The sequence below is a fragment of the Micrasema longulum genome, unplaced genomic scaffold, assembly GCF_059751315.1.
Source record: "Micrasema longulum isolate JH-2025_06_02 unplaced genomic scaffold, ASM5975131v1 h1tg000754l, whole genome shotgun sequence".
In the NCBI taxonomy this organism is placed as follows: Eukaryota; Metazoa; Arthropoda; class Insecta; order Trichoptera; family Brachycentridae; genus Micrasema; species Micrasema longulum.
The window spans coordinates 19,176-91,264 of NW_028277948.1; the positions used below are offsets into that span (position 1 = coordinate 19,176).

General features: G+C 31.7%; 1 long non-coding RNA gene across 1 annotated transcript; it reads right to left on the reverse strand.

Moving 5' to 3' along the window:
- Nucleotides 1-1,059: 1,059 nt before the first annotated feature.
- Nucleotides 1,060-52,852, reverse strand: LOC148279147 (uncharacterized). The gene is made up of 2 exons (XR_015822970.1): nucleotides 52,626-52,852; nucleotides 1,060-3,986 (listed from the first exon to the last, which is right to left on the reverse strand). It is a non-coding gene; the product is annotated as an uncharacterized LOC148279147 (long non-coding RNA).
- Between the last annotated feature and the right edge of the window lie 19,237 nt (nucleotides 52,853-72,089).

A 72,089-nucleotide genomic window follows, 5' to 3' on the forward strand; every position in this document is an offset into this window, starting at 1 on the left:
TTCAAAAGGTTTGTTCCACAGGAACAATACCCTACACTAAATACATCAGATACGTGGGAATAACTATTGCCGAGTTCATGAAGTCTATTTAATACGGCGTTACAAGTATACACTGTCCGTAAATTGTTGCTAAAAAACGGTGGCACCTGTCTAGTCATTCTTCCAGGCACCTTGAAGTTGATTAGAGATAAAATAGTTCATTATTAGATTTGATTTGAGTAACCCCACTGCTGATCCGAAAATGTCAAACGTCTAACATTAAGTAATGTATATTTTATAACATGGATTAGTTTTCATTTTTTTAAAGGATGGATTGAAAGTAGTTATGCAGAAAGCGGCCGGCCATAAAAAAGTGAAACTGAGATAATAGCACTTTTGTAAAATGAGCGAATAATCGAATCTACCCAACATCAATATTTTGAATGTTTTTGACTTTAACAAATGATAAACAATGAATGCATTAGTTTTTTTTTATATTACAAACAAGAATCAAATTATTTATTTGACCAGTTTTAATGATTTTTAAAGTACAATAAGATTTTTCTAGTACAGTGGGAGTTTTCTACAAATTGAAAAATGTGGTTTTATGTGATCGACATCATTTTTAGAAGGTTATTAATACAGTTTTTTTTGTATGAAAGCGGTCTGGCATAGAATTTAGAATAGTCCAGAAGGAGCGTAGAATCATATTTAAATACATCGGACTGTGTTCGGAAAACCCCCCATTATGTTCAGTTTTCACCGCGCGCATGCGTGAAGTCACCGCGTAATGTTGCCAGATCGCGAAACATATAATCATAAAACAAATGTAAGATAATTATATATTTTTTAAAAAGATCTCTAAAATTTTATTGTATACGCGGAAACATTCATTGATACAACAGAGTAGATAAATAAAATGTTTAATAATTTATGATGAGCAAATTGGCGTACAAAAATTGACTACCCTGGTAACATTAACAAAATGACCATTTTGTTTTCATTGACAATCTAAGAGGAGGAATAATATTTTTTTTTTAAAGTGATGCATTTGCTACTTACACATGAAATGTAATCCAATTTTGTTTCTTTTTTATCCCAGCAGTATTTCTACACGTAAAAACGACACGACACTGCATAGTTGAATTCAAATCGGGAGTTGCGCACTGAGCGACGTCTCCTAAAAAACTAATTTTCCAAACTTAAAAATTCTCCTTTAAGAGTAGTTTAGCCGCCTTCTGTTTGATGCGCGTATGCGGTTTCTGGACTATTCTTAATTATATGCGGTCTGACTATTTTTAGCAGAATTGATCTCACTGCACCCGATAACATCAATATCTCCATTTTTTTTAAATTGTGGACTATCTGCTTTCTGCATAACTACGTTTTATTGAAAATGATCTAAATAGCCACGGTCTACTCTATACCATCGTAATATCTATTACTTGTTTACAAATATTTGAACGTTCTCAAAAACTGACAAGGTAATTGAATTGATGATTTGAATAAATAATTGCTTCGGTTGATCGCTCTTCCGATCTCCCAAAGCAATTTCACCATACATATTAATTTTAGTTAAACATCTGTGGGAACAACAAATCTCGTTAACTAGATTCTCTGGTTGTTGCATTGACAATGGCTCGCTGAATGGGAGAATTGAGGCACGGAATAACAGTACTTCGTACCGGATGTATAGATACCAATTTTCTGTGAACTGTCTCAGGAATTTAAGGTGACACATTTTATACCTTACCACGACCTTGACACCGTAAGAAAAAAGAAAGTTTTTTAAAATTAATTATTTCAATAAAATGGCGTTTATTGAATTAAAACTGCTCTATGCCAAGACTGGCTACTGATCATCTTATCTTCATATAACAAAAATGACTAAGATACACTGCGATTGGTGTACCAATGCAGTGCTCTATCCACCATTAGGTGCGGAAAAGGAATGATGATGAATTCATTTATCTAAAAATATGGTGTACGCTTTCTTCACAACAGTTGTACAGCCTACAAAGCATCCAGAAGGCATATTATGATGAATATCAATATCTTATGAAAATATGCATAGGATAATCTTTCCGAGTTCGTTAAAATAAACGAAATAAAGAAAACACAATATCATTTTATTTAAAAGTTATTCTTTAGATATAAACCGCGTTTAGCATGTACAGAGTTGAATAATAGCCATCGGAACCCATAGATACATAAATATAATAATGATGAAGTATTTTTGATATACGATATCGGAAAAGATTTAATGTAGATAGGCAAATAAAAACGAAACGTTGGCCATCTCCGAACTCATTTTATATATGACGTTTGCACAAAAATGCTTGTAAATTATTGTGAATCTTAATAAGCACGGGTTTTTAATCAATTAATGTAAAAATAACAGATTCTAATTATCAAGTTCCGTAAAAAAAAGCGTAAACAATCGTAAAGTACGTCCAATACAAAATACGAGAGGCGCTCTTTGCTAACTTTTCCCTAAAAAAACTGGCTTCAGATTCCCATATTAAACTCAACATATACAGAGAAACATTTTATGTGTTTGCTGTTTGCATCACATGCAAATTGCGCCGTGAAAAAAAACCCCTAAGAACCTAACATGAGTGAGCGAGATATATATATGGAAATACCGCCACTAGATGACTTAAGTGCAGCGGTGGTGTTAGAGTTAGCTTCGCGACTTCCACTTGGTCCTGGACCGCACCATTTTTATTTTGATATATTTGTTTGAGTCCAAAGCTTCTTACTCTTCTCTTTGAAAACAATCATGCATGCATTGGAATGCGTGATGCTCGTATGGAGAAATGTCCAGTGGAAGGAGTCCAAACAACAAAAAAAATGCTCTTGTGAATCCATGCCATTCCGCGTTGCAAATAATATGTTCATAGTCAAATGGCACGATAATAGCATTGTATCCGTGTCTTCAAATATCATAAAGTTGTATTTTTTTGTAATCTTCAAGTAGACATTTTTATACCAGATTTGAAAAGTAAAATTTTTATAACTTTGCTGGATTTTATTACAAAAAATATATTTTTACTACGCAAATATGAATGTCCGCCAATACAGCAAAAAATCTGTATAAGAGAGAGTACGAATATAGAACTCATAACACGAAAGACAGAGACGCTGTTCTGTGACCAGTGTTTGTGTGAAACAGATTCAGACAGGGCTAAATTAATATGTAAATTTTTTTTAAATTATGGAAAAAGAATTATTAAACAGTATGTCTCCATATAATGATTTCATCAATGGTTGGAGAATGGTCAAAACTCAAAACACCAAACTTCTGAGTTTTGAGAGTAAGTGCTTGAGAAGAATATTAGGTATAACGTGGTTCGATTTTAAAACTAACATTAAAGACCGAGAACGGACGCAGCAGCCTCCTATAACGATCGTCTTGAGGACCTGGCTTGCACACGTGCTGCGCATGCCTCAGGAGAACCTGAACCAAGTTGCCTCTTCTTTAAACCTGCGGACTCACGCCGTCCTGGAAGGCCGTCGATGACGATCTTTCGACTTTATTGACGTGGGAAGAGGCAAAAATGCTGGCTGGCGATAGGGTCTCCTGGAGGCAAATAGTGATGTCCACATGCTCCACTTTGAAGCGGATGCGGAAAAGAACAAGGAGATGTCTCCATATTTACTTATTTTTTCAAATGTTTAAACTTTAGAATATTCCGTCTTTTGCTGGTGGTAACACGATGTCACATCAAAGCGCGCTAAGAAAGTATATACCACAGTCTTTTAAGAGTTAAACAATAAAAATAAAAAATAAAAATAAAAATTTAAATAAAAAAAAACTTACCACTAATCAAAACCAGGAGAACAGCTGTCGTGCCTGCAAACATGACGCCAAGCTTCATTTTGTATAATTTTATTAAAAATACCTTGTTAACACTTCCACTTAAAATCACAGCACAGCAAAAATTTCACTTTTCACCTCAAACTTATGATAAAATTTTTGGGATATCCTTACAGTTGTTCACAATCTGAAAAAAAATAATTTATATAAGTTAAGAAAAAGGCTTAAATTTATTTATTTATTTGTTTCCTTATAAGCAGTTTATTACTCATTTTTGAGACATAAGTTTGCAATTGTCAAAGTAAAAACATTTATTTCACACGTATATTTATTTTTGCATCAGATCTGTGTGTGAAATAGAACCAGAATCTAGAATGAGTGTTATTGACTAGATAATAGCACATTGACTCATGCTTTTGGAGGTTAATTTACATAACACTGTTCAATAATAATAATCATAGTCTTATTAACAAAAATAACAATTACTTAATCTACTACATACACACTTAGGTAATAGATTTCTCTGGATCATGTCTAGTCTGCCTAACTAGGTACAACCTGTTTTAAGTTAACCTGTTAAAAGTGACAAGGGCAAAATAATAGACTGGCTATTCGATCAGGAGTTTTTATATATATATATATATAAAATTGAATATTTGTAAAAATAGATATATGTAAAATAGAATTTATAACTATGTAATATTCTCATGGATGTTTATTTATTTATTTACACGTCCTACGGGCTTTTACATATATTAGAAATTACATTCAAGTGCAGCAGTGAAACATAAGTATGTAAATTTAGCTAAAATTAAAGATAACATAAGAAAAACTAAAAGATACAATAATAAGTAAAAATCAGGAAATGTACCAACATAGGTATATATGGGGACATAGAAAAATATTTAATAAATTCACATATGAAAACATACACACATACATATACATACATATAAGTTTATACATTATTATAGAGATACATGAGAAAAAAAAAGTAAATAAAGAACAATATTAAGAATTTTTATACAAATTAATGTATAACCTTTTGAATACTTAACCTATATTTATATAGGCAGACGAAATATATCAACTTCACCATACTTATTACCTAGCCGGTGTAGTCTAGGTATTGGTGAATCGTAATAATAATTGTGTGTGTATATGTATGTTCATATGTATGTATGGATATGTATGTGTGCATGTACGGGTATATATATGAATGGATATAGATATAGATATGGATATAGATATAGATATAGATAAAGATATAGATATAGATATAGATATAGATATAGATATAGATATAGATATAGATATAGATATAGATATAGATATAGATATAGATATAGATATAGATATAGATATAGATATAGATATAGATATAGATATAGATATAGATATAGATATAGATATAGATATAGATATAGATATAGATATAGATATAGATATAGATATAGATATAGATATAGATATAGATATAGATATAGATATAGATATAGATATAGATAGATATAGATATAGATATAGAATAGATATAGATATAGATATAGATATAGATATAGATATAGATATAGATATAGATATAGATATAGATATAGATATAGATATAGATATAGATATAGATATAGATATAGATATAGATATAGATATAGATATAGATATAGATATAGATATAGATATAGATATAGATATAGATATAGATATAGATATATATAAAGATATAGATATGTTAATAAACGATGTTTTTAATAAAATGCTTTTTGCCTATTAAATATGTACACACTTCTGTTTTAAATTTTGGTATTCCGGTTCTGTATTTTTTTTTTAAATCTTATAATTATAACGCAATTGCGTTATCATTCACTTATTTCTTGCTTTTTTTAAATTTTTCTAAATATTTTTTTTGAAAGCATAAGTGATATGTACTTCTTTTCGCTCCTTATATTTAAGTTAGTAGTAATTATTATCATACAACTATGTAGGACCATCATATGATTTAATGTAAAGGATCTTTACCGACAAGCCATATTGATTGGCTTGGTGAGTCCTTAAAAAAAAAAAATCTAATATTGTATGTAAATAATAAATAAATTTTTAAAAAAGCCAGACATTCTTATGCAAAAATAAATAATAACATTACTACCTACTAGTTAATTTACTATACAGTTATACAATATTTATTTATTATTTAAGAATGTATTTGAGTAAATTTTCCGATTTTTCTCGACCTAAACCCAGTTACCATTTTTTTTCCAATTTATTAAATTGAATCCGAGTCATGGTTTTGCAATCTTTGGGAAACATATTGAATATTTTGGGCCACAGAAACCTGATGCATGAAATGCATTTCATAATTAATTTAAGAAATTAATTATTTGTTTTATTTAAATTTAGTTTTTGGTTGAAATTATCGATTAAAAAAAACAGTAGCTCAATCACAAACAACTATCGGCGTGCTTAAAAACATGCTAAGCATTTGAGCGATCACAATGAACAATAATGAACATGCTCGTGTTGGTTTATTTTTTGTTTTCCTCGTAAATAAATACAGTTCACTGGCGAAAAAATGGCGTTCACTGTAAGAAATAATACAATATATTGCATTTGCAAAATAGTAGGAAGTATCGAATACAAAAAAGTGAAAATTAAATTACAATTACTATGGCGACTGCTTTTCTTGACATTCGGCTTACCAACCGCCGGCCAAATGCAATAAATTGCGAGATAAATAATTAGTAAATAAATAAAATAGTAGTTTTGGAATATTTTCCAAATTTACACCGGCAAAATTTAAATATGTGATTGCGCAGCAGGATTATATGTCGCGAAACGTAAATATTGTGTGTTCACGGATGTTGCATTGTGATTGCGAATACGATAAACAACCATGGTGAGAAATTGTTATCACGTCGCTTATTAGCCCGTCGATAGTTGTTTGTGATTGAGCAACAGATTTAAATTATTTTTTTTTTAATGAATAGAATTTACATTTATTTTAATTTACTTATTTGTAGCGACACCAAAAATGTGTTCTGAATATAATTACTAATTTTTTAAACTTTTTTATATCTATCGTATTCTTCCAACCTTTATTTAAATTTAAAATAAAATACATATCCACACACAGGCTATGCCTTCGTGGGATTTTCTGTGTGTTAATTTAATAGTTCGTTATTGTATTTAACTTATATCTACTTATTGTATGATGCAAAGAAAAAAATATAATAGATAAAAATTAATAAATAAAATATACTAGTCTGATTGGTCACCAAAAAACTCGGTCAGCGACGAAAACTAAATTAGTATTTTCATTATAATATTTAAAATGCAGTTCCACGAAAAAACATTCATGTATTACATATAGATATAATAGTTTGTTTATAGATTACCGATAAAGAAAGCGTTTGTAATGGCGTCCCAGGGCTGTGATCATGGACGCTATCTTCGTCGGTACATATCGAGACGGTATAAAAAAAATCGACATTTATGTACGAAAATGTGTATTTTTGTATGAACATTTAAGATATCTTCATCGGTAACCTGTAATTGAACACATTTAGAAATAAACTTTGGGTACATATTCTACTTTTCATACACGGAACTTAATTTTACTTCGTCGATAAAATTTAAGATAAATGTTAACTTCCCTGGGACTTGGGCCCGCGATTATAAAAGCTATGTTCACCGTTACATACCGAGACGGTGTACTTAACTTCTGTACTATCTCTGTTTACCTCGGTATGTTCTACCGACTTGCCATCTGGGCGTCATATGATCAAATCCAACCAATTAATGACCTCGAAAATTTAGTCCGCGTTCCGTACTTAATAAAAAAAATTTAATAGTTCGTATTTATATTTTAAATAGGCTTCCGTGATAAAATCGGCCACTTTCAAGCGATTATTAATTCCCAAACAATCCCAAATCTAGCGAAAAATGTTCCCTTGAAAATGATTTTTATATGGCTTTTGACAATTACCAAGACGGCATGCTTAACTTTTATCTGTATTTAACTACCGAGCATTTGCGAAGCCGGCGCTTTTAACACCTCGATATATACGATCAAGAAGATAGTCAAACGGATTTAAAAAAATACAATAACTAAATTAGTTTTTTAAAGTGGCAGGATTTTTACGGCTCTGTGCTCTTATTTATTTATTTATTTTTATTTTAATTATTAAAAAAAAAAAAAAATACAAATATTGTATACAGAAAATAATCATATATTTAAACAAAAATTGTGAAAACTTGTTAAGCTATTGATTAAGTACATTATCGGTATCAAAATAAAAGCAATTTAACAATTAAGAAATGTTAGGCACTTAGAATTTGCAAATAAAGTAAAAATACATATATTTATATGCAGTAATAAAAATAAAGTAAATAGAAACAAGATAAATTTAAATTAAAAGAATTAGAAAAGAAAAAAAGTCATATAAAAATAATGTAAAAGGTACAAAATATAATAATGAACATACGAGTACATATATAATAACTGGCATCGTTTAATTAAGCGGGTGTACTGTCCATAAGGAATCTTCTATATTTCATATAGGTGAGATGAAAAATGTCTGCGAAAAATTGCTGCTGAAAAAATATTTATTGATGAAGCAGAATAAAGCCACATTATCTGTGCATCTTGCCATTTTTTTTCCAAAACCATCAGTTATATTAGAATTTAATTCGAATTTAAAATTGACATATTTCTCTCTCATATTTTCTCTGGCCACCTCAGAACGATTTAATAAATTGTAATAAAGGCAAAAGCTGCTCGACGGAAAAAAAATGACACTTGTAATAAGTAGATATGTGTACCGTGAGGTACTAGACCCGTCAGTACAAATCGATGTACTTACCTCAAAACCTGAAGTGGGGTTTGGTAGTGTATCTTCGTAATCGCTCGGGAGAATTCATCTTCGACTATACCGTCATGGAGAAGGTATGACGTGCTTAGTTTTCCATTATAATCGCGGCCCATGTCAAATTAACCTGGCCACAAAGGTATATCTCTAAGGTTCTCATGGCCTTCTATGGTGTACTCCTAACTATTTATTGAATAGATAGGTACTCTGTACCTTAACTGGGTTAGGCCGAGGTCAGTCGAGGTCATTTTCACTTTAATGTCAAATCTGACTTTTCACAAACGGTGAAAGTTGCATAGACTTGCAGATACAATGTATAGGCGAAGAAAGTGCACTGGAAGATTAAGATTTAAACCCAGTACCTGGTCATAATAGCGAGGTAAAAAAACATTAATTTTTATGTGAAAGCATTGTATATAAATAATTTTACAGAAATAATAATACGACTTATATTTTCACGGGTCCACGCCATTAGTGCAAAGTGAGTGTGCGTGTGTTTTTTTTTAAAGAAATATTTGCGTTCTGATGATTTACCTAAATATTTCATTTTGAGGGCCATTTTCAACAACTATAAGGAAGTGGGAATCAAGTTGGGGTAGAGTGGGATTCGAACTACGAATCTTTGATCAGTGAGTCCAAGATACTAGCTACAGGACCACAACCCGATTCGAATAAATTGGAGACAGTGCTTTTTGTTTTTAAAACATTTCAGTCTTTGACAGTAAAATTTAAATGCTGTAAGGGACAACATTTCGGGATCAAACTGTCAGGTTGCAGAGAGTCTAATTTTGCCGGAGAGTGTGATTCTATAAAATGCTACATTCAACCGGCAAAACTACTGACTCATCCAACTCTTATCCATGGCTTTATCCTACTGAGTTCCTCCAGGGTATGCATGGTTACAGCAGTTTAAAGACTAGAAGGAATGTGTATTTAACTACGCACTTCTTTCGATTGTTGCGCAGTATTATTGACAACCCTGAAATTATGCGGAGCATTAGTTTTTATTTTCCGGATAATTATCTTAGACAACGTCAGCATAGACTGTTTCACATTATAATATACAGGACCAGCCTGCCAATAGTTATACCTGCTGGAAGAGCTATCTCTATGTTGAACAACATTATTTTGGACATTGACATTTTTCACGTCTCTGAGGGAGTTTTTCGTTACAAAATTCTCTTACTTTTCAAACATATTATTCTCTGGATATTATGTAAACTTATGTGCTATTTTTATATTTATCTAATTTTACTTTATTATTTTAATTATTTCTTTATGTATGAATTAAGATATTCCATTTTGTAAAGTACATATAAATGAATAAATAAAATTGAATCTTGAATCTTGAAACTCGGCGGCGTCCACGTCGCGAACTCCAGGCAATGGGATCACACCCATAACGGTATGATCACATCATATAACGAGAGGATTAAAAGTGGTAATGAGACTGGTGAGGGTCTGAGTTTTCTCAGTGTTCATATACGATGTGGAGTGTTGGACACAGAGAATCTGAACAGAAAAAAATCGAAGCGAAATGTGGTGTTTGCGGCAAATGCTGTGGATTCCGTGTACAACCATTCGTACAAACATATTTATATTTCCAAAGCTAGACTTAAGAGAAAGACTAACATCCATGTGCGAGAAAAGAATCCTACAGTTCTTTGGATATATTTCCAGAGGGAACTCTAAAAAGTATCCTCCTGGAAAATGTCGAAAAGACAAGGTCGCGTGGACATTGACTGCTTGGTCACTGAACTATCACAGAAAAATGCCTACAGAACAGCACAAGACCATTTCAAATGGAGGAAGGCTATCGCAGATGAGCCATGCATAGAGTCGGGCGTGATCATCGTCTTCAGACATGAGGCGAAGATTAAAAAGAGTATTGAAATAGATAAAAAACGCATTAAATTCGATAAAAAAAATTTTTAGACTTCATGGAACTTCACGCTCATGTCGAGCAAATTGCGATCACAAGGTTCTGGTCGTGCGTTCACACGAGGACGATGCGGCCGAAATCATTGTTACGCGAAGCCCGCCCGTCTATTTCGGTGGCGATGTTTCAAACATTTAAAAATATTTTTTTAGTTTTGTTTGACAAAATACAGTACTACCAATCGAAAGTATCACGACAAAAACACCCGTTATCTTAAAAATAATTTTACTTTGGAAATTTGTTTCTCGATCAATAGAGACACAATAGCGGGTAGTCTGTTAACAAATAAATATGCATACATAATACTATAAAGTTGGAAGTCGTGACTATAATATAATGAAGGCGATCATGAAGGTAGTTACTATCGCAAGCGGTTGACAACATACTCTTAAATTTATATTAACCTTCATCTTTAAGCTTGAATTTACAGCATGCCTGTTACGAACACTAATAAATAACTATAAGACTTGTAAATTTACGAGAGAGCGAAATTAGATTATTGCAATTGAAACGGATTCATCGTCTGCATTGCAGAACTTACATCTGGAAGTTTCAGAGAGTTTCGTTCTAGCAAGGTGTTCAATCAATCTGCAATGGCCTGTAAGGGTCATCCTCAGTAAGTTTCGGCTAAGTTTCACTAGGTGGAAAGCAAATCTTTGCGAGAACCCTTTAAATAGTTCTTTCACATGGCGCTGACCAGTGCCCTTATGCCGAAAAGATGTGACATTTTGTCACCCACTTGACAAAAGTCAAATTCACACAGTTCTTTCGCCCAAAACGACATCACACAGATAATAAAGCACTGCAAAGTACGACTATTCGTAGATGATACCCTTATATATATAGCGGGAGAAAACTATGAAGACTCAATTAATAAATTGAATGAAGATCTACAGAACATATCGTCATGGCTAAAGATAAATAAATTGAAATTAAATGTTAGTAAAACAAAATATATGGAAATAGGTAATAAAGCACATGGCATAACAATGAATGTAAATATTGATGGTAAAATTATTGAAAGGGTTGATGAAATGAAATACTTAGGAATTATTCTTGACTCCAGATTAAATTTAACATCACACTTTGAATATATACATAAGAAAATTTCAAAAAAGATTTCCTTCCTAGGAAGAATTCGAAAAAAAATAAATAAAAAGAGTGCAGGACTTATATACAAAACAATAATTGCCCCTCATTGGGACTATTGCTCTACTATATTATATTTAGCTAACGGGGGAGACATAAACAAGTTTGAAATACTACAAAATAGAGCAATGAGAATTATACTGAAAAAAAGCAAATATAATAGTGTTGAAAAAATGAGAAAACAATTGAACTGGATAGGAATAAAGAAAAGACTATTGTATAATGTATTTGTATTTATATATAAAGTGTTTAATAATCTCATGCCAAAGTATTTTATAAGTGAAATTATATTAAATAGAAATGTACATAAATATAGGACAAGAAATAGAAATAGGATAAGACTACCACTTAAGAAAAAAACAAAATCACAAAATAGCTTAATGTATAAAGGGTTAAAACTGGATGATGAGATGCCTGAAAGTATGAAGAATGAAAGAAAACTTACGGATTTTAAATAAAAATGTTATGTTTATTGTAATAATGTAGTTATGTAAGAAATATTTAATAAGTATTTGTTATAATTGTAAATATATTAGTTAATATACAATGTAATATTAACTAACTTAAGTAAATAAATAAAATAAAATAAAACATAATAATAATTTAAAATCTGCATCGTCTGTTACTTCTATGCCATACTTCAAGTTTTTCTAGCTGCTAGAAAAATAATTAAGTACCACATCTAAAACACATACACAAAAAATCATCTGGTTATGAAACATTTTGTATTTAAAACCTAAAATTCCTGGGCTATAAGGCGTTGCATTATTAATTAAACGGCACTTGTCGTAGAAAAATCTTTCATTTCACAAGATACAGTATTTATTACCATTCGAAAGGTCAATTTGAAACGTCTTAACTGCACAAATGAAATGATTTCAAAACATACAGTTAATGTTTATAACGCTTATTTATCAGAAATGTGAGTCAAGTTTGAGACAAAGCAATATAACGGTAAAATAGAGAATGCTCATATTGTATGTCACTGTAGGCGACATGTCACAAAAGTGACGCGAACTCGTTTATCCCCCTCAATAAATTGTACCGAATAAGTACTGGTTTCAATTACATCGAGATAATGAACAAATATACTTTATGGGCATAGAATTATAACATACCAAAGGCGCGTAGAATAAAGTTTGCTTACCCCCTGCACGACATTCCCACCTGTGCGCAAGTGTAAAGTGGCCGCGTAATTTTGCCAAACAGCGAACAAAATAGTTGTACCTCGGAGGCAGACGGATGCAAATCCAAACGTAAAATGTTCAACAAAAGCCCAAAGAATCTACTTCCTCTAAGTGATTTCTAATAATTTATAAAATTCAAAAATCAATAATTAAAATAATTTTTATAAATCCCTTCAGGTACCCTAGCGTCAAGTTATTTGAGGAATTTGAGATCTTAGATATAAGGAAATTATATATTTTTAGAATAATAATATTTGTGAGCTTTTGGTTTTAACTCATTTAAATTATGAAACCTAACATGCTCAATGCTTTGTAGGTAATTTTATTTATATGCGATTCAAAAAGTAGTCTAAAACAATCTCAAGACTTTTAATTTCGTGCTTTCTCATTAGTATATTATTGTTTAGTTTGTAATCAAAATTAAGATTTTTTATTTTTCTTATGAATGTAACACAATTTTATTTATTAAAATTCAAAAACAGTATATTTAAAACAATAGTCAGTTAGACGATTTAGATATTCTTGAATCATACGGCAATCTTCATTAGATTCAACTTTAGCGTATATTTTTATATCGTTGACATAAAGAAGAAACTTTGAATAATGAAAGCTAACATCAATGTCATTTAATATATATTAAAAATAAAGGGGGACCAAGTAGACTTCCCTGGGGAACACCAGAAGAGATTTTTGCCCGGTCAGATTTATACCCACCAATTACTACCGATTGACATCAATTACTAATATATGATATCAACCAGCGCAGAAGATCACCTATAGCCAAAAGTTTGCGTGCGCAAAGACTGAATGATCAACTTTGTCAAAGGCTTTACTGTAGTCAGTTTAAAAACCACTTTCCATTGTATTTAAACTATTATTTGTACGGCAGGCATAGTCATAAGGCCTGTAAATGCTTTGACTCCTATAATCCCTTTTATAAAATATTCTTCATCTCTGTTGTAATATACTATGACAGGCTTATTGTAATTCACACATAAAGCAGAGGTCTTTAAAGATTTGAATGTACCGGACCATACACGACGAAAGAATAACCAGATAGGCTCTTCACTTTTATTAGTGCTGTGACTAATTACGGATCATAGACTCGTGAGAAATAGACGCGAAACAAGTTAATATACATGAATGTAATTGGCGTTAAACATTTCTGGGTCATTATGCCGCTGCCGTCGGCTTTAGGTCGCCACGGGCCTTCGCAGCGTGTACCTAGATGTCGCTAGCCTCGCCGTTATCAACCGACATGTTAATAAGACCAATATCCTCTCTGCGGAGACCAAGGAATTATCTGTTTATTGCATTAGAATTTTAATTATATGATTTGGCTAAAACCCATCCGTATAAGAGTTTTGTGTTTTGCAGCAATGTGTTTCTTTCATGTCGCAACGGAGGATCGATAGACGTGATTTTTTGCATAGGGATGGCCGAAGAGCTGACAAGTGTCACATGTTACTTTTCATCCCGAGAAAACATCTCGCTGCCTCGGGAAAATTCCAAGTGGAAAATGAATTAACATTAAAACCGAATAACGATGCAACGTCGCCATAGACTAACGGATCGTTGTATTCTTTCAAAGCAATAATTAGAAAACTGGCAATCGACACAAGCTACTTTTTAAGCAAATTAATAAATCTATAAAGAGTGAATAAGTGTTTTAATTTTGAAAAAAAACTTTCGTGCCGTGTGTCAGTTTTTGCCTCGTAGTTTTGTGAGCTATCTTCACCGCTTAAGCTCTGAAATCAATAGCTGTCCATGTGATCATAAAACACATTAAGATGTCTCTCATTCATGATTCATTGTCCTTTTATTTTATAATAATAATATTTGGCTGATTTATATAGCGCCAATTTTGTAAAAAATCACCTCAAGAGCGCTTTACAATTGTATATCTAAACTTAAGTGATACATTATATTTCTAGATTTAAAATTGAGGGTATGATAGTTTAAAGAAGTGGGATTTTAGTTGGGATCTGAACTGACTGGGACTATCGATGATTCGTAAGTTTGAAGGCAATTGGTTCCAGGCAGAGGGGCCAGCGGCGGCAAAAGCACGATCTCCAAATCTGAAGTTTGGGGGGTGCCGGATTTCAACAAGTTTTCCTCTTCCTGAATCAAATGCTGACCTGAGAGTAGATTTTCTTTGACATGTATTTTCCCTAATACAAAGGTCGGATAGGTATTTTGGAGCCATTTTATGAAGGGATTTGAATACTGTCCAGCACAGCTTGTATTTTATTCTCTCTGGGCTTTTTAACCAGTGCAAATCTCGAAGATGTTGTGAGATGTGAGAATATTTTTTTACTACCGTAATAAACCTTGCTGCTGCATTGAAAACAGATTGAAGTTTATTAGTTTGATATTTTGGGAGATTTGCGTATATTCCATTACAGTAATCTAGACGCGAAACGACATAAGTATTTGCTTTATCATTAATTTATTTAAACACTATATGTACATACACCGTTTACATATACATATATGCACAAGGGCGGGCATATTGCTTTTAAGCAATTTCTTCCTACCAACAAAAACCGTTCAATTTGAGAAAATCAGTGGTATATGAACATATTGTACGTATATAATAATATTTTCATTATAAAACAAAATATTCACGTATAAATATATTTTAAAAATAGAAATCGACTAAATATCTACACTGTACTATGAAGAGAGGAAGGGGTAAAGAGCGAAGAAAAGAGGGAGGAAAAAGAAGATAGGAGGGAAGCAGAATGCTTGTACGAGGTTTTCCTGTAATTTGAATGATTTAATTCCAAAAACACGTAGGACGTTTGCTCAGAGGAATTTCTCTTTTGTGGCCCCAAGAGCGTTCAATGTTCAAATTCAACCATATTTATGTACTATAAACTTTTTTAAAATTAAAAAAGGAATGGCCCACGCTCAGACGCTGAAGTCTTTGTGGGCATTTTTTCAAATTTATGTTATAGCTTAATTTTAAGATGTATCTTTCTAAAGTGTATGTGTTTATTTAAATAATATACGTATGGAAAAATAAACAAAAAAATATAAAAAAATGTTCTTGATGAACATATTAAGTTCTCCAAAGCGAAAGTCATTTTCATAAAGAGTTTACAAGTCTGGATTTTATCATTATTAAGGGAAGAGATAATTGCAAGTGACTGTTGCGAGATATTTATTTATTTATTTATTTATTTAATTTTACAATACGCCCAAGGGGCATTTACAAAAAATATACAGTTAAGTACAAACATAGTGCGTAAAAATTTAAAAGATAAACAATACATTTAGAAACAATAAGAAGCATACTGCCATGCAAAATAAAAAGTGAAACTTTACATAGTAAAAAGAAAAAATAATTTTATATGGATATAATAAAAGTAATTGAATTAAAAAGCAAATTGTAAGTAACTTGTAAAGAATTCAAACAAAAAAATAAATACATTTTCATATATTTATAAGTGTAAAAATAAATATACAGGTAACTACAAACAAAGAAAGTAATAATTGTATAAATACACAACACATTAAAAGAAATAAAAAAAGATTTTATATACATGTAGAAACAATAAAAAGCAAACTGCAATGCAAAATAAAAAGCGAAACTTTGCATAAAAAAAAAAGATTAAAAATATGAATATAAGAACAATGTTAAAATTAAAAAACAAATTGTAAATAACTTGTTAAGAATTCTAAATATATATATACACACATATATACACATACAAATATACGTATAAAAAAAATGTTATTAACAAATTAATTTAAAAAACAAGTAATGAAAATTAGTTAACAGTAAGTATATGTGTGAAAATAATATAATATACGGTACACAAAAATATTTGATAAATTAATATCAGAAAGAGATAAGATAATAATAATACACATCAAAAACAGAGAAAGAATTGTATGAAAAAGAAAGTTTTATTACGACATTAATAATTTGCTTCAAACAGTGCATTTAAGAACGTTTTAAAATTAATAATTGTCGTATTAAAAATGTCTATTTCACAAGTAAATTTGTTGGCTAAGGAAAGTAAACGCGGAATCGGAGAGTGTCGTGCATAGTTAGTACCCACGTATGTACTCGTAGTTGCAAACAACTCCGTACTTCTATTGCATAGGTTTATACGAGTATACTATTAAGAGTGTTGTCCAGATGCCCTTTGAAATATATGTATATTTATATAATAATGTTTTATTTTTATTTTTGCTATTATTTAATTATGTACATGTTTCCACTTTCCATGATGTTGTATCCCAACTCAACACAAAGTCCTTGGTCTCATAGAGTTTGGGATACGTTATTATTGTTTTTTTTTGTGATGTGTATGTCTTTGTATGGATAAATAAATAAAGTAAAAACTCAAATAGTTAGAAAATGTTACCAATTAATGCAGTGAAAGGCACGATGTGGAAGCCTGAATTAGGAACTTGGAGATATGTTAACAGTAATAGGTTACAAGAACTTATAACATTACTGAGGTAATATCATGCATGGTAAAAGATAGTTGATGAAATAAATAAAAGTATTACACACAATGCCGAACACGGTCGAAGTGAGTTTTCTGTGGTTTTCTCTCCATTAAACAAATGCGGAGAAGTTCCTTAACGAGGCCACAGCCAACTATCCCGCCAAATCCTAACACTATAGTTAGAGCAGTTAGAAATAGCATACCTGTTGCAGTAAATATAAGTCTTTCGTAAACAATAATTCGTTTTCCCCGTGTCCAAAATCCCCTGACTGATTGATCTGAATTACTGAATGATCAAAGAGCTCTTTTAAATTGCCTACGTTTAATTATAGTGCGCAATAAAAAACCTGCACATTTCGGTAGCCGCTAACAAGATGAACATTTAGATCGACAAATCATAGTCAAAACAAAATATAGACGCACAGCAGCTAAAAAAATATATCAGCATACGGCATAGTGACCCAAAAAAACTATGGAGCTATCATCAAGCGCCTGCAAAAAACGGGGAACTTTAATAGCGAACCTTAATTAGTGTACCGGTTTCTACATTATATTAATTTACCAGTAATTGCCGTGAGTCAAATACCCTGTTGATGAGTTAACTTGATTCTTAAGTATAACGGGTTTAGGAAATAGAAATTAGATGTAACTTCTTCTTTCTCTTGATTTTGGTCATATGACCTGTTTGTGATGGTGAACTGTTCTGGGATGATGACATCCAGCTGTCCTTTCATCTTTTTGGTAGCCTTCCTGGTAGTCTTCTTCTGCAAGGGTTTTTAGACTTAGTGATTTTCGCAAGCCTCGTATCCTCCTGCGGCCCACATTTTTATCATTTTTTATCATTTATTTATTCATATATATGAACATTACAAAATAAAATATCTTAATTCATACATATAGAAATAATTAGGCAAAATAAGGTATATATAAAAAAAAACACATTAGTATACATAATATCCAAAGAATAATATGTTAAAAAAGTAAGAGAATCTTGTAACGGAAAACTCCCTCAGAGACGTGAAAAATGTCAATGTCCAAAGTGATATTGTTCAACATAGAGATAGCCCTTCCAACAGGCATAACGATTGGCAGGTTGGTCCTGTATATTGGAATGTGAAACAGTCTATGTTGACGCTGTCTAAGGTAATTATCAGGAACATAAAAGCTAATGCTCCGCATAATTTCAGGGTTGTCAATAATACCGCGCAACAATCGAAAGAAGTGCGTTGTTAAATACACATTCCTTCTAGTCTTCAAACTGCTGTAACCAAGCATACCCTGGAGAAACTCAGTGGGATAAAGCCATGGATAATATCCGTACATGTTCGTACCCACATGTTCGTACCCACCTCACTATGTCTTCAACAATACAAATATATCTTATTGTTTCATTTTTTTACCTGATTCTAAGAATTTTTCCTCCTATGGATCGTAAGGTTCTTATTTTTGCTACTCTGAGAAGGCTTTTTTTTATTGTAAACAAAATTTGATTGACATAAATATTTGACAGCAGATAAACAGAACATTTTCTGAAATAAAATGAAGTCCACGCATTTACATAATTACAACCTGACATAGTGTCTATTCGAAATTGACAAAAAGAGACTAAAGAGTTCTAAATGTGGTCCTATAAAAGAATTTTGGGAATTTCCTGAAAAAAACACATCGCAAATGACGAGGTTCTAAGAAAAATCGAAGTAGCAATCAAACACGCGCTTAAGACCATTTCAGAAAGACGGCTAGATTGATTGGTCACATATTGCGTCGCTAAGGTCTCCTACATGAGGTAATAAAGGGGATGTCTGATAGGACAAACTACAGAGGGCGCTATCGCCAAGCATTTATGCAAAGATTTCGGCTGCAGGTCATACGTAGGCCTAAAGAGGGCCACACGGGAAACACCTGAGTAGCAGAGAAGATGTCTCTGGAAATATAAAAATATAATCTACTCACAAATTAAAAAAATACGACCGCCCTGTCACCCCCGCACACACCGCAATAAGACAGGTCGTAACCTGTCACGCGAGAAACGCACACATCTTTTGCCGAACATTCAGCGGCAAATTTTCGGTACTCGGCCAAATCACTGTTCGTGGCACCTCTGTAGCTCTATCACAAATAACTATCGACGTGGTTAAAAACATGCTAAGCATTTGAGCGATCACAATGAACAATAATGAACATGCTTAAGTTATCGCAGTCATAAGTCAACGCTTGTGAAATCTCTAAGTCAACGCTCGTGTCAGTTTGTTTTTTGGTTTCTTCGTAAATAAATACAGTTCATTGGCGAAAATTCAGCGTTTACTATAAAAATTAATACAATATATTGCATTTGCAAAATAGTAAGGAGTATCTAATACAAAAAAGAGAACAATTCCTATAACGACTGCTTTTTTGGACATTTGGCTTGCCAACCGCCGGCTAAATGCAATAAATAGTATTATAAATAAAAAGTCAATAAATGAAAATAGCAGTTTTAGAATATTTTCCTTATTTACACCGGTGAAATTCAAATATGTGATTGCGCAGCAGGATTATACGTCGCGAAACGTAAATATTTTGAAATTTTATATTACGTGTTCACGGATGTTCCATTGCGATCGTGAATACGATAAACAACAATGGTGAGAAATTGTTATCCCGTCGCTTATTAGCACGTCGATAGTTATTTGTGATTCAGCTACTGGTGTAATTGTCCCGACGAAACCGGAACACATAAAAAAGTCGGTAGTGGTTGTATACATTTTGTACTTACGTTTATTTGATATATTTTGCACCCGTATAGAAAGAAGTATACTGTGGTATGTCTAAATTGGCCGTTTTGCAGGAGAGCAAAAATTAACTTTTGAAAATTTATTGATAATCGTAATTAAATGTATATTGACATTATAATTAGCGACCGACCGAAATAAGAGAATCCGAAACCTAAATCTAAACAGAATTTCGGTATTTGTTTTAGTTTCAGCTGAAACCGAAACTTATTTAATTGAGTTCAAATCAAAAATAATTGAATCAGAGCGGGAAAACATTTTTAGAAGAGAATATAAAATTAAATTTCTAGACATTTAATGTGGATGTTTAAACATGGGCAGAACGATCAATGTTACAGTGTGTAAAATGGCCACTGCAACCAGCCTAGACTTCTCCCTATTCCCTTCTTAAAAATGTTTTCCCTCTCTGTTGCAAAAAACATAGATTTAAATAACTCCCCAGGGAGGAAATTTAAATTAACATATTAAAACAGAGATGAAGAACATTTAAGAAAAGGTAATACAGAAGTCTAGGCATCTACAGGGCTTATGACCTGTCAATGGCTGGTTTAAGTGGCCACTTTACACACTGTCTAACATTCACCATTCTGCCTTTATTTGAACATCTCTATTCCTTCAATTATTTCATCTGTTGATGTTTTTGCAGTTAAAGAGCCGAAACCTTTATTTATGCGGGTGAGATTCATCTAATTGAATTATTTCACCTACACACTAGGCAACGCCTGAAAATGTTATTTTTTCAATTTCTATACTTCTTCATGGACTAGGTTGATTTTTCAACAATATTTTGAGTTTGTCCAAATTTTTGTAGACAACGACTGTATTCGACTCCCTGGGGAGCTGTTTATATTAACCTGTTACAACAGAGATGAAGAACATTTAAGAGAAGGTAATATAGAAGTCTAGGCATCTACAGGGCTTATGACCTGTCAATTGCTGGTTTAAGTGGCCACTTTACACACTGTGTAACATTCACTATTCTGTCTATATTTGAACTCTATTTTTTCTCTATCTCTATTTCTTTCAATTATTTCATATGTTGATGTTTGTGAAGTTAAAGAGCTGAAACCTTTATTTATGCGGGTGAGATTCTCAGTTGTAATATGTTAATATAAACAGCTCCCCAGAGAGTCAAATCCAGTCCTTGTCTACAAAAATTTGGACAAACTCAAAATATTTAGAAAAATTTTAATAGTATAAATCTGTATACTTTTAGCGCATTTTGGTGCGTTGTTATTTTATACATATAACTTATACGTAACAGTTCTTCAATGTACGCTATAGACGCATTAACTATACAGAAATCACAAAAATATAAATATGAAATATCTTAGAACTACTAACTACAAAAAATCAGGCATGTTTTTATTTTTTAAAGTTAGACAATGGCAATACGATAACTAATCATTGGGATCCTGTCAGTGTCTTGTTATTTTATTTTTAAATTTTTGTTTGTACATTTAGAAAATTCAATCAGTTAATATCTTTAATGAGTATATTTTTTTAGTTTTATATTTTTCCATTTTCATTTATTTTTTCATTTACATATACTATGACAGTTTTGATTTTTTAGATCCATATTTTTTTGTAAGATTATCGAATTTTTATATATTATTCAATTTTGTATTAATAATCTTAAGACGTCTCTAAAAAAATGCTGTATTTTTTACATTTAAAAAAAATGCTTTCCACCTCAGAACAGGTATTTACTATACCTAGTGAGAATAGACAGTGCCAATATGTTTGTTTGTACTTAGATTTACTTTAACTTTACTCAATTTTTACTTGGTTTCACTTTAATATTGTATATTTTTTTACCTTAACTGTTTTGCAAACAGATCATAGTAATGCCATGCTTTACAATAAACGCCGATTTATGAACTGAAAAAACAGCAACCCAAAATCTCTTATTTGGATTTTTTTTATAAATGAATAGTAATGTATAAAAACAGTTTTTTCAACAACCTAAGTCTTAAAAATCTTAAAATACCTAGAGTTATCCAACGATTAATTTTTTCGATAATTTATAAGATCTGTCTACATATCGTTATTATCATCGTCCATTTTTCCCCATCCACAGGTCGCGCGGCCAAGTCACGAGCCATAAGATGCACACAAATACAGTCGAACGTAATCCGATACATCCCGACCCGTCGCGACGGCAGGTTTCGGCCGATTTTTGCCCGAACCCGAAACCGCGACCGAAGCTCGTTTCACTAGCCGAAACTGTCGCTAATTATTATGTCAAATATTTTCTTAGCATATGCTCATTTGACTGTAAAATTTTTGAAAAACAGTGTACCAGTGTTTTTCTAAATTATTTTCAAAGAAAGCGGTATATATCTCTCAAAAAATCATAGAGATACAGTGTTCTCTAACAAAAGAGAAAAAAAATGTGATTGAATTACATTCATAACTCAAAAAAGCCAAATTTAGATTTCGACCGTGTAGGTAGGTACTTCTGGAGGTACGATTTTTAAAATAATTCAACCGCTTGAATAAAAAGGCGGTCTGACTTTTCTTCATACAAACGTATTTCAGTACTTTTCCCTGGATTATAGCACTAAAGCAATGTTTTTTTTTATACACTGTTAAAATTTACCATTGTCGTGTCCCAAACATTTTGTTTTTTAATAAATTGTTTCTTACGGGAGCTAAGATGATGATTTATTATTTATTTACTTATGACAAAATACAAGGTTTATAAACTTTACGTATTACATTACATATTTCATTTGTACGAAATATTCCCTATCAGCAAAAGTGCTATGAGGGGATATTATATATAATAACACAATAGTTTAAATAAAAAGTCGATGAAATAACATCACATATCACTCGTCACACGGGCTGTAAGAACTGTTTTCTTTAGGTATTTTTTTAAGTACGTATATGTTTTGTTTATTTTTCATAAAAAGTGAATTGTAAAAATTTATTGCTGTAAACAAAAAACTATTCCTTTTTCTGTGGGTCCTAGGTTGTTCGCAAGTTAAATTATTTGATGCTCTTGTATTTATTTTATGTATGTTGGAGTTAAAATTTAATTTAATATTTGTCTTTATTTTATTATTTTTCATCTTAAATATATATATTTTTTTCTATATAGATTAATTCCTCTAGATTGAGCATTTTTTTATTCTATATAAATCTGTGGTTCTAGTATATTTATTAAAATTAAATGTTACTTTAAGCGCTTTATTCGTTGTTCTTTGTATTGACTTGCATATGTTTACTACATTGCGACCATTTTATTAATCCATTTACAAAGTGTGGAAGTATAAAAGCATTGTAAATCATTAATTTTTTACTTTTATAAAAGACTTCTGTTCTTTTCATTATTCCAATAATTGGACCCAGTTTTTTATAACTGCTCTGAAATGTTAAGATAATCCAAAAACCCCATAAGCTTTCAGTTTTATCTGGCATCTTTGGACGTACGTTACGTAAATATTTTTATAGGGAAACATCACGTTTTTAAAATATATTTATAGAGTAAAGTAATAAGGGTCTATGAAATCGGCGGCCTCGTGGTGCAATGATCAGCGCGTTTGCTTACCATGCAAGACGTCTCGAGTTTGATTCCCGGCATGGCCGACATGAAATATTTATTTAAAAAGGTGTTTTTACACTAGAATATTTCGATGGCTTAGAACTAAAATATTGTACCACCATGAATCATAATACTGAGAAAATCGCATTTGAAGTTTTGAACATCTTGTAAAATTATATTTTACTTGATAGAAATAAAATTTTGTATGTGATGTAAATACAATATTTTGGCATGGACGTTTGTTTGGCATAAAAAAAAATCTAATGTTATGGAGATACTATATCTTATTTGTCTACTTTATAATAAAATATTGATTTAAATACGTATATATCTTTGGATTGGTAGGTCTAAGTGATACAATATTTTAACACAGCAAAATATAGGTTAAACTTAATACTTTTCAGTACTTAACTCATTTTCGGCAAAAATCGGATTTAGAATATTTTAGTTCTAAGCTTTCATAGTCCCTGGACTGGTAACCGAGGCGTCAGACTGATCATCTTACCTTCATGTAACAAAAATGATCAAGATACACTACGATTGGTGTACCAGTGCAAAGCCCTATGCACCATTAGGTGTGGAAAGAAAATGATAATGATGAAATAATGCCGATCAAAAAAAAAATTCTGCTTATTAGTGGCATGAAGAATATTTTCAAATTTGTAATTTTGAATTTCCTCGAAAACCGGGAGGTATCAGCGAGAGTGACTTTGATCCTATGCATCTTAATCACTTTATGATTAAAATCGCAACACATTCTGGACTTTTTACCGGATCGAAAGTTATTATTTTCATTAAAGGGTTTTGAGAATTGAAACAGGGTGTACCACAAGGTTCTTCACTGGGCCCAATCCACCCACGTAGTGTAGACAGTCAGATGCCAACCGGTTTCTGCCGCTGGTTCTACCTGCAGACTAAATGAGTTTATGCCACACTATACCACGGTTGGTCCCGATTTCCGGCTGAATCACATTATTTGCCAAGTTCAGTTCTTGGCAAATAATGTCTTCATTCCACTGTCGGCATTCCAGACTCCGGAGGCTACCTTTGCAAGTAGATTTGCATTATAAATAAAGCGTTTATGTAGCATTATATTTATTCATCGTTTTTTTATGCTCACTGAGATGTCCCGTATCGAGGGAAATAGTTTCCATTATATGAACGTGCCCTAAATACAGATTGAAAAAAAAATTACCCATAACATTTATCCTACAAAAACTAAACTCAATAATAACACTTTTTTATTTGATAAAAACAATTTCATTAATTTTTTTCAAAGACTTCATGCATCTTATGACGGAAGTGGACTTTGTTTTTTTTTTCACGTATAAAATAGCTTATTGTGCTAATTTCTGCATTTCAAACTTCAAAACGGTAAAAAAGGACTCCTGTGATTTATCTTCTAAGGCTCTAAGGAACAGAAATTATAACCAAATTTTATAATCGAATTCAAACGGGCCTAAAACGAACAGTAAAATTCCGAATTGGCGTATTTATCGAAGGAAAAATATTCTTAAAAGGGTCAGGCAAAGGTCCTAAAGTTTGGAAAAAATATCGAATTTCTCGTTCGAAATACATAGTTTACTTTATTTACTTTTTTTGCACCACAACAGGCCAGGAGGCCTAATTACAGTGGTGAATTGCAGCACAGAACACCCAGGCTTGAGAAAAAACACATTTGATTTTTGTGCTCTTACCGGGAATCCAACCCGGAACCTTCCGTTCGAGGGTCAAGTGTCTTAGCCATTACACAACAAAGGTCGCCAAATAATAAAACAAATTTTTTGTAACCACTTTTTCTACAGACTGGTTTCAAAGCTACATAAGCTTCTTTATCAAGCTATAATTTACAAATCACTTTAACAAATTTTCGTATTCCACATAGACCGACAAGATTTTATTTTTTTTGTTTTACAGTCATCATCATGGTACTAATTATTCATTAAATTCACCAATTATTCGCATGCAGCAATTTTCAAATTAAAACACTGAAGATTTAGATTGATTTTATACCACGCCGCTGATGATCAAGTCCTGTGTTTTGAAAAAGAATTAACAATTAAAAATTCAAATAATGATTGCTTCTTCACTTTTGTTTGAACTCTTTACTCTTGTGTGTATAAGTATTTTATTATTGTTTAGTATGAACATTTATATAAACCATGAAGTAAACTTTTGAACTTTCATTTTAAAGAACTTTCTTTCTTTTTCTTCTCTTCCTCTTTTTTAAAACTCCCATTTTCTTTAATTTACCTTTATTTTTTAAAGGTAAATATTTATATTTGTTACATATATAATGTCTTTTTTTAACATGTAAATACTGTTTACCATTGTATACTTTTCTCGATGTTTTTGTTTTTTTTCAATAATATGCTTTTTTTGTTGTATTTTATTCCACTGGTTTTAATGCAAATTTCAATTTATTTACTACGGAAAAATCTGCAGTCTTTTCAACAAAATCAAGGTACAAGAACACAATTTATAAAAGTAAGACCAATTACAGATTTCACATTAATTTATTATGAATACAGAAAAAGAGGGGTAAAAAAAAAAACAACACTTAAAAAAATAAATATAAAAATTAAATAAAAACTTCATAAAAGTGAGAATAAAAAAAACATGGAACCTTAAATAAATAAATTTTATTTTATTTTAACGGTGTCTACTAAATTCCCATTTATTTCTTTCTACTGGATTTTTGGTAATACTAAAATTAATAATAATTCAATACATTTTTGATAGTCGTATTCATGAAAACGAGTAAAGTGCACCCATATTGGTAAGAAGAGCCGAGTTTGACATTTTCAAAAATAATTATTTATTTGACAATTAATTATTTTATGTTAAGGAACTCAACCATATACAAATACCCAGGTACCTACTTATCAATGAAAAGGCTTTTTCCAAGCTAATAGCAAGCCAGCCAACGTCTGGGCAGGACAACAATAATTAATTAAAATTTAAAAAAATGTATTTTGCAAATAAATCATGTTTTCGTTATATGTTAATTTAGTTTTTCTTTTCTTTTTTTTCATGTTCATGTCATACCATATATATATATATACTATAAACTTTTAAATAATTAAAAAAAGGAATGGCCCACGATCAGACGCTAAAGTCTTTGTGGGCATTTTTTCTAATTCATGTTATAGCTAAATTTAAAGATGTATTTTTCTAAGGTGTATTTTTGTAATTATGTCTCTTTGTAAATAATGTGTATGGAAAAATAAACAAATAAAAAAAAACGTCCGATGGGTCACTCTAGTATAAAATAAATAAAAAAACGTCCCTTTCCAAAAGAATCGTCACCCCTTTTATGATGGCCACAAATCAAATAAACTGGTTCGTAAAAAGATAAAAATCTTTGATCTTAGAAATTATCCGAAATTTTAGAAATTTTGGCTTTTGATGTCAAGTAGATGCGGTTCTAATCCACTTCTGCAAACAATTTCTGCACTTTTCTCACTTTCTTCCTCTTTTCTCTCTCAATCAATGAATTAGTATGCGATCATGGGCACAGTTATACAAATCAATGACATTTGCATGCAGAGGTCGTGTACCAGCACTGCATCAAAGACAATGGATGGAAATATCGACAAGTGGTGATTCTTAATGATTCCAGCGTGTTGGAAAGTGATTGATGTAAGAAACATGAAAATCCTAAGGATTCGTAATGCAAAGGACACGAATTGAATCCCAATTTAAAGATTCATTAAGAAAACAATTACGTCCTGCAGAAACAGAAACTAAAAGTGTTTAAACATTTAAGTTTGTTACAAGGGAAATTATTTTGCAGCTTGCCCACCACATATTGCACACCGCATATAAATAGGATTTAATGAATATGTATTTAAATACATTTTTTATCTCACTATCTCGCCGATGCCTCCCTGTAGCTCAACCACAAATAACTATCGACGTGCTTAAAAACATGCTAAGCATTTGAGCGATCACAATGAACATTAATAAACATAATATTGATCTGTCAATGGCTGGTTTAAGTGGCCACTTACACACTGTGTAACATTCACCATTCTGCCCATATTTGAACATCTATATTCCTTCCATTCTTTCATCTGTTGATGTTTGTGAAGTTAAAGAGCTGAAACCTTTATTTGTGTGGGTGAGATTTATCTAATTTTTTAGGCGTTTTTAGGCGTTTCTAGTAGATAAAATACTTTAGCCAAATGCATATCATTAATATCAATAAAGGATTCTGCTCTTTTCCTCTACAAAAGTTAACAGATGAAAAAGTTTAGAAAATGAAGATGTTTAAACGTAGGCGTAATAGTGAATGTTACGTAGCGTGTTATGTGGCCACTTAAACCAGCCTATTAAGGGATATACATAATTCTTTTCATAATTCCCTTCTCAAAGAAAATTCAGAAGCTAAAAACTCACTAGGGAGGAAATCCAGCCTGTCCACAAAGATTTGGGCATACTCAAAACATTGGTTATTATTTTTAAGAATTCAGTTTTACTTTTCTTTATAAAATAAGCGAAGCATCGCTTCCTTAGTGTGTTTCGGATATCGATTACGGTAATCTGAGCTTAGGAGTTGAAACATGCTCCTACAAATACCTCAGTAATTGCTAAAAATAACAACCGCAGTATTTGTATTAAATATGAAGCAAAACAATAACAATTACATGAAGAAACAAACAAATTCTATTACAAGTTGATTATACATTGATATTTTAGTATTGGATCATTAAGATTAAAGATATATACGAATTTAAAGACCATGAGAGGTATTCTCGATGATATGCAGCGAACCGCGATGGATATTGTATCTCAAGACGATGATCAAATTATGTATGGGCCCATTTTGTTTCCCTGCGTATACCCTGTGGTAACGTTGCGGTCAAGCAAGATTGTGGGCTTTATAACGATCTTGTGGTTAGCCGAATGAAAGTTTCGCTTCTGCAGATTCGAAGCAAATAGCAGTTGTCAGGCAATCATTGCGCTAATAAATTAATTGGGACAAAGTTAATAAACTGTCTACATTACGAGGTTATGAGAACACGAGGTAATAAATAAATGTTATTCAATTTGACATTGTTGGGTGTTATTAACCTTTGATGATACAAACAGTAATTGTTATTATTAATTATTTTTAACCTAGACATTCCAGCAGAAAACATTTTCATGAGTTATCTTTAAGACTAAATATTTTGCAAGAGAGGGAAAAAAAATTAAGAAGGGAATACGGAAGTCTAGGCACTGTGTGACATTTACTATTCTGCCTATGTTTTAACATCCACATATCCTCAACTCTTCCACCTGTCGATTTTCGTAAAGTAAAAGAGCAGAAACCTTTACCATGTGGGTGACATTCATTCGGCTTAACCAATTCACCCACTTGGCAACGCCTGAAAACAATTTTCCAAATTGTACACTCCTTCTTTTACCAAATGTTTGCAGACTGACTTATTAAAGGCTAATCTTGTCTACTATGAGGTATTGAGTTCGGTTCCAAACAAGGTTGACACGAAAAAACTTTTTTTAAATATTTTTTATAGTACAATATTAATTTCATAAATCCTTACATACCTACATTAAATTAAATATTTTTTATCAATTTTTAAAAAATTATTCAAATAATCGGCACATAGTGCCTTTTTTTACATATTTGTTTAAAAATACGTTAATTGTTAATATACGTACATGCCAGTGGCGAGCCGTGCTTTATTTTATAGGTAATCTATTAAAAATATTCATTAATTTGTTCTACATATAAGTACTTACATAACATGTAAGTAATGTAATTATAAATGACTATTTTTTTGTGGTTCTGTGAAAATCAACTCAAACAACAATTATTATTAACCACGCGATAAACGTGGCTTTATTCTATACTATTTTAATACAATACTTGTACAAAAGTTTATTAACAAATACCACAATGAAATTCCGCAGATATTTCTATTATGATCTGTCATTGACAGTACTGTCAAGACTTGAGCACTAGCCGATTTCTTTTTAAATGAATAATGCCTAAAACGGCCACTGCGAACGCCACCTGTCCTATGTGATACATAATATGTCGACGGTAGCCCATCAAAGAAAAATAGTACTTCGGAAATAATGTTCGAAATACCATTTTCCAAATAGAGAATCTTCTAAAAATATTTGTAATCTGCAAGTTTGTTTTAGTACTAAAAAAGCCGACTTGGGTTAAAGACGAAAAATACAGTGTACTTTTTTGTATGGAAGAATGAGTTGAGGTAATCGGCCAGTTTCATCGTTCAGTAAGAAAGGGCTGGGCGCACTTCATAGAATTTTTTTTGTAGAAATAAATAAACGGTGATTTATAATAAATAACAATTACTTTATTTATTTTCCCATAAACATGGTTACTATAAATTATTATTATTAAAAGTCAAATATAATGGTAAGCTGTGCATAATCGCTTACTTTGACGATTCGCCCCTGGTACGTGCAGGTAAGTAGAGTTAATTTATGTTATTAGTTAAAAACAGTATTTAATTTGAAAATTTTAACAGTAATTTACTAATATTTAAAAACGGAGTTTCAAATTTATAAACATATTTATTTTGTTTATTTCTTAAGTTAGCTTATATTACAATTAGAAGGTATATAGATAAAAAAAAATATCTATTTACATCATCTTAAAGTAACATTTCTTAACATTTCATTTTAAATTAATTCAAACTCCTTTCATTCTTCATACATTATAAATTATAAAGTGTTTGGGCATTCAATTGAACAATTGAATATAAAAACTCTCTTCTCAGTCTCAAATTGAGTTCTTTTCGCATTTTTTCTGTTTTATTATATGTACCTTTCTTTGGCACTATTCTCGTGGCTCTATTCAATCTATTTATAGATAAAGAAAGATTGTCAGGTGAGGCCCAATAGGTCGAAATTTTTAGCCCGGCCGCTAGTACTTCAAACTGTTTTCTGCAGCCTGACAACTTTGGCTGACAGATTTAAAGATATTTAGATATTCAATTATTTAAAGCAATGAAAAAAGTAGACTAGAGTAATATTTGATTTAATCCGTTAAAACAAAATGAATGGAGTCGTAAAAAAAGTCAGCCATATCGCTATGTGAAGCCGAATATAGTTTAATTCCCAAGTTAGTTGTATTGGGTACTTGTACATTAGGTGGGCATCATATTTACTAATGATTTATATAAAGCTTAAAAAAAAGATATCAATAAAACTTATTTCAAATTGACCAACAAACGCTTTCGCCTAAAAAGTCATCTTCAGGACTGGTAAATTGTTTACAACATGTTGAACTTTCATAATATTTATTACGAGGTTTGGGTATAAGAAGATCACATAAGTATTTTATTAATAGACAGACAACATAAATATTATTTCAACTTAAATTAACATATTACAACAGAGATGAAGAACATTTAAGAGAAGGTAATATAGAATTCTAGGCATCTACAGGGCTTATGATCTGTCAATGGCTGTTTCAAGTGGCCACTTTACACACTGTGTAACATTCACCATTCTGCCTATATTTGAACATCTATATTCCTTCAATTCTTTCATCTGTTGATGTTTATGAAGTTAGAAAAGAGGTGAAGTCAAAAATTCAATTTTAAAAAACATATTATGAAATGGAAAAAAATATATCTATTCACCTATATCAGTAAACATGAATTATTATTAGTATTTGAGGAAACTTAACTTTGTGTAAATATTTAAGTTATTTTGATAATGTCCTAACAAGACGAAACGCGTTATATATATTATTTTTTTAAAAGTAGAATTAAATTCAATAGAAAAGTTTTATTTTGGACACCTTGGCAACTTTTAATATGGAATTCTACCAATTATCCGCCTACACAATAAAAGAAAAGAGTTAAACTGTGTCTTAACAATACAAAAATTTCATAGGTAACCTCTTGATATACATATTTAAAAAAAAAAATATTTGCGTTCTTACGAATTACCCAAATTCTTAAATTTTGGGGCATTTTCAACAAGTTGTAAAGAACTTACTCTTAAAAATGGAAATAATGTTGGGGTAGAGTGGGGTTCGAACCTTGGACCTCTGATCCATGCGTTGGCAACACTAGCCATGGGACCACAACCACAAGGGTCCTAGAAGTCCGAAATATATTTCTGATCAAAATATCTGTCGATTATTGGTTGCAATATTTTGTGCAGTCAGTGTGCGAATATTTATAGAGTATAATAATGTATATTTTGCTGTATACATTTCGTCTGTTAGTCTCCTCAGAGACGCTTTCCAAGAGCGTAAAGAATTATTAACTGTTCTGTAGGAAATCATTTACAAATCTGACAGTCATCCAGTTACAAAGAATTTCAACACGTTGAGTCCCGGACCAGACTTAATTTAACTGAAATAAAATGACTGGTATAATTTTTAAATGTACGTTTTTTCGGCTTTGTGGTGAGGTACACATGGTGTACAGGTGACATCTTAATCAAAGTAAAGTAATAATATTAAGTAAAAACAAACAAAATTAAAAAGAAGCGGATATATTCCTTGGTACCTACACTCTACACTACGCCCACAGATGCGTTTTTACTATCATCTCCCAGGGAACAGCCAAATGTGAACCAAGTGTTTTTACAGTTATTAACTAGGAAAAGGACAATGGATCCTGTTTACTGCACACCAAACCTGTTGTTAACCTTAATAATAAGTTAAGGAATGCTATCTTCGTTTAGTTATTTATATTTTACTTTTTGTGCTGTTACACGTTCACTTAATTGCCATACTTACTAGTTCTTTGCTCAATGTAATATTATTGCGTTTTTAAAAATTATTTTTTATTATTAACTTTTTAAAATCATTCTTATGTTGTTGAAATTCCATTTGTCGATGCGTTTTGAATCTGCAAGACTTTTTGTGATGTTATTTATCATATCGTTTTTATCATATTATGTAAATGTTATCAACTATCAAATATCTTAATTTAATAAATGGGGTCTAGAATTTCAACCGTCCATGCGCTCAGTAGCTGCAAGACTTGTTGTTATCTAACTTCCAACTATATAAATTTGATTTTTTTTCCGTTTTTAAAATATCACTTAAACTCTAAACTTCATTGTCAAATAAAAAATAAAAAATGTAATGTGCTAGATTTCTTATTGTCCATGCGCTCTGTAGCTGCAAGACGTTCTGTTATCTAGCTCATATATATCATAATTTTTATATATCATAATTGGAGACGAGGAACTAGAATCCCAACCATTCATGCGCTCTGTAGCTGCAAGACGTGTTGGGATATTTATTTATTGTACAGCGCCCTTGAGGTGATTTTCACAAAAATGGCGCTTTATAAATTATCCATACATTATTATTATTATCATTATTAAGGTAGCTTAATTTATAAATATAAAAATAATGAAAATAAAAACGTTAAATTAGGTATATTTAAAAACAACAGATAAGTTTACATAATATCCAGAAAATAATATGTTAAAAAAGTTAGAGAATCTTGTAACGAAAAACTTCCTCAGAGACGTGAAAAATTTCAATGTCCAAAGTAATTAATACTATTTAAATGTTATTTGTGTTTTTTTCTTTTTATATACTTTTTTTGGCTTGTATACATAATTTCAATTTTTTCAACGTTTTTGATAAAAAAAATTAACCTGTATTGGGTGTGCGCATATTTTGTTAATTAAAAAAAATGATTTTATTTTGTACTAGTTCAGTATGTATATATACATACATGTAATTTTTAAACTTTTTCAATTTTCTTTCCCAGATTGCATAATGTAAACATTATTTTGAATTTATTTCCATGCCTAGTATTCTGTTTATTCTGTTATTTTCAAGTATTTTTCATACCCTTTTTAATTTGTAGTATATCATAATTTTAATTTTTCTGCTTTTGTTAAATAATATTATAGTTTAAAATTTAAAAATGTCTCTAAAAAAATTATTATCTGTATGTCCCTAAATGAGTTTTTTTTTTAAAAACTCCTTGGGAATATTGTATATAATTATGTATAATATGTTTTCAATATAATAAAAAAAAAATAAAAAAAAATATTGTTCAGCATAGAGATAGCTCTTCCAACATGCATAAATATTTGCAGGTTAGTCCTGTATATTGGAATGTGAAACAGCCAATGCTGACGCTGTCTAAGGTTATTATCCGGAACCCAAAGCTAATGCTCCGCATAATTTTTAAGAAGAATAATGTTAGACTAGTTATTTTTATTCAAATTAATAAATAATAAAGTTGATTCTCCTAACTTCCATTCCGTGTGCCATCTAGACCGACAAGACAAAATCTTCTGTTTTACACTGAAAACGCGTCAACAAACTATTTTAAACAATATACAATACCTAGAATATGTGACCAATATAACAATATATTTACCGAGGCTGATATTTTTTGTGACAATGTATGTAAATTTAAGTAAAAAATTATATAAATTTTGAGAAAAGCAGATATTTTACTTTTTTATTATGTACATATTTTTTCATTTCGTTTCTTTTACATTTATTATAATATTGAACATAATTTAAATTAGTGTATTAAGTGTAAACAATTTTTTTGGTGTGTGCATGAGTGTCTTACCCTAATATACAAAGAAATTGGCAATATTTGTGTACATATTGTTTGTTTACCTAATAAAATAAATAAATAAAGGAATCGAACCCGGAACCTCAAGTATGGTAGGCAAACGCACTAACCACAACACTGTAAGACGAACTTTCTTAATCATAACGGTTTTTTTAATTTTTAAAAAAAAATATTTTTTATTTATTTTTGCCGTGTGTCAGCGTGTTGACAACTGTCAAAAGTGTCTACAAGTGGTACTAATGTGTACCAGATCATACAACATCTCTGGGAATCTGTTATTGTGCCGCCGGGCCATCAGCTTATGGTCACCGCCTTAATCTGGTTCGCGTGACATTATTAGTGAGGAAAGTGGGCCGAAATGGTGTGTTCAACGTTCATAATAATCTTTTTTCGCGGTATTGTGACCATTTTTCAATAACCGCTACGGCACAATATCTGAGATCAGGTGTTTAACAGTAAGTTTAGATACGAATCATTCTTTGGTAGATAAATAACCTGAGGCCAGAAGGAAAACAGGGCTATATTAAGATTTATTCTTTTAGGAAATTATACGATTTTTCTGTTTTAAAGCGCTGGTTTTTCAAAATCACGCCATTAAAAAAACATAGTAATCTAACATTAGATGAAAATCATAATTTGTTCACATTGCCTAGTGTATTTCTGAAAAAAATATACTTTAAAAAAAAATATCACGTTCTTATATTTTTGAGAACAGAATATGGAATTCTAGGCATTTACAGGGCTTATGACCGGCTGCGATCTAAATAACTCCCTGTTGAGGAAATCCAACTTGCCTACAAACATTTGGACATACTCAAACATTGTTTTATTATAATTTACTTAAATATTTCAATTTTGGTAGCCATTTTTAACGAGTTGTAACTATTTAGCTATCTGACTATTGGAAAACAAAAATCAAGTTGGGGTAGAGTGGGGTTTGAACCTTTGACCTCTGATTCGTGAGTCCGCAAAACTAGCCACGGGACCACAACCCGATTAAAAAAATTATATTAAATAAAATAAAATAACTTTTTGACCGATAGATAATGCCTTTCAAAATTTAGCCTAAATTGAAGTATATAATATAAAAAAAATATATTTTAATTATTTTAGGAAAATTGAAATTAGCATTGATATTTTAGTAAAAACTAATTACAGACATTTACAACAAAAATATTATTCTAAAAATAATAAGATAAGTTATTTTTTGTTATGTACACCATTTTGTGAAAAGCAACTAAATTATATTGTTATGATATTTGTTACAATCAATACAGTGTAAAGTTTTCCCAAACCAAGTTTCGTAAAATTTCCATTAAAAATAAACGTAAAAATGGCATTTTCATGATATAATTATTAATAATTAATTATATCATATTTTCGTTAAAAATTACCTTAATTAAGGCCTCCGAAGGCGCATTGTACGATGTTACTTCTTCTCAGTACTTTTTTACACTTCACAAAGCACTTCAAAAAAGATCGAAGCCTTTGAAATGTGGTGCTACAGGAGGATATTAAAAATCTCATGGGTGGACAGAGTCAGAAACGTTATCCGACAGAAGGAAAAAGATAAAGAGGTACTGAAGACCATAAAAAGAAGAAAACTTAAGTACTTTGGGCATGTGATGAGAGGCGAAAAATATAACATTTTACAAGTCCTTCTACAGGGAAGGATTGAAGAGTCTCTTGACTAAAAAACTTGCTCGACTGGTTCTATTGCAGCACTTAGTCCTTGTTCAGGGCAGCTGCCAAATTGCAACGATGATTTCCAACCTCCATCGGGGAGACAAACGATAAGAAGAAGAAGACTGCTTTTCTCTGCTGCATTGGCATGTTTTTATACTTTTAAACTACTTTTAATTACTTATATTATATATGTAAATAAAATCAATATATTGCTGCTCTTACTATAATGTGTCATTAATTTTGAAATGTTTTTTAAATTGACCTAAATTTATTGTCTTATATTTCACTTAAAGATTATTCTCATCGTTTCTTTGAATCCCTTAAAATAAATATGTGTATATTTATGTTTTTCCTTTTTTTTAAAAAATGTTATTACTATTTTATTTTATTTTTACATCTGAGCATGTTTTTCATTCTTTATTTCAATTCTTAATTTTTAATTACTCTTACAAATTTTCTTCGTTTTTAATATTTTAATATTTCCATTTGTAAATACTCACTACAAACTACAAACTTTAAAATATCTTTTTTTCACTTAAATTTTAATTTTTAAACAACTTTCATTTATGTTTTTCTTTTTCCTTCTCTTTTTTATACTTTCATAATTAACCTTACATATAATTGCTTTATAATATGGAAACTTCACTGGTCCATTAGAATTAAGTCTAATTGTGTAAAATATTAAACTTTGTAACTGTACTGTATGTTTCCTGAATAAAAGAAAAGAAATTTAAAAAAAAGATTGAAGACATAATTATTACTAAAGGCAGGGTAACATTGTTATGTCGTGTTGTAGACCAGTGTATTGGGGAGCTTCGTGGTGCATACCGCTTCAATGTAGTTTATGTTTATTATATAAATAAAAGACGAGTGATACTTTAATCCACAAATTTGGAATATTCAGTGACCGGTTTCATCGCTTTCGCGACATCTTCGATACTGGTATCTTTTTTAAGGGGTTCAATGTATTTATACAAAACAGAGGTAAGGACAGAGACTTCAAAATTATATGAAATAAATTAAATAAAGTTATTGTATCTTAAGGATCATTATCAATTATTATTCGGTGTTACTAATGAGTTGGTATAATGCTATTTTGTTTTATTATTTTTATTTTATTCATACTGCACATAAAGGTTATAAACTTGGCAAACTAGAAATTCTCGAAATTAATAGATTAAAAAATAAACCCGACGTAGAATTACTCAATGAACAGATAACACACGCGCATTCTCCATTACTTTACCCATTGTAATATATTTTTGCTAATGACTTTTTACCCTTTGTTTTTCATAAATCATAATTGACAAAAATCACACTCGCGTAGGATGGGACACTAAAAATAAAATATTTAAACTCATTAAAATAGCATTATATCAACTCATTAGTTAACCGAATTTTTTTTTGATAACGATCCATAGGATAAAAATAACTTTATTTAATTTACTTTCATAATTTTTTTAATTATATGTCCTTACCTCTGTTTTATTTAAATACATTGAACTCCTTAATAAAGATACCAGTCTCAACGATGTCGCGAAACCGACGAAACTTGTCACTGGATATTCCAAAATTGTGGATTAAAGTATCACTCGTCTTTTCTTTATAAGTTACAATAAACTTCCATCAAAAATTTTCACTCACAAACTTAAAAAAAATTGATGTGGCTAGAATCAAACTATTCTTGCGTGGTGTGTCGTGACGCCACGATACAACACTTGTATCGTGTTTCTTTCACGTCGCACCGAAGCAACCGATAAAGTGATTTTTACACAGAGATAGCCAGAAGGGTGAGAAGTGTCATAGGTAACAGTTCAATAGTAAAAACTATCACTCCCTCTGGAAAATTCTTAGTAAAATAACATTCAAAATCAAAACAGAATAACAAATCTTCTTCGTCGTAGAATAAAGGATCGTCGTTTCTTTGGCAAAACATAAGTTGGAGGGTCGGAAATCGATACAGGCTACATTTTATCCCGAAATAATATATCAACCAAACTAATTAATTAACTTTTTTCTCCCCAATACCACGCGAGCCAAGCCGCAAGTAAAAACTAGTACATATATAAAAGAAACAAATTGGTTCTAGTTATTTTTTTAAGCAGGTGATATTTAACCCTTCCGGGCCCAGGGGGGTATCAAAGATCTCGCTGGTAGCATGTGTTTTCAATAACTTTTTGTTAATCATCATCACTAAACAATGTAGGATAAAGATCGGGTTGTGGTCCTGTGGCTAGTGTCTCGGACCCACGGACTAAAGGTCTAAGGTTCGAATCCTAATCCACCTCAAGTAGATTCCATTTTCTAATAGTGAGTTATTTACAACTCGTTGAAAATGGCCCTCAAAATTAAATATTTGGGTAAATCATAAGAACGCAAATATTTCTTTTTTATTTAAAAAAAAAAAAAGATGGATTTCCATGGTTTAGATCTAAGTATTTTATGTTTATCGTGCTTATGAATACATTGTACACCATTATTGTATTGTTCTCGTTTGTCTTTGCTACATAGTTTTATGTTATTTTGGTTCAGTTTCTTGTACATATGTAACTGTTGTAATTGGTTTAGGCCGTATACATGACAAATAAATTTAATACCGATTAAATTATTTGCATAATGCTTTCCCATTATGTTAAGAATATATACGAATTTTTTTTGAAAATATTCAAAAAAAAATCGTAAAGTTCATGTGTTTCCGGTTGAAACTTGAGTTTAAATCTGACCAGTATATTCATATATGTAAAAAACATCACCTACTGCCTCTGCGAAAACGTCGTGAAATAGCGGATATAATTTATTTACTTAAAATTGCCTCTGGTTCAATTGACTGTCCTGAACTACTTTGCAAACTTTCTATCAATGTTCCTTCCAAAGTTTTAAGAAATAACCCTCTTCTTCACAAACCTCTTGTTTCATCTAATTATAGGCAAATTTCATATTTATGGCGAACTTTTAATAATTTTAATGTAATTAATTAATTATTTAACATAGATTTATTTGAAAATAATCTTAATAACGTGCGGCGTTTGCTTTCGAAATAACTCGTAGTATTTTTTTCTTTTCTTTTAAATTTACATTTAATTACAATTCATTTTATGTTCGAGAATCTTTTTTAACTTACTGTGATGCTACTTGTGAAAACCTGTAATTGGCTTATTTGTTATTTGTTTTTTTATATAAATATAATATAATTATAGCTGTTGGTTATCTAAATAAATAAAAATAAAATAAATAAAAAATATAAAAATTATTCAAAAAATACATTTATCAAAGCCATACAGTTAAATAATCTTCAATTTGTTGTTGAGTTTCAAAGTGTATTTTTTACTATTTAGTATTTTTTTCCAGCCATAACCACAAAAATCCGGAATTTCTTATTTTATTTTTATCATTATTTTTCTTTGCATTTTACAATAAGTATTCTTATTCTTATACTTAGTGTTGAGGGTCAGTGCTATGCAGACTCATGACGTCACTGCGACATATAAAGATCTATCGTGACGGGATCCCGCGAACAGTTCTCGCCCGCCAAGCCCAGGTCTATAAAGAGTCCAGCTACTGTGTGGAAGGCGAGAGTTTACATTTTCCATGTTTACAATTTCCCAGAAAGCAAGAAAAAATATGAAACAGCTTAATAAACACTACCAAAACAATCGTATAATTATGACGACCTCGCGGGGTTGTGATGAGCGCATTTACCTACCATGCAAGAGGTCTAGGGTCCGATTTCCGCCGTGTTTGATACGACATATTTAAAAGGATGTTTTCATATCAGAATATTTCAAAGTCCCTAGACTGGTACCTGAAGCGTAAAACTGATCATCTTACCTTCATGTTACAAAAATGTTCAAGATTCGCTGCGATTGGTGTACCAATGCAGAAAAGGGAATGATGATGATGACCAAAACAATCTATGTTGTATTTTGTTTTTTGCAAGTTGTTTTTATAGCATTTTAGCTGGGGCATTCTTGGCACCCCCCCCAGGAGCATGCGGATTTTTTCACGTTCAGGCTCGGAAAGGTTAATCCGCGCTATGGAGCCGGTTACGGTATTCACAAGCGAGTTAAGAACCGGGTACAGTTAATTAAATACATATGTTTGTATTATCAACAGACATGTTAAATGCCATATATTAATAAAGATCTGCCAGTGACACACTAACAGTGACATCGATAAAAAACGGTAACTTTCGTAAACGTTATTTTTAAACATAAAAATGAAAGTATTCTTAAAATTACTATTCAAGCTGTTGTAGTCGGATACACGGTAAGAAAATCACGATTTTACCATTTTACAGCGCCGTTCTTTCAAAACGAAGTCTTTAGAAAAATAAAATATATTAACATTACATAAAAATATCAATTTTCTAAATTTTTTATATTAAACTAGCCAAGCCCGGCCACGCTTCGCCATGCCTTTGTCTGATATTTTTTATTTTTTTTAAATATATATTTGTACCCCTGTATTTAGCAGCCTTACGTGTCATGTACAAGGATAAGGTACTCGGAAAAAAACGTTTTTGTTTGTCTTGGAAATGGGATGTTCGATCACTGATTTTGGTTTATTTCCTTTATGAGTCCAATCACTATTGTTGCAAAGTTCAAGAACAATAGCGCGTGATAACTACTTTTTACTACAGTGTGGATATCTGTTAAAGATATTCCATCTTTCCTGCATTCTGCCTCAAGATTATGCGTTGCAAACTGAAAAATGGGCACTGAAATAACAGATGTTCGATACTCTGTGAAGAAATATCATCGCATGGACAATAGTCATCATTCCTTAATTTAAACCTATATAGATTACAATATTTGAGTTTGTCCAAATGTTCGCAGACAAAAGACTGGATTTCACCCCCTCTGGAGTCATTAAGATTAACAAATTATAATGAATGTTCCACAGTGTGTAAAGTGGCCACTGACAAACCAGCCAATGACAGGTCATAAGCCCTGTAAATGCCTAGACTTCCATATTCCCTTATTTCTATCTATATAGATTACTTCTCGTAGCTCCGTGTCCGGTAAAAATTTGGGTCGTTTCGAAAGTACTTTGGTGATGACGACGGAAGTTTGCTGCATCAGCCAGTGCTGGTAAAAACATTTTAGTGATTCTACCTGTAGGAGAAGCGCGGCAATGATCCTCCCAACGCTGCTGCGTATTTTGTTTGATGCAGCGTTTATCAAAGTTGCGGCTCTTGCTCGTTCATCCGCTCTCTCATTTCCTACGATACCAGCATGTCCTCTTATCCAGCATATTTGAATGATTATCCCTCTTATTTTTAGATGCTTAATTTAACTCCGAAGTTTTTTTTGAAGTCACAAAACTTTGCATTAAATATCTAAATGGGGACAAAGTAAATTAAATTTGGAGCAGCTACGATAAATAAACGAGTTTTAAACATAATTTTTTTGGGCAATGAATTATAAAAAAAATGAACTTGTCGTGTTGACTTTACGGGACAATTGATTGAAATACGCTTCAAGAGATATGAACTATCGATAAAATTGTTTAAAATCCTGAAGAGGAAAGGTAGATCAGAAATGCTTCTACGTTTAGTAAGGAAAGTTAAACTATGAAAGGAAGAAGAGTCTTTATACCGGTCAAAATATATAAGAGATTTACGATCCAGAAGTTTAAGGAATCTATTTTGTATTCTATCTAATTGTGATATATAGATTGTATATCGAGGATTCATAACAACAGATGCAAATTCAAGATGGCTGCGAACGAGGGATGCGGTTGTTTTGAATGGTTGAGTGGTGCGTATAATAAAGCCCAGATTTCTGTAAGCCTTATTTATAGACGCCTGAATATGGGAATCAAATAAGAGTTTTTCATCCATAATCACACCTAAATCTCTCAGCTCGTTTGGCAATTCTACAGTATCAGATACCCTCTTAAAAAACTAAAACCTATGTTTTTACTCTCCCGTAAACCTCGCAAAATGCAGTTGCTGTAGTAAACGTAGGGACCGTTACTATGTTTACTCAATGAACTGCTATGAACTTCCTTCAAGAATTTTCGCCAACAAACTTCAATGTTCAACGCATTAAGTTGGAGTTTATTGAGTCACAATGTATTTCACAGTGAGCCGCCAAGTGCATTTATGGTTGCACTTGTTAGTTTCAAAACAAAGTAACAATACGAAGGTACAATAATTTACGACCAGCCGAGCGCTCGCGAACTTACATGCAGTTTAAATTACAGACCTTGTGACGAAAATCTCAAATGTCGCAAACCAACCATTTTTCAGGAGAGTGTTTAAACTATAGTCCTTAAAAATTAGCTTGATTAAAATGACAGCTGTCAAACTCATGTCAATAGTGATGAGAAATTACTGATAACTGATTATTTTATTTTTTATTTGTTTTTATTTCATTGGAAAGCCAACAGACATTTATAAATGTATATGAATCAATTATACCATAAATACATATCATAAAGTCCAATTAGAGGCTTCCACATAATATTGTTATTGTAAATGTTGTCACATAAAAATTATTCATACCATAAAATAAACTAATCATACAAAACTTATAATATTACTAAAAATGTAAATGTAATACTTATTATTAAAAATATATCTACTTTTGAATATTGGTCACACAGTTGCACATTACAATATATAATACAGTTGACCATACAGTGTACATTTATTATGTGCCTACACACAGAACTGCACATAACCTGCATAATATAGGCTGCGGATTGAAGGTGCAACATCATAACTTGAATTATTTTTGTAAATTTCACTATTAAAGGAAGTTAAAGATATGTTATTAATATCAATACAATTTAATTTCTGATTACACATATTGCAGGTTCTATTTACAAATGAATTTTGAAAAGATTTAGTGGAACATTTAGAAATTTTAAAAAGAGATTGGTTTCTGGTCTGCGTTACTGGGACTGTAAAATTAATAAGTGATAGAATCTTAGGGCAATCTATCATGTTATTCAAAGTGTTATACATAAACATCAGCGTCAGCCATGTTTCTGCGAGTTTGGAGAGTTTGGAGTTTAGGTAAGTTTGTAGATTCATCTAGACCTGTATTCAACCGTCTAGAATTGCAATACGTAAATAAATTTTTGATCGTATAGGTTCAATTCGGTTAATGTATTTTTGTATTGAGGGCTCTTATGTACCGATCAAATCGATTTTATCAGTTTTTTTCATTGACAGCTCCCCAGGGAGTTGAATCCTGTCCTGTTGATAAATTGTCATAAAAAATATCAGCCTCGGTAAAGCTACTGTTATTTATATTGCTAGCATATTCTAGATTGTTTCAAATAAATTGGTGATGCGTTGTCTGTGTAAAACAGAAGATTTTGTCTTGTCAGTCTAGATGGCACACGGAATGGAAATCTTTCAAGTAGATTAAGGGAATAAATTTTATTATTTATTCCGTGTATAAAATCAACTGACCAAACCGTACTCTTCGATTTAAGGAGAATTTATTCCATGGCACTGCATACTTTCAGCATAGTTACAGAAGTTAAGATTTAATTTGTAGTCGACCTGTTACAATATATTTTGTTGGACCCTTTCTAGTCTATTAATACTAACATTATCAATAGTTAGGTGACCAAATAGGAGTACAGTATTCTAGCGGGGACAAACAAATGTTTTATATTCTTTTCCGTATGTCTCTACATCTTTAAATGGTTTTGATAACCGCATGATAAGTCCAACCATTTTATATGTTTTTTTCAGGACTGACTCAATATGAATATTATGCGATAGTTTAGTATCGGTAATAACACCTGAGTCGCGAAGTTGACTATCCGTTATAGAAATAGGGGTGTTATTGAAAGAACGGAGAAACCTGATCGTCGTTTGTTTTCGCGTAATACAAAATGGGTGACATTTACTTATATTTAATTCCAGTAAATTTTGCTTGCAATACTGAAAAAGTCTGTCGAGATTTTCTTGAATTTTCACGCCATTTCTCTCAGAGAGAATGGACCGCCACATACGTCTATCCTGGCATACATTTCTAGCTTCTTCCACATTCATACATCTTGTCATACACGCCCTTCGGGTCTGTCTGCTTTTGACAGGACCAGACTTTAGATTTTGGTTTATCTGATCATGCCACGTCTTCCTTGGTCGTCCTCGTCTCACGTTGCCGTTCATTTTCGCCATATATCCTTGTTTTACTATTCTTTCGTCGTCCATTCGTGACCAAACCATCTCAGAGATCCTTTCTTAATCTTATCAATTTTACTTGACTCAGATTTACACTCTCGCCTGATTTCATCATTCGTAACCCTGATATACATTGATTTCCCACACATTTGTCTAAGATTTCAACCATTTCAACTGCGTTCACTCGGCTTTCATCCTTCCTCTGCCAGTTCCATGTTTCACTTTCATACATAAGTTTTGGGACTAAAACTCCGTTGTGCACTGCCAGTATGGCTTCGATTGACATATTTTTATTAGCAATTACTGTGCTTAGTGCTCCGTTCATTTTGTTGCGCGCATTCTCTCTTATATACTTAATAATAAAATATTAATGCTATTAGTGATGTCTCATCTCGGTTGCACTAAATTTCTTTTCATGTTCCCATCCATGTCACTGGAAGTTAAAATCTCCTATTTATTCAATCTTCTAAGAGCAACTTTTGTTTTTATGCCCCAATGTCCAGAATGCGTAGATTAGTCAATTCATCACACGACTTGGAATTCTTTGGAATAGATCTTCCGGCTTTTCGTAGATCTCTTCGCGACTAAACAGTGTGGGATAAGGTTTATGTCTTTCGTTTTTATGAATACATTGTATACCATTATTGTTTTGCCCTTGTTTGTCTTTGCTACATAATTTTATGTTCTTTTTGTTCAGTTTCTTGTATTTATGTTTCTTCATGGAACTGTTGTAATTGGCTTAGGCCGTATATATAATAAATTAAAAATTAAATATGACAGAAAAGTTTCTAGCCAAACATCAGAAACTTTTCTGTGCATTTGTCGATCTGCAAAAGGCATTTGATAGAGTTGACAGAGAGAACTTGTGAAAGGTTTTATCGGAATATGGAGTAAATGGTAACCTGACAAGGGCTATTGCGTCACTGTGTAAGGACAGCACAGCATGTGTGAAGGTGAATGGGTCATTCACATCGTGGTTTAATATTCCGAAAGGAGTCAAACAGGGATGTGTAATGTCACCATGATTGTTCAACATATACATCGATAACTGTATGAAAGAACTGAAAGATTTAAGAATGGGAGCAAAAATGAGTGGTATGACTGTTAACTGTCTTCTGTATGCGGATGATGCCGTGCTTCTTGCTAGCAACAAAGAAAACCTTCAATTCTTTGTAACAAAAGTCTACGATGTATGCAAGAAAAGCGATTTGCTTATGAATGATGATAAATCAAAAGTGATGGTTTTTGAAAGGGAAGAAAATATAACTAAATGTGAGATCAGCGTGAACGGAGATATTCTGAATCAGGTAGAAGAATTTGTGTACCTGGGAAGTATGTTTACTAGGGACGGAAAGGCCGAGAAAGATATTGAAAGGAGGGTGAATGCCGGGAACAGGGTGAACGGTGCAAATGTTTATCGCAGGAGGCTAAACTAGCAGTTCACAACGGAATTCTAGTTCCAACTCTAATGTATGGGAGCGAAGTATGGAATTGGAAAAATAATGATGAAAGTAGGTTGAATGCTGTCGAAATGCGATCCCTTGAGGCGAATGTGTGGTAAAACGATATATGATAGGTGCATAAATGTCGAGATCCGTGAAGTGTGTAAGGCTGAGACACGCATTATTGACAGAATCAAGAAAGGGGTGCTGCGTTGGTTTGAACATGTAGAGCGAATAGACAGCGAAAGAACGGCTAAAAGGATCTACGATGCAAATGTTGATGGATGCAGAAAACGAGGAAGATCGAGAAAGACATGGCACGATCAAGTCCATCAAATACTTAAAGATAGACATGTCAAAAGTAGGAATAATCGGCGTGCGTGCATGAGAAGATGTATGAATGTAGAGGAAGCGAGGTCTGTATGCCAAGATAGAGTGTTAGGGCGTTCTATCCTCTCGGCCTACCCCTACGGGGAAACGGCGTGATGGTTTGTTGTTGTTGAAAAATTAAAATAATGTTTAATCTTAAGAGGAAACGCGGCCCGAGTTTTCTTCATACAAACATACTCCCGTATTGTTCCTCTGGATTATCTCAATTAATTTTGAAATAAATAAAGGGGCATGTAAAATATATCAACAAATGAAAAAAAAACATTAAAGTTAGAGCAAGAACGATAGAGGAAAGAGTGTTGTGCCTAGTTAGTGCTACAGACTGGCAGATGGAATAAATACGTATTTCTTGTCACGCGAATGGGGACATTAAGATTAATTTTGGAGAGTAGGTTAAAAGAGTCTACTTTATTATTCAATAATTTGTAAATAGCATAATTCAGATACAGTGCGTCTATTTTCAAGAGAAAAACATCCATTTTGTTTGGCAGATTGGCTGTAAGTACAAAGTATATACGAGTATGTACTCAAATTTAGCAAATTTAGGCAATGGTTTGCCTGGTTTAGCTCGTATTGCATAAAAAGCAAAAATAAATATAAAAATGTCAGCAAGTATTTTATTTCATTAAAAAATTAGCGAGAAAGTTGCGTTGCATTTACGCCGCATTTTTCTTAACTCGTTTTCGTAGCTCATAGTTTTTTCTACGTTTTTTAAAATACTTTCTCTGACTTGAAAGCAACAAACTTAATGAAGTGTCGCAATTGAATGTTTTTTTAAGACAATTACAAGTTGAAAAGGTGTTAAAAAGCCGTGATAGCTCCTTTTGTGTTATAATAATGATCGTTAATGACCTGTCACTTTTTGCTTTAGATCGTTTTGATCGCTATTAAATGATTATTGAAATTATTAACTGATTGATTTGGTTTAAATTAATTTCAACAGAGAGAAAAAACATTTTTGAGAAGAAAATATGGAAGTCTAGCTATTTACAGGGCTTATGCCCTGTCGTTGGCTGGTTTAAGTGGCCACTTTACACACTGTCTAACATTCATCATTCTGCCCTTGTTTGAACATCCACATTTCCTCAACTCTTCCATCTGTTGACTTTTGTGACCCTCTCTGTTGAAATTAATTTAAATATGAATTACTCCCTAGGGAGGAAATCCAGCCAGTCTGCAAGCATTTGGACATACTTAAATTTGATTGATTTGGTGTTTATTTTGTAGAACTCCATATTTAAACTTATAATATTTGAAATTAAACACAGATTTTTGTCTACTGAACACTTTATTTTATTTTTACAAATATAAAAACAAAAATTTTGTGACAATTGTTTCGAGTTGTCACGAAATTTCTGTTTTCATATTTTTTTATATAGTAGACTCAAATCAACTCAAATCAGTGTTTTATTTCTAATATAATACGATTATTTAAATATTTACAATACTGATTTATATTTTGACAGGGACGGAAAAACTTTTTTAAAATGAAGTCTAGACTTGTACAGGGATTACGGTCGATCAATTTTTCACTATTGGAAATCTACACATTTACAATATTTATATATGTCAGTGGCTAATTTAAAAAAGCATATTCCATGCTTGAAAATCCACAAATAACATATTCAACGTACATCTCACAAATATTTCTAGCAGCTTTATTCCCCCAGTTGATTAGGTAGGGGGCGAGCTTTTTAACGTCCTCAGGTTTAACCAGTGGTCCTCCGAGGATGAGGCTCTTTTTATGATGTAAAGCACCACATTCACAGAGAATATACGGCACTAGTGATGTCACAATAATTATCTACTGCTGAGAAACAATAACCGGATGATTTTATATGATTGCAAAGATGGTCAAATGATGTAGGTTTGATTGTTAATGCCAAGAAAACAAAATCAATGCACATTAGATTAATTAAATTTGAAATAGATTCCTGTATAATTTCTCATGATTTTCACCGTATCCATCAGAATATTATATAACCCTGCAATTGTGATATATTAGGAAATATAAGTGAACATGTATATTAAGGATTTTTAAAAATTAATTTATTTATACTTTTACATTGTTTGGATTCTTTTTTTATGTGTCCCGTGGCGAGGGAAGCATTTCACAAAATGTAAAACATGCCTAAGATTAGCTATTTAACAAAATTAACATAATAATAACAATAAAAAAAGTAATTAATTCAATTAACCTAATTATCATTAACATAATTAACAGTAAAACACTAAAATAATCATATAAAACATAACCAATTTATATAGACCAATAGAACTAATTTCATAAACAGTACACACATTTTACCTATTTGGAATGATCCACTCATCGATCCGTGTGCAACCCACCTCTACTATCCATATCTTAATAGCAATTTTATATTGTGAGAACGTGCTAATTGTCCTTATGGATAATTGAAGTAGATTGTACACTTTAACCGAGTAGTAGGCCAATAATCTTTGACCGAAGGTTGTATTTATTGTTTTATTTTTTTGCAGCATCAGGGTGGGTATCTAGTATCTAGTAACTCTTGTATTTGTAACGGAAGGTAGAGAATAATGTTTACGTGCGTATAGTAACAAAGCTTTTACATAAAGTTAAACACACACACACTTTTACACACTCTCCGATTCCGCGTTTACATTCCTTAGCCAACAAATTTACTTGTGAAATAGACATTTTTAATACGACAATTATCAATTTTAAAACGTTTTTAAATGCACTGTTTGAAACAAATTATTAATGTCGTAATAAAACTTTATTTTTCATACAATTCTTTCTCTGTTTTTGATGTGTATTATTATTATCTTATCTCTTTCTGATATTAATTTATCAAATATTTTTGTGTACCGCATATTATATTATTTTCACATATATACTTACTGTTAACTAATTTTCATTATTTGTTTTTAACAATAATTTGTTGATACCATTTTTTATACTTATAAGTATATGAAAATATATTTACTTATTTTTTTGTTTGAAATCTTTACAAGTTATTTACAATTTGCCTTTTAATTCAATTAATTTTATTTTATCCATTTATTTTTTTTTTCTTTTTTACTATGTAAAGTTTCACTTTTTATTTTGCATGGCAGTATGCTTCTTATTGTTTCTAAATGTATACAAAAAGCATTGTTTATCTTTTAAATTTTTACGCACTATGTTTGTACTTACCTGTATATTTTTTGTAAATGCCCCTTGGGCGTATTGTAAAATTAAATAAATAAATAAATAAAGTTGTTTTATAGATTTTACATTAAGATTTTCAAATATGCCGAGGTAGCTAGTTCTGATTGGGACTCTTAAAATAATTTTTATTAAAGCTTTTTTTGCAATTATTATTTGCTTGATCTGTCGATTAAATATCGAATGCCATTTAAAATAGGACGCTCATGGACAACAACTGTGTAATAGACTTAGAGAAATAGTTGGTAAAATGTACATATTGAAATATTATGTCTGATAGTACTTTAAGAATAATTTATTTGTCACTTTCAGAATCAATTATAAGATACGTTTTGACCTCATGGGCTTTTTCCAGTAATACAAACAAAAACCATGTTCAGAACTTACAAAATTAAATGATCAAATTATTAATCAAAAAAAATTGTACTGGCAGCGACACGATATTCCAATACCCTTACTGTACGCGTATAAATCTATAAATATTTTATCCAACTCTATTATGGTCCAAGCTGGTTTCTCAGCGTGCGTCTCTATGTGAATATAGAAATAAATTGGAGCATGTATATAATACTCGGTTCACTAGTGTAGATGGACTAGCTCTTCTTAAATTCAATTCTAAATACGGGAAAATAACACTAGAGTACAATATACCAAAAATGTATAATATGCTCCATCTGCTGAGAATCTGGCTTTTAGAACGTGGTTTTGTATATTGATTTTTTTGTGTTTTTCTTTTTTGTTTGGAATTTTTCAATTTTTTTTATTTTCAGTGTACATGGGAAAACACATTTTTTTCCATAGTAATAAGAGTTTCGATATGTTATAGAATTCAACAGATAAGTTTATGTTTATATTTTAGAACTTAATTATAAGCACCTGCCGATGAACTGCATATTTTGCAGTTCAGTAGGACTTCATAATTTATATTTTAATTTTTGTTAAAGGTCCTCAGTGCACTGCAGAACCTACATCTAGAAGTTTCGGGAAAGTTCATTCTAGCAAGGTGTTTGTTCAATCTGCAGTGCCCTGTAAGGGCTCTGGTGATAACCCTCAATGATGAGGCTGAGGGTTAGAACTTGTACACATAAACTTATAAATAAAAATACGTATTAATATAAAACTTATGTACAAGCTTCATATTATGACCACTAAAAAACAGTTATAATTAAAGTATCAGAATTACTGAAGTATTGACCAACTTTTATTCACCAGTCTTTCTATGTGTTCGCCAAAGTACGTGTATGATAGTTTTTGTGGTTGAATTTTGAAATAAAAATATTTATTAATTTTTAATCGAGTTCTGGATTGTCCATGGTACACTACGAGATAGATTCATCTCCACTCTATGTATTTTTTTAGGATTTTAGCCTAAGAGTAGTCGAAAATACTAGCCAAAGATACAAGGGTTATAATATGTATTAAGAGTTATTTTTTATTTTCTTTTAGTCACAAAGTTTAATATTTTACACAATTAGACTTAATTCTAATGGACCAGTGAAGTTTCCATATTATGAAGCAATTATATGTAAGGTTAATTATGAAAGTATAAAAAAGAGAAAGAAAAGGAAAAACATAAATGAAAGTTAAATAAAAATTAAAATTCAAGTGAAAAAAAGATATTTTAAAGTTTGTAGTTTGTAGTGAGTATTTACAAATGGAAATAATATTAAAAATGAAGAGCATTTGCAAGAGTAATTAAAAATTAAGAATTGAAATAAAGAATGAAAAACATGCTCAGATGTAAAAATAAAATAAAATAGTAATAACATTTTTTAAAAAAAGGAAAAGCATAAATATACACATATTTTTTTAAGGGATTCAAACAAACGATGAGAAGAATCTTTATGTGAAATATAAGACAATAAATTTAGGTCAATTTAAAAAACATCTTCAAAATTAATGACACATTATAGTAAGAGCAGCAATATATTGATTTTATTTACATATATAATATAAGTAATTAAAAGTAATGTAAGTTGTGTCTATTTTTTCCGATTTTTTTGGTACAACTTTAACAAATTTGAAAAACGAATTAGTCCTTATTGAAAAAAAAAATATTGGAGTGTCTACAACCTATTATTATTTGGTTTTTTTTATTGCACTTTTGAATATTTAAATTGTTTTTATATCTGTATAAGTAAAAGCCTTTTGGGCCTTAGTAAAATAAATAAATAGAAAAAGAGGTCGTAATCTTTTTTTTTACAATAAATAAGTCAAGAATTCATGGCATCTTCACCGTAAACTGTGCAAATATCGCGATCAACTTTGGCAGTTTTATTTTCTCGATTAAACGTGAACAGAAAGAGGTGTCAAAGATGCTCGTTTTTGTCTACTTGACATTCCATTTTGCAGACTTGTAATCAAATGAAATTATATACGTAACGTACAAGCAAACACAATATCTTGTAGAGAAGATGATTTTCTTTCGAATGACGCCTTTACCGTTTTGTCAACAGTGTTTTGAGTATGCCCAAATTTTCGTAGACAGACTGGGAGTTATTTAAATGTTAATTTGTTTGTGGAAGTCTAGGCATTTACAGGGTGTGTGACTTGTCATTGGCTGGGTTAAGTTGCCACTTTAGACGCATTATGTTTTAACATCCACATTTCCTCAGCTCTTTTATCTGTTGTCTGTCTTCTTTTTGTAATCACCCACATGATACAAATTTCAGCTCGTCTACTTTACAAAATTCAAAACATGGAAGAGTTGAGGATATGTGGATGTTTAAACATAGGCTGAATGGTAAATGCTACATATTGTGTAAAGTGGCCAGTGGAACCAGGTGTTTATTTTTTAATTCTGTAATGTCCTGCCGGTAAAACAACTTTGTGACTACAAATTGATTGTATATCAATTTTTTGATCCGGAATATAAAAAAAGAGGTTCCCACACTCACAACACTAGATTAAAAACTAAGGGCTCCCTGTTTGCTCCCCGAATTACAAATTACTTCGGAGAGCGAACATTAAATTGCGTTGTTCCAAGATTGTTCAATGATCTCCCACAAACCATTATTAACATGAAAGATCTTCAAATGATAAAAAAGAACCGAAGAAATATCTTCTAGATACTTTGTAGTGCCTGTCTATACATACATTTGTAAAATATAAATAAAATAAATGTATTAAAATTGTCATAAGAAAAAATGAGAAAAATTAAAAAATACATGCAAATTCTTGTATGTATTTTTTAATTATAAAATAAACGCTGCTCTGCAGCACTGAAACTGAACCAGTCAATGACAGGTCATAAGCCCTGTAAATGCCTAGAACTTCGTATTCTCTTCTCAAAAATGTTTTTCCTTTCTTTTCCAACAAATCTTATCATTTTGTTTTAATTTTGGTGCTCGATTTTAAAATTGGAAAAAAACGGACACGACACCTAATATTGTTTTACAGAACTGAATTCTTCAACTGCCCGGGCACAGAGACATTTAAAAAAAAATTGATGAAGAAATGTGTAGAATTAGAAATAATGTGTGGACTCACCTGTTTATTTTTCAGTTGGGAGTCTTCGCACTGCAAGTGGAAAAAAAATCACAAAATCACAATCGAACCGGAGTCTCTGTTATCTATTCAGTCAGCTGAAAGATCGGCACCGTTGTCGAGTGGGGTCAAAAACCTCTCAATGTTAAGGCTTCGGGTTCGATGTACGGGGCGATACGCTGGTGCTGCGGACTCGGGGAGCGACTGTCGCGACTAGCAGCCACCGACTGAAAGCGCTGGCCAGCTGAGCCCATATTTATACCATCGCCGAGCGCATAAGATAAGTGGCGTTCAGATTTGCATCTCTCCGATTGGAGAGAAAGGGAGAAAAATTTGACACAAAGGGAACGTTTTGAAAATGGAACGCTGCTTTTGAACTTGGACATAGATGGCGTTTGGTCCACTTTTGTTTTACAAACCGCCATTTAATTGTATTTATTAAAATTGTCAAACACGAACTCATTGATTAACAATTGAACGTAGCTGTGCAGAAAGCAGCCAGCCATAGAAAAAAGTGAAACTGAGATAGAAGCTCTTTTGTGAAAAAAAGAGATTAATCAAATCTATACACGAGCTGGAATGTTTTTTACTTAGACAAATGATACCGTGTCTAGACTAGACTGTCTGATATTTTCTTTATTCGTTGTATTAAAACTAATTATAGGAAACATTCTACCATCCTTCGTATATGTAAAGCATTTAACAAGAATTTTCATAGTCTTGATACACTAAACACTCCATATAATAGGTACAGAAGAGAACAAATAGGCTTGATTCAGAATAACAGAGAATACACTTTTCGTCTCTTTTCTTGCACTTAATCATTAAATCAAATGCAACTTTCCACACCTGCTTTTCTTCAATCATCCTTCACCACACCTTATCAATTTCCTTTTTTTCCTTCCTACTGTCTCCTTGTTTTTCCATATTTCTTTTATTTTAAAATATAGTTTATTTATTGTTTACATTAAACCGTCGTCGCTTTATTGTGGTATAAATTAATGAATACATTTTATTGGATGGCAGGCCTTACTGTGTATCCCGTTTTTATAGTTTTTATTTATATTTATTTATTTAAAAGGAACACTCCCACACTGTCAGATGTCAAACTAGAGGATGGGTCATGGGGTCTACCACAAACTCTAAATTCGGGCAAAGAAATTTCAGGTTTCTGGGCCCCAAAATATTCAATATGTTACCCAAACATTGCAAAACCATGACCCGAATTCAATTTAATAAATTTGTAAAAAATTGGTTACTGGGAAGGTCAAGAAAAATCGGGACATTTACTCAAAAACATTATTAAATAACAAATGGTATAAATTAATATTGTATAACTGTATAGTAAAATAACTAGTAGGTAGTAATATTATTTAAATTTATTTCAACAGAGAGGAAAAACATTTTTGAGAAGGGAATATGGAAGTCTGGTCATTTACAGGGCTTATTACCTGTCATTGGCTGGTTTGAGTGGCCACTTTATAAACTGTGTAACATTCACCATTCTGCCACAATTCATTCACGATTCCTCAACTGTTTTACCATTCCACGTAATAAAGGTTTCAGCTCTTTTACTTCACAAAAGTCAACAGATGGAAGAGTTGAGGAAATGTCAATGTTCAAACATGGGCAGAATGGTGAATGTTACACAGTGTGTAAAGTGGCCACTTAAACCAGCCAATGACAGGTCATAAGCCCTGTAAATGCCTAGACTTCCATATTCCCTTTTCAAAAATGTTTTCCCTCTCTGTTGAAATAAATTTAAATATGAGCAACTCCTTAGGGAGGAAATCCAGCCAGTCTGCAAGCATTTGGACATACTCAAACATTGTAGTAATACTATTGTTTTTTTTAGCATAAAAATGTCTGCCTTAAAACAGGTTGTACCTAGTAAGGCAGACTAGACATGATCCAGAGAAATCGTTTACCTAAGTGTGCATGTAGTAGATAAAGTTATTGTTATTTTTGATAATAAATCATGATTATTATTATTCATATTTATTAATGTTTTTTTTCATTTAAAACAATGATTAATAATGAGACCTCACTTTACCCGTGCCAAAGACACTTAAAAGTGTACTTTTTTTTTACATGTGAGAATATACATAGAAGACTATATACAGAGATAATTAACAAGTTTGAGTGGTCACTTTACACACTGCGTGACTTTCATTATTTTGCCTATGTTTGAACATCTGTATTCCTTCAATTCTTCTATCTGTTGATATTTGTGAAATAGAAAAGAGCTGAAACCTCTTAATATGCGGTGACTGATAATTTTGATGAACAGGTATTTGAACATTGTTTTTCCTATACTCTCTCGCAAAGGTTCTCCGATACTGTGCAAAAAATACAATTGCAAGACGGACTAATTATGCCTGACTGAAATCATCAAAATCGCCGTTTGATTTTTTAAAGAAAAAGTATTAGAATGACATTTTCTCTGTAGGTTCCTTTTGCGGTTTTCAGAAATATTAATCATATTTGTATACCGTTCGTCTGAAGACGGAAGATTTAACTTTAGATTTTAAGAGTATTTGGATAATCCTAGTTTCACAATAAACAGTTTATTTTAAAAACAAAAAAATTGGACCCGCCAATAATAAATATCTATGAAGTGTGAAAAAATCACCAATTTAGTGCCATAATTCAGGGAGAAAATACAGGACTTCGTTTGTATGAAGAACAGTCAGACCGCGCTTCCTAATAAAAGATCTGGCGCTACCCTCTTACGCTCCCAGCAAGGCAACAGTTGCTCTTGGGGAGGGATTTTTATTTATTTATTTTACAGAAACAAAAAGTCGACAACGATATAATAACATAAAAAAGATACGGTTTAAAGACAGACCAGCGAAGTTTCTAAATAAAACTCACACATATTAAATTGTGGTACAACACAAGGGTGTTTTTATGGGTATTTGTATGAGAGTAAGTGTAGAGGTGTGTTTGTGTGTATTTGTGTATGAGTTAGTATTCAGGTGTGTGTAAGTCTGTGTTTTCATGTCTTCTTATACTCGTTATGGGTCGCGTAATCAAAAAGGTCGAAAAACACCGAGTTGTACAAATGACAATTATCTTTTTTTTATTTTTTTTTATTTATTTACAATTTAAAAAAACCCGTTAGGGTTACATTAGAAATTTAATATTGTCTAGTCATTTTATGTCTCGTCTAGTCTAGTTAGTTCAGTCCTCATGTGCTTTTTCAGATTGATTTTAAATTTGTCTCCATTAAAAGTTTTCAAGTAGTAAGGTAGGTCGTTGTAGTGTTTAAGTCGATTATGTAGTATTTTTGACTGTCCTGTGTTTGTCTTTGCTTTTTCAATATGATATTGTTGTTGTTGTTGTCTGGTGTTATATTTGTGTATGTCAGCATAAAACATAAATATAAATAATCCAGTAAAAACCTGCGACTTTTGATTATGACACGTATTGTTGCTTTGATGTGAGAAAATCATTAAAATCCCGAAGAAAAAACTCATGCATATTGTAAGTAAAAAAATCTAGACTATGTTTTTCAATTTTTCTCTTGTCTGAGCAGTTATTTGCCTCAGTAAACTGGCGTCATTAATTCTCACACCTGATTATAACAGGTAAACATTAAACGCTTGACTTGATTAATTAATTGGAAAATATTGTTGTTGATTACGAGAAATTGAAAAAAAATCAACAATTAACTATTTTAACATAATTTATGGAATGTACATTGTTTATGCATGAAAATATGTACATTAGTACGTACATAATATGTCCGTGTTCGAATTGAAATGGCTGATGCTCAGGCGGCTTCTGACCAAAATGGCATGGCATTTTTTCGCATTCTGTATTGTTGTACTATGCTCAGTAAATAATAATATCTTTTTCTTCTTTTGCTTTCTCTAGGTCTGCATCTTGTTATTTCTCGGAGCCTGTTCGTGGGATGCGGCTGTCCAACTGTTCCGCCATCTTTTTGGTGGTCTTCCGGGGGGGGGTCTTCTGCCAACTGGTATTGCCCCTGCCACTATATTCACCACTCTTTCTGAATCTGCTCTCTCCAGAAACGTCTTCTTGATTTTCCCCATCGCACGTGCTATACTACTGTTGGTACGCCCTGTCATGTAATGCGAAGCCGCTTGCCTCACGCAAAAAAGTTTTGGGCTGGATTCCCGGTGAGATTACAATAATTTAATGTTATTGTTATTATTGGACATCTTGGCATGCAGTGGTGCAAATATTGTTTTTTTAAAGCAATAATATTATTCTATTAAATTATTTATTGACAAGTCTTGATGGAATTCCATTGTAATTGGGCAATAACTTATATTTTTAAATGAGTTAAAATACTTTTTACACTTTATTATTTTACTTTATTTAGGGTGAAAGCACCAACGAATGGCCGTTTAAGGTTCAGCTTCTAGTGAAATCTACATTCAAGGTATGAATTTCATTATTTAAGCGTACAAAATAAAAGAAAAGATTATTGTTTAGATAGATTTTTTATAAACACATTAATTTTTCTAAGCACTTTTCCTTTTTTAATGAAATACTATTATTATTCTTGAAAAAATATTGGGTATTACAATCATAATCAATATTATTCTAAAAAAATTGAAGAATCACCAGTGAATGACCACTACTACCCCAGTAAAAGTAATACTCAGATTTAGTTACATCATAACATTATAAAACACCCTAACACATCAGAATATGGATATATTTAAAGAATTGCACAAGCAATAGCATCAAATAAAACACTTACCACACCTTTCCTTATAAAAACACTATCAATCTCAGAACAATAACGGGAAGACGCACTATTACCTTTTGACAACTCACAGTTCAAAACTGATAGATTTGTTTCTTACCAAAAGATGTGTCCGCCTACTGCTTTTGTCATAGTTTCTAGTGTTAAAAGTTTTTTGACTGGACACATGTAGCAATTATTATTGTATTGTGTTTTATTAACTAATGGTCATTTACTGGGGGGGTGGGTTATTTACTGGTGCTTTGAATTCAAGTTTTTCGTCAAATATGACACCAAGATCTCCAGTTGAATGTTGTTTATTGAATACCAAATAAGATCATTTCAATACATAAAGAAATTTCAATAAAAAATAATGACTATTTCGATAGCAATAGTACATATTAAAATAACATATTTGGGACTACTGATGTTTAAAATGCATTTTATGATATTAGTTGATTCGGTGATTTATTCACGTATAAAACAGCTTATAGTGATAATTTCTCCATTTTAAACTCTAAAACGGCAAAAAGTGGACTCCCGTGATTTATCCTCTAAGGTACAGATATTATTACCAAATTTTCGAATCGAATTAAAACAGGCCTAAAACGAATAGTAAAATTGCAAATTGGCATATTTATCGAAGGAAAAAAACCCTTAAAACGGTCAGGCAAAGGTCCCAAAGTTTGTGAAAAATACCAAATTTATCGCTCAAAATATACGGGTAACTTTTTTTGCACCACAACAAGCCAGGAGGCCAGAACATAGTTCAGAACACCCAGGCTTGAGATAAATATTTTTTTTAGACTCTTCCTCTCTAAGTATTTATGACAGATATCCTTTTTGTTCTGCAAGTTCTAGGACCAACTATCACATGCACTCGCCTATCCCTAGGCTCCACAGATATGGTAATCATTATGAAGACAAGGCTGATATATTTGGTTCTGAACCTAAAAGTTATAAAACGAGTCTGATTTATTTTTTTCTCTCACAATATAATTCTTAAACTTTTCTTTATATTTGATAATGTTTTCCTTTTTGCTTTTTCATATTTATGTATTTTTTTCTTTAATTTTTTTGGTTGCTTATGTGAGTTTACCTACTTCTTCCTATTGTTATAGTTATCCAATGTAATATTTTTTTGTTATATATTTATACATGTATTTTTTTCATACTTATGTTCAATATTTGTTAAAGGTAATTCATGCCGTTTATGTAAAAATAAATAAATAAATTATGTGTATAAGTGACTTATTCGTCATTGTTTATATGGACCTTAATAATCTATTGTGCTTTTTAATCATGTTTTTGTGGATACCTAATTATTTTTTATTTACAAACATAAGTTTATTGTACATTATTTGAGATATAAGTCCCAACTCCATGGGACTAAAAGTCCTGTGCTGAGATGGGACTAGCAATTAGTTGACACAGGCACATAAGTATATCACAACAAACATAGGATCAGAAATATAAAAAATAATTTTAAAACAATACATATATATATATATGGCACATCAATATGGTAAAGAGTTAACTCAAACATTCGGAAAATCATCAAGGAGTTTCCTATTCAAATCCCTTCCACTAAGGGAAATCCAGTCGTTAACTACTTTCATTAAAATAGTTTTTGTCCTTGAGAGTTTAATACGCTCTTCCAAAATATTGAACACTCTCGGTGCGATAAATGAGAGATTTCTCTGAGCAAAAGTCGTACGGGTATTGGGTATGATACAATTCATGCTCTGGGAAAACCTCGTATGGACATTTTGTTGAGACCTCTCCTTATTGTTCGACCAGAAGCGTGTAACTGCTTTTTTTTAAAAAAAAAAAAAATATTTTATTTATTTATTTAGTTCTATGTAACATGGTCTAATTATACACTTAGTATCCTAATTTATAATATTAACTGTTTCATATGTACATTTTCATTAATTATATTCACTATTTACACTATATACTACCTAATATTTTTCACATATATACTTTTTACATTTAATTTTAAATATATTTACATTAATTTCATTTTTTATGCTTTCTGACATTTCTTCAAATAGTTGAATTCCCTTGTACATGCGGCAGTTCTGGGACATTGCTTTTGATTTCTTTTCCAGTCTTATATTTTTAGATCCTCTTGTTGTATAGTTTTGAAAGAACTCATTATTTTTTAGTTTATTTTGAAAATATCTCGGAACTATTCCTTTAATAATTTTGTTTATTTCATTGGCAACATTGAATTTGATTCTTTGATCAATTGCCGTGTTATCTAAGTTGAATCATTTTCTTTACATTTGTTCATCTCCCACATCTTAATATTATCCTCATCGCTTTGTTTTGTATTATTTGGAGTCTCTTTAGATCTTCTTCATTACTTAAATATAAAATACTGGAGCAATAATCAATGTAGGGAACGATAATACTTTTAAATATCAGCAGAGAGGTTTTAATGTCTAATTTATTCCTTTTCCTTCCTAACAGGGATACCTTCTTTGCGATTTTCTTACTCGTTTAGTCTGTATTTTTTAAAAAAGATAATTTAGAGTCAATCCAAACTCCTAGATATTTTATGCTTTCAACATTCTCAAGAACTTCTCCATCTAATTCAACACTGTGATCACTGTTAAAACAGCGTTTCTTACCCATTATCATACATTTTGTTTTTCCTACATTTAGTTTTAGCTTATTTGGGTACAGTTGTCTCATATCCAGCACCTTCATGTATTGGAACAAATGTTCTGACGAGTATGTTGGAGGGCGCCGGAATATTAATCTCAATTATAATCTCTTAAAACTATATAATCTATGCACATTGTAATTGGCAGTAATTATGTATCGTACATTTAAATAAATAAATAAATCTTGAGTATGGCACTGAAAATTTAAAATATCCAACGAAGGCAGAGGATCATCTTGCCAAACTGATAAAATAGTCTCTGTTGTCAACCTTTTCATTTTGCCTAATCTAATCTACTTCACTGTCTTTGCTGAGCGCCACTTGCCAGTTAGCAGATACACGCTCGAACTGCTGGTTCGCGGGATGCGTTATCCTTTATTTACTTTGCTACAGAACCCGAAATACAATGACTGCAATCACCTACCTTATTCTCTATGATTACCGAATGGAGCTTCTCGCTACTATCCGTGGCCCTGTTATAGGTCCTGTCGGATATACAGATCTGGTGGCTTCTAAAAAGAATTTCAAGGCTTTTAAAAAGTTTTGTAATAATTTCAGCGAATTGATCATGTCCAATCAATTTAATCCCAGTCAGTGAAGAATTCACTTCCCTCTCTTCTCAATCCAATAAAGTACATATTATGTACTTCTGGATTACTTTCTTTCAGCACAAAGATGCTAAGGCTACCAGATTTCAGAGAGCTCCTTCGGGCAGCTTTTCTCGTTTGACAACGAGCAAATTTTCCGTGTATGTGGGCACCGCCAAGGAGACTTATGTCCTCAGATGCGGTGTGCGGTATGTGGTGGGTAAGCATACCTTATTCTGGGTTCTGGCGCCTTTATTGTCTGGAACTTCTGTCGCGTGGCAGTCAGGATCAGATCCGATCTTGTCGTCAGGAAGGAGGGGAACTTCAAGAATTACACAACACAGTGGATAAATAGTAATTGATCGCAAAATATCTTCTTTGCGATCGCGGTGAGAATATAAAAAATCACATGTACACACGCCTAGTTCAGTTGTTGTTCTGGCCCCGGAACAATATAGGTACCCACGGTAGACAAAATGCAACATCTTAACCAGGGTCCCGTAGGTAGTAAATAAATCCGAACGCCTCATCCTATCAAATGTGCTATATATAATATATATAGATGTGTGCACATAGGTGTAATGTGGTGTAACCACTTGGCATCAAAATTCATTGAAGGATTCGTAAAAGTTCCAACAGACTTCCTCTTCGGATTTCGTGGTCTTGCCTCAAGTACCCTCCTTTAAATTTATTGCAACAGAGAGAAAAACTTTTTTGAGAAGGGAATACGAAAGTCTAGGCATTTACAGGGCTTATGACCAGTCATTGGCTGGTGTGAGTGGCCACCTTACACACTGTGTAACATTGACCATTTTGCCCATGTTTAAACATCCACATTTCCTCAACTCTTCCATCTTTTGCTTTTTGTGAAGTTAAGTAAATATTTTATTGATTCTAAAGTTTCAAAATTTTCCTTCTTTTAAAAAACACGCACTATCCTGGATTCAAACAAAAGATATGAACTCTTTTTTGCTATGATATATTTTACTACCCTTAATAATAAGGAATAATTGTATGTTTCTTTTTATGTATTTTTAATTTTTTTTACTTACTTTTAAAAAAAATACCATATAATCTTTTAAAGAATTTTTTTTTTCTTTCTTATGTTACACAAACATATTATAACTGTCCATTATTTATTATGGAAGCAAAAATTCATCAATATTTTCTTGTATACCCACGAACAGGCCATGCCTTTGTGGGATTTTTTTGTTTAATATTTTTACTATTAATATGTATTTCATTGCTATGTAATTGTGCTTTATTTTTTGAATACTCTGTTTTACCTCTTATGTATATTGTAAAAAAACAAAAAATTGAAATAAAAAAAATTAAAAAATACAAGAGCTGAAACCTTTTTTCCTCTCTGTAGCAAAAAATTCAAATTTAAATAACTCCTCAGGGAAGAAATCCAGCCAGTCTGCAAGCATTTGGACATACTTAAACATTGTTGGACCCTTCTTTACCCCAACTCTCGTATGTATTGTCTCTCATCCAATGAGAGGGCGTGATAATCTCTCTCCGGTAGCACAACAACTCAAATTCTTCGTGTTTTCTGCACTTTTTGCCTTTACAGCCGTTGAGGTGATTTTCTTTTATAAGTTCAAAGAATTTCTTCCATGTGACATCTGTCAAACAATCGAAGCATACTGCATTGACACTGAACAAGTTTTCCAAGACATATTTTTAATCTAAACATATAAAAGGCAATGTTCGTATGTGTGTCCTCGATAGACTGAATAACTAACGGACCGATAAACGTGCGGTTTTTATCAAAATGATGAGCCTTGCCATGCGTATATTTATAACTCTTATGCCTTCTTTTATGCCTTCAATATTCGATTAGAAAAAAACTTAAAAGCTAGGTTAACCTAGCCGGACTGAAGGGGGGGATTCGACTCCCCCATAGACCGATTTTAATTCGATAACTCAAGTATTATTAAAGCTATTTGCCGTATATTTTTTGCAATCGTGAAATTAATAAAAAGAAGCATTTTCCTGTTTTCGTTTCAAAATTTTGAAAAAGTGTTTTTTTTTTTTTTAATATTCAAACAAAAAAGACTTAAATAATAAAAGGGTCAATTTCACTTCTCGGAAAACTAACAAAAATGAATAAAATACAAGAATGAGTAAAATATGTGTACGCAAAAACAAGAATAAATTATTGAACGGTCATAAACAATATTTTGAGTTTGTCCAAATTTTTGTAGACAAGGACTGGATTCAACTCCCTGGGGAGCTGTTTATATTAACATATTACAACAGAGATGAAAAACATTTAAGAAAAGGTAATATAGAAGTCTAGGCATCTACAGGGCTTATGACCTGTCAATGGCTGGTTTAAGTGGCCACTTTACACACTGTGTAACATTCACCATTCTGCCTATATTTGAACATCTATATTCCTTCAATTCTTTCATCTGTTGATGTTTGTGAAGTTAAAGAGCTGAAACCTTTATTTATGCAGGTGAGATTCATCTAATTGAATTATTTCACCTACATACTAGGCAACGCCTGAAAATTTCTATACAATTTCTATACTTCTTCATGGACCAGGTAATTTATCAACAATATTTTGAGTTTGTCCAAATTTTTGTAGACAAGGACTGGATTCAACTCCCTGGAGAGCTGTTTATATTAACATATTACAACAGAGATGAAGAACATTTTAGAAAAGGTAAATACCTAGACTTCTATATTACCTTTTCTTCAATGTTCTTCATCTCTGTTGTAATATGTTAATTAACTATGGAGTTTTATCAAGAAATATCAACAAAAAACATCAATATTATTTAATATGCACTTCTCGAAAATGTTTTCCCTCTGTTTTAATAAATTTAGATCTGATTTGTTATGTTATTGTTTGTAAATAAATAGAATTATAATGACGCCACAAGATATGCACCCGTGCAGTTATTGCAGTTATGTCTGAGGTGCATCAATTTGTCCGAATCTAGTTTTTCGTTGCCGGTTGCCGGTTGTCTGAAGGCTCACGAATTTCCGCAAAAAATGCACCATTAAAATTTTACTTTCTCGTCCGCTGCTTCAGTTCGGGCCATAAAACTGGAAACGTTTCTAAATTTATATATCGTTATTTCTAATAACATTATTTTACAACTGCTGTGATCAGCGGCAAACGGTGACTTTTTTAGAGGTAAGCTGTTTTATCATGATTTATACCTGCACGTACATACAAATAAGTAACAAAGTTTTTACGGCTTCTATTTCTGTGGTTTTGTGTGAATACAATATCATCTCTCCGTTTCAGCTGCTGATAACAGAAGACGGAAAACTTACTTATTTTTAATAAATATAATTAATAACCTCGCGATATGTGTAGTAGAGGTGTTAAAAAAATTGTAACTGCTGTTTCAAACAAAATCCTCATCACAAAGCGCAGAAGTAAATAAAAAAATACATTTTGGTTACAGTGAAAAATTTAACGCCCCACCGCATTCCCTTACCGCGCTTCACCCTAACTTAAATTTTTTATCCATAATACCTACCTACTCGTATTGTAGTCTCCCTAGGAAAAAGTATATACACGTATACGCATGAAATCTCCCCGGCCCGTCTGTACCCGCCACACACCCGCGCAGTCACATGACCTTGTCCATCTATCTTAAAATTTGAAACAGCATGAAATCGTTAGTCGTTACCGCTATGAAATAACACAAAACCTAAAGGTGTTTCCACAACGGAGAAGCAAATTAAACTGAAACAGAGTCATAAAGAGTTGTAAACTTTAAGACATTTAAAAAGAACAAGAAATCTTCACCGTTTTAAATAAACTGTGAGCTTACATTGTTTAAAAACAACCGCGATTCAAATAAACCTTGTTTAAATATTACTTGGGTTTTTCTTTTACGTTTTTAACCCACCCATTCAAACTCAATACAATATTATCGTAATTTACACACATTAATGAGACACTTAATCAACGCACTATTTCTTTAAAACGCCGATCCTGCCGTTCGTAAAAAGGAATGCTAAGTTTACTAAGTGGCTAAATTTGAGTGTAAGCTTTTATAAACAATATAAGTAAAAAAAGGCCGTCCAATTTACATGTGCATTTTACATTGACACTTTTTTGGTTATACAGTATTGATAATTCTACGTGGGTAATTTATTATAAACGTTAAATTAATAATTAATATGATTCGAATGAAAACGTATTTATAGGTATAAATTAAATGACATTTTGTGAATTTAAAGGTCTCTATTTACCAGGCGCGTGCGGTGACTTTTATCAGTAGGGATGTTAAAAAAAAAAACATGTTCTTACTTTTAGTAGATATGATCGTAGATATACGTACTTACATTATCATTAAACTTACACATCAAACAGTTACGTTGTAATTGTTTATTTATACTTTTACAAAAAAAAATATTTAATAAATCCTAGGCGTGTGATGACAAAATAATTTGTTAGGCTGAAAATTTTTACTTGAATTTTAAGTAAAATTAAATTCAGTATTGCAAATAATTACTTCAATAAAGTGCGCTTAAGGAATCATAGTATACGCTATCTAAGTTATCCATTGAACAAGACCCGAGATAGTCGTTCTGAAATTTGGGCTAAATGCCAATAATATGCTACTTTAAACTTTATGCTAAAAGTTAATAGGGTAGTTTTTTCTCTGCATTATACAAATAGGATGCTCTTATCACTCAGAGTATCGTACGAGAAATCAAAAACGTCATGAGCCTAAAGCGCGTGCGCGAAAATTCGGACATTTACTAAGAGAACTAGACGCAACTCGACAAGCAGCATCCCGCGTATATAACGAATACTATCAACGAAAAAATACCTAGATATTAAGTACGTACGTTGAAATATGATATACGCATACGTAGCTGATCAAGGTATGTATACTGAAAACATTAGTTGAATCGCGGGCACCAAATCGCCCTTAGAGACAAATACCTATATGTAGATTTTATTTTATATTTTTAATATTTTTTTAGTAAAATACACAGTATTTTCACATTTTCAAGGGATGCTCCGCATCCACGGTATCTATGGACGGAACGCGCCTGCTATTTACATTCAAAATAAGTGTCAAGCTAAAAAATATTGATGTTATTCCATAAAATAAGATCCGTTCAAAATAAATTAAATAGTTATTAGAAAAAATAAAAAACGTTTTAGAAAATACTACTTTTTATTTTTTATCGGCTACTGTGTGAAAAAGGAGGCAAGAAGATTTGTGAAGGGGTATTAAAAGTGTTCTCTCGTTACTAGAACGAAGAGATAGTCCATGTTGTGAAAGAGGTTGGAAGAGCTCTCTCAGATAAACAGGCGAAGTGGGATTATTCAATATATTGTAAAGAAGTGATAGAATGTGGATGATTATGCCTGATAATGAACCAGTGTAGTTGCGTGCGGTATTCGGTTTTGTGGTCAAATTTCGGAAGATTAAAGATTTACGTATACAAACATTTGACAATCGTTTCAACTTATCAAGGAATTGAGAATTAGGATCTGAGTAACAGAAATCTGCAGATTCAAGAAGTGAGTGAAGTAAGCTCTGGAAGGAAAGTTAACATTTATCTTCAATTGTATCTACAAAGTAAAATTTAGTTTTCTGTATAAAAAGCAGAACAAAGATACATTTTTTTCTTCTAAACATGTTTAATTATAGGTAACCGACGAAGATACTTTAAATTTTCATGCAAATATACTCATTTTCGTACACAAATATCGGTTTTTATTTATCGACAGTCGAAGATAACTATGTTAACTTCCCATTGTAATCTGGACCCTGGACTAATGTTTGCTTAACATTGATTGGCAAGAAGTTCTACAATCTTTTAAGTGAGTGCGAACCGCTATAATGTTCAAAATGCTATTCTCATATTATATGCTATAGTATTAAGGAGGAAAAAACAGCAACTGGGTTTTGAGCGGTAAAATCAAAACATTAAATTGTACGCAAAGTTTTTTGAAAATGTATGAAAAAATAATGAATATGATTTTAATGAAAACAAACTACTTCGCATGACGTCACTAGTTCTTGCGAATCAACCAATGATTGGATAGTGTTGATAGATTTTCAGTTTACGGTAGGTCAACTGACGAATCAGCAGAACTCGTCAAGAAGAAGGGATAGAAAACTTGAGATAAAAGAATAAAAAATCATAGCGCCAATTTATTATTTCATGTCCGCTCCCTAGTTGGAGCATACGGTGTCCACAAAGATCCTCAAAGTCATCCTGTGTATCCTCCCAAGTTAGGCTCGCGTCCTGTAGTTCTGACACGATCTGCCGACGAACAGTCAGCAGTGGACGATCAGTGCGTCGAGAACCTGATGCCTTATAAAGTAGGCAAGCGTGGTTAAGGCTCTCAGGAGGTATCTGCAGCACATGGCCAAGCCAACCGTATCGCCTCCGCTTGGTGACAGTTGTCACCGGAGTTTGCTGCGGCCGATCTCTTATTACTACATTCCTCACAAAGTCAAACCACCGCATACCCAAGATTCTTCTGAGACACCTATTCTAAAAACTGAGAAATTTGATCTTTTGGGCCCTAGTGATTCACACAATTCGTATCCGTAGAGGAGAATAGGTGTTATGCTGGAGTTATACAGTATATAGGCGGCATTTAGTTTTCGCTGAGTAAATATCCGATCTCCAGACAGCCTTCATACTGTTGAATGTGGCGCCTGATATATCTAACCGCACTCCCAGCTCTTTTGGAAAGCTCCCATTTTCCGTAACATATAAACTCTCGACCCTTTCTTTATTTATTTTATTTATTTATTTATTTATTTATATATACGCCCAAAGGGCATTTTTATGGATACATTTATACATAGAAAATTATTATAGCAAAATTAGAAAGACTCAATGGTTTATAGTAGACTTTGTAGGAGTGGAAGCGGGAGAGAGGTGTTTATAATTGAATTTAATTCAGTGATCGTTTGAAAGAAGACAACTTGTTATCAAAAAAATCAAGACTGGTATGTTTGTTGGCAGAACTAAGAATTCTGGGCATAGGGGAATGAAAACCATTGTTAGTTCTATGGTTATCGGTATGAAAGAGTAAGTTTTGTCTGAGGTTTATAGTTGGGATATTTAATTTTATTAAGCTCAGTAGTTCAGGCGTATCAAAGAGTGATTTGAGAATTTTAAATAGGACTGTAAGGTCAGATTTATTTCGACGGTCTTGAAGAGAAGATATATTCAAAGTAGTGTCTAACTCATTATACGTATAAAGGTCTGGATAAGCCCAACCTCCAGCCTATCTTTCTTAAAAATCGATGTTGAACTGATTCAATATTTTTGATGTAACATCATAATATGGGGACCAGATAACAGAGGAATACTCCAGGTGCGGGCGAACTAGGGAACAGAAGATAGTTTTAAGGGTATTGATATTTTTGAAGTCAGCTGTGCTTCTGTTAATAAACCCAATAAGTTTTAAGGATTTATTGATAACATATTCGAAATGAATTGTAAAAGAAAGTTTAGTGTCAAGTATAAGACCCAAATCTCGTATACTAGACACAGATGATAATATTTCATCGTTCAGTGAGTAGTCGTATATGATTGGATTTTCCAGACGATGACTTGGTTCTACAGAGTCAGGGGATTTTGAGCATCAAGGCATGAAGTGTTACACAGTACATGCGTTTTTGCAATATTGATTTTTTGCAACATTACAAAACAAAAAAAATGGCTTAGTTTAATAGTCCTAGATGTCATTCTGGATGTTTACAGGGTGTGGTTTAAAAGCCAGGTGCAGTTAACTCCAATTTGTAGTTTTTACAATTCGGTTCCCGGTAACGTGGTGTTCAGACGCACTAGAGAATTCCAGAAGCACCAATCATTATTTTACCTCCACAGGTAGTGGGGGGTGTGCAGGGAGAAGGAGAAGGGGTAGGGACAAGCCATGCGGACTTAATTATACGAATAACAGGAATTTCGGGCGAACCTGTATGTAAGCGGGGAAAGGATTTTACAATACCGACCACTTAACATCATCATCATATCCTTGACACACTCGATGGTGCATAAGACACTGCGTTTAAGAAAATGCGTGATGTGACTTTTTTTTTAAGTGTAACGTTTTGCACACAACGTAAATTGTACATTTATTTATTTAATTATTTATTCATTTATAATTACACTAGTTTAAATATTTATTTATTTATTTATTTATTATATATACGGCCTAAGCCAATTACAACAGTTACATGAAGAAACATAAATGCAAGAAACTGAACCAAAAGAACATAAAATTATTTAGCAAAGACAAATAAGGGCAAAACAATAATTTTTATACAATATATTTTAAAAAAACGAAAGACCTAAAAATTTGAGATAAACCATGCCAATCCAACTTCATCCCACACTGTTTAGTCGCGAAGAGATCTACGAAAAGCCGGAAGATCTATCCCAAAAAATTCCAAGTCGTGTGATGAATTGACTAGTCTACACATTCTCGACATTGGGGCATAAAAACCAAAGTTGCTCTTAGAAGATTTTATAAATAGTAGATTTTGACTTCTGGTGACACGGTTGGGAACATGAAAAGAAATTGATTGCAACAGAGATGGGACATCACTTAAAGCATTAAGTATTTTGAAAATGCATATAAGGTCATTTATGAACTTATTAAGGCTTTTTAGGCTATGCCCGTGTCAAGCCACAATAAATAACAATAAAAATACACAAATACAATAAATTATAATAACATAGAATAACAATCTAGAAAAAAAGGTAAATGTAATAAATAATCAAATTCCAAAGAATACAATGCAAAAAAGATAATCAGAAATAATTTTTAAAATATAAATTATACAAATTAAGAATCACACATAATCAAATATACAAAATAGTGGTATCATTAAAATCAACAAAATAATTGTAAAATATAGTAGTATTAAAAAAATACAAAAAAAGAGTATCATTTAAATCAACAGAAAAAGAATATATATGTAAAAGCACAATTGAAATGATAATTGAGATATGTTTTCTAGAAACTTACTCAATACTTAGCGGGCTTATTGTCAAATGGCAATTTCTTCCAACCATCCAATAAAATTAAAGTTTTATTTATATTATTCAAGTAACAAAACACATTCAATAGAAAACAAAAAATAAAAAATGTACAGAATTACAAAAATATAAATAACTGTACTTGTATACAAATTACAGTAAATCAGTCTTATTACTCAATGGGAGAAAGGAATAAAAAGGAAAAAAGGAGAGATTATTAAAATATTACAATAGAGATGAAGAACATTTAAGAGAAGGTAATATAGAAGTCTAGGCATCTACAGGGCTTATGACCTGTCAATGACTGGTTTAAGTGGCCACTTTACACATTGTGTTACATTCACCATTCTGCCCATATTTGAACATCTATATTCCTTCAATTCTTTCTACTGTTGATGTTTGTGAAGTTAAAGAGCTGAAACCTTTATTTATGCGGGTGAGACTCATCTTATTGAATTATTTCACCCACATACTAGGCAATATAACTAGTAAATTCTATCCTATTTTAGTTTTACAGCGATTACTAAATATTACGTAGATACATATGGAGCTAATAAGTCAAGTCTTTTTGTAAGGTTGTTCTTTTAAAGGTGCAAAATGTAAAGTGAGATGGATACGATTTTAAAAACTAAACAGGAGTGGACTTACAGAAACATTGTTTAGGTCATTTTTTCTTATTTGAATCCCCTTTGAATACTTTGATAAAAAAGCTTACGTTGTTTTGAAACCAGTCATTAGAAAAAATAATAAATAAGTGGCTAAAAAAAAGTTGTTTTATTTATATTTCTTAATAATATTTGCGTTCATATGATTTAAATAAACATTTCATTTTGAGGGGCATTTTTAACGAGTTGTAAATAGCTCACTATTAGAAAATGGGAATCAAGTTGGAGTAGAGTGGGATTCGAACCGCTGACCATTGGTCCGTGAGTCCGAGACGCTAGCCACGGGACCACAACCCGATTCATTATAATGAATAACCACAAAGTTTGTGCTTCAATTATAATTTTAAACTATCAATTTATTTTTTATTTTTTTTAAAACCAACTACACGTTCTATATATTTTTTTTTTTAATTTATGTCGTATATACACTCATCTTTCTATTTTTATTTTTATACCAACTATATTTCTTAACACTGATCATATCTTTAATTTCTTAATATTGTCTTTTTTAAAATTTATGTTGTTTATATACTCATCTTCTTTTTTTATACCAACTTTACTTCTAAACACTGTTCTATCTTTTATTGCTTAATATTGTTTTTTTTTTAATTTTACGTCGTTTATAAACTTATGTTTTTTATAACTTTCATGTTTGTAAAAGCCTTGTGGTCGTGGAAAAAAAAACGATTTTCCCTGGGTAATTTTACTGTGTCGTGTGAATTTGTGCCATCCGTCTGAAATGGGCCCCAGAATCTATGATAGTTTATTGAATCACGCAATGAATAGGTAAACGTTTAACTGGAAAATATTTCAACTCTAACGTATTTTTTTAAATAACTAGGCAATTAAATTATAATTATAAAAAACATTTTAATAAATTGTTAGCAACTAATAATAAGCTAATTAACTTGTTGAATTTTAAATGCTTTCGATAAAAACAACATGAAGCTGGTACTGACTTCACACGATATTCTAAAGTAACGCACAAAAATACACTTATGTAGCATTGATATACTCGTATACACACATTTAATTAAACAAAAATTGACAAATGGATTTGTTGCTTAAAAAAATTGCGCGTCTAAAATCTATTTTACTTTTTATCGAAAATTCCCTTCGCTTAGCCATAGATAAAATGTCATTGGAAATAAAACAAAGCCTATGAGAGTTATTTTTTGTAAAATAAGTAACCATTTTTTTAGTATCAACTTAAATGAAAATCTTCTTGAAACTCATTTGACTATAAAGCTTTACCAATGAAACCAGTTTTCCAAATATTTATTTTATTTCTTTATTCGGATAACCAACAGCTACATTTGAAATATATAAAAATCAAAACAAATAACAAATAACAAAAAAGCCGATCACAGGTTTTCACAAGTAGCGCCACAGTAAGTAAAAACATATCCAACAATGTTTGATTATATCCAAATGCTTGCAGACTGGCTGGATTTCCTCCCAGCCAGTCTGCAAGCATTTGGACATAATCAAACAATGTTGAATTACTACCTGGTAAAAGAAGAAGTATAAAAATTGGAAAATTGTTTTCAGGCGTTGCCTAGTAGGTGATTTGGTTCAGCAGGATAAATCTCACCCGCGTGATAAAGGTTTTAGCTATTTTACTTCGCAAAAGTCAACAGATAGAAGATTTGAGGAAATGTGGATGTTGAAACATGGGCAGAATGGTAAATTTTACACAGTGTGTAAAATTGCTTAGCCGATTAACCGATTTACGTGCGGTTTTCAGCGAAATGTAGATCTTTGCGCTGCGCTTTTTCGTAGATATAATTTTTTTTAATCGAATTTGTTAAAAAAAGT